Source organism: Trachemys scripta, chromosome 7, assembly GCF_013100865.1.
Source record: "Trachemys scripta elegans isolate TJP31775 chromosome 7, CAS_Tse_1.0, whole genome shotgun sequence".
Taxonomy (NCBI): domain Eukaryota; kingdom Metazoa; phylum Chordata; order Testudines; family Emydidae; genus Trachemys; species Trachemys scripta.
Window position 1 is genome coordinate 107104054 of NC_048304.1, and position 72089 is coordinate 107176142.

At 40.1% G+C, this 72089-nt stretch overlaps 2 protein-coding genes across 10 annotated transcripts; one reads left to right on the top strand and one right to left on the bottom strand.

Annotated features, from left to right (window-relative positions):
- Positions 1-17483: 17483 nt before the first annotated feature.
- ACADSB (acyl-CoA dehydrogenase short/branched chain) lies at positions 17484-46324 on the bottom strand. Of its 2 annotated transcripts, XM_034777879.1 has the most exons (11): positions 46163-46324; positions 43244-43403; positions 40825-40925; positions 40105-40311; positions 39292-39462; positions 32507-32632; positions 31970-32062; positions 21119-21208; positions 19320-19457; positions 18459-18558; positions 17484-17701 (listed from the first exon to the last, which is right to left on the bottom strand). In XM_034777879.1, the coding sequence occupies exons 1-11, from the start codon at positions 46196-46198 to the stop codon at positions 17631-17633; spliced, it is 1293 nt and encodes a 430-aa protein (XP_034633770.1). In that variant the 5' UTR covers positions 46199-46324; the 3' UTR covers positions 17484-17630. The 2 variants fall into 2 exon arrangements, with proteins under 2 accessions (XP_034633770.1, XP_034633771.1); XM_034777880.1 differs by lacking the exons at positions 40825-40925; positions 43244-43403; positions 46163-46324 and adding an exon at positions 40423-40708.
- IKZF5 (IKAROS family zinc finger 5) lies at positions 46072-58448 on the top strand. 8 transcript variants are annotated; one of them, XM_034777887.1, is made up of 8 exons: positions 46072-46149; positions 46564-46695; positions 49262-49327; positions 51643-51739; positions 52211-52306; positions 53749-53912; positions 54210-54392; positions 56783-58448. In XM_034777887.1, the coding sequence occupies exons 6-8, from the start codon at positions 53780-53782 to the stop codon at positions 57724-57726; spliced, it is 1260 nt and encodes a 419-aa protein (XP_034633778.1). In that variant the 5' UTR covers positions 46072-46149; positions 46564-46695; positions 49262-49327; positions 51643-51739; positions 52211-52306; positions 53749-53779; the 3' UTR covers positions 57727-58448. The 8 variants fall into 8 exon arrangements, with proteins under 8 accessions (XP_034633778.1, XP_034633772.1, XP_034633776.1 ...); XM_034777881.1 differs by lacking the exon at positions 46072-46149 and having other exon boundaries at positions 46295-46695; XM_034777888.1 differs by lacking the exons at positions 46072-46149; positions 46564-46695 and adding an exon at positions 46719-47698.
- The last annotated feature ends 13641 nt before the right edge of the window (positions 58449-72089 follow it).

Below are 72089 nucleotides of genomic sequence, written 5' to 3' on the forward strand. Positions count from 1 at the left end.
ACTGAAATACAGAAATACCCCTGAGTAAGAAAGATGAGTAGGATTTGGCCCTTTATTTGTGTTGTATGGACTCATGACTTTAGCGTGCAAACTCTTTGGCATACAACACTGTTGTAAATCACAGGATGCACCCAGAGCCTCCTCTGTAAGTGTTCACACATGGGACACCTAGAATATTTTATGTTTTTCTAAAAGAGTATTAAATTAGGTTGGTCCTTTCTACACTAGTTAGACCATTGTTTGATGTTTAGATGGCACAGTATATAAACCTAATCCAAATTTGGGTTTCATTCATGGAGCCTAAACCTCAAGACTGTATTCACATAAATTGCTCCATTGACTACTACTTAACATGAGCATGGGCTTGGAGGAACTAGTCTTTGTAAAAAGCCTAGTGTAGATAGGGTCCAACAGTCTGGCTTAGGGTTTGAACACAAATGGCTTCTGGAGCTTTGGGAGACTTGTTACTGATTAGATCAGCAAATATGCTTAATCTGTGTTCTACTCTTACCATCGATCTTTCTATTCAAATGCATACATAAATAAAACTAGGATAAAGTATCCCTCTACTCATTCTCTCTCCAAACAAGGAAATAGACCATAATGGAGTTAAAATCTTCCTAAATGTTTGGAAGTCAGGACATATTTTATATTATGCAGTCCATGTTATCTAGGTTTCCAGTATCCAGATGTGAATATTCTGAGCCAAATTCAAACTGGATGTAACAAGATCCATTCCCAGTACCTCAAAACTTAAGATGTTAAATAACTTCTGAGTAGTGTAATTCAGAACAAGATGTTCAGAGGGAGCTTGTTCCTACATCCAGTTTACTATATGGTGATTGATTTCAGCCCATCAGACTCTTTCGCAACAGGTAGAGGGCTAAAAAGAATGTGGTGTTCTAATGATTTTGAAGTATTTGTTGATCATAATAATGAAGGTCCTTCAGTGGCTTTCTTGTACTCTGAATTAATCAAAGAGATGGTTGTGAAGAAGCAGGTCAATATTCAACTATAAAAAGCTTAAATTGAGGAGAATGGTTTGGAATAAGATGGACAATTAGCTTGAAATCCAGCGCTGTGAATGAATTGCTTATGTAAGCAGCAACAGAAAGGGCAGAGGAACATAACAAAACTTGTTGACTAGATAAATGCTATTTGGCTCATGATCTTTTTTTTCTTGCTTTGCTCATTTAGTTATCTGTCCCATCAAATACAGTGCATTTCTGCACAGCAATTTCACATCACTAATATACTACTCTCTAACAATTCACTCTGCCAATTTACAGCACAGTGAAACTTCTGGCTGTTCATTGCTCCCCTGCTTATCTCAGATGACTCTGAGGGATATGACAAGGTTATTCAGAGAGGGGAGCCAGATCAGACACCTGGCCAATGTAAGGCCAGATGGGTGGATGCCCTGAGACTTTATAAAAAGGGTTGGTTCCAGGAGACACTCTCTTTCTCTATTTTTCTTCCTCAAGGTGCCAAGTGAAAGAAAGATCTCATGGCTTTCTTATGGCTTACATCTGGAAGGAACCTATAAGATGGCCAAGGATAGATTAGGAGATGGCCAAGGATAGATTAGGAGAGGCCAGGAACCTAATTAAGTGGGGCAATCAGGGAGGGAGGAGAGAATAAAGAGGATGAAGAATGGAAACAGATAAAGGAGCTGAAGAAAACAATGGGAGACCTAAAGGAAGCTACTGTAAAGTACAGCCGAGAAGACGCAAAATGGCTGCAAGGGGAGCTGGAGCAAGGGATTCTAGGAACCTGAAGAGACAGAAGTCAGTAGCCGGGTCCACTAAAGGAAGCTGACCAGCAAACTAGATACCAGAGGAGGAGCTGGAGGTTTGAAAGAACTGTCTTGAAATTATGAAGGATACACGAGACTTCCTGACAAAAGGTGCGTATGCAGGAGTGTTCTAGTGATAGGGAGCCATATAAGGCACAGGTAGGCTAGAATGGTGGGCAACACAATAAACCCAGAGGAAAGGTCTCCTCCACCTCTTAAAGAAGCAGCAGAAAAAAAGATTACTTTACTCTTAAAGATGCAGAGCTTCACCTTAATAAATTGACAGTTAGAAATGTTGCTCAAACCGCCCACCAAACGTTGCCAATATTTACAATCTCCATGTAGTCACAATGCAATTTTAAAGCAGTAGTAAATTACACTGGTGCAAGCCACAGATTGTAGTGTTTTTCCCTGTGCCCATCAGGAGTGTGCTCTAGGGCAACTATACCAGTGGCTGAAGTCCCCAGGGTAGATAAGGCTTTAGAAGCCTACCTTTCATGCATGTATACAGAACCTGATCCTGGAAGGTACTAAGTGCCCTTTAACTCCCAGTGACTTGAATGGTTGAAGAGCTTAATACTTGCAGGATCAGTCCCATAGAGGGAGAATAGCTGTGAATGTCCCTTTCATTTAGATGCCTACAGAAAATGCTGTAATACAGATTGTGAAAAAGAAAATTTTTGCTGCAGCCACCTACTGTTGTCATTGTAACTCTTGTGAAAAACCTAGATTTATGAATTGAAAATCTATTACTGTTCATTGTCTGTGATAAAGTTTAGAATCTTTTCTCTTGTACTCCATCTTATCCATTATATTGGCTAATTTACATTGTATAATATGATCTTCTAGTGTAAGAGATTGATCAGCTTTTTCTCAGGTACAAGGCTACAGATGAGCTAGACTAGGTATTATAGGACAGAGTATTGTTGACATACATCAACGGGGCACTAAAACATAGAGACCAGAAGGGAAGGATGCTTATGTGCAATGAGTTGGAGTAGAGAAAAATTAACAACTTTTGTGGTGGTTTCTCTGCCGTGTCTTAGTGCATGAAAAAAAAAAAAAACTTCTAAATGTCATTATGTATAAAACAATCCCATTAAATTGCATTTTGCTATCTGAGGCCTCTGTATAATTTTTAAATGTCTAATATCTTTAATAGCCTTATTATAGAGCACAGGGTTGACACTTCTTGTTCCAGTGCTGGGTGAGTCTCAGCTCCTGAACCACATAAGAGAAGCTCACAGCATTGTTTTTTTTTTTTTTATTCTTTAGCCTTGTAACAAATCTATGGCTTTTTGAGAACTTCACAGATGTTACTATGCTGTGTGCCATGGCCACTTAGGACTGTATAGTGACAGCGGGGACATAATTCAAATTGTCATCTTCCAAAAGCACAAGCCTTTACCACTTGAACCAAAGAAAAATCGCTTTCAGCTGTTACGAGTAAAAGGGGGCCTCATCAGCACACAGCTGAATAGTTCTGATTCTATACCATAGAGGGCAGTGGTAAACATATACAGCCTGTCAATCCACTGACTTAAACGTATGAGGCTGGGCTGGCAAACCAATTCTCAGAAGACTCGTTTTTACTCAGGTGAGTAGTCTTATTGACTGAGGGATCATTACTGGGACTATACCCAGGAGTAAGGATACACAGGAGTGGATTCATTATGGAACTTGCTTCTTGACACGAAGCAATTTTTGCCTAATGATGTTACCTGAAAAATACTGGAAAATAAAATCAGTCTATCCGGCTGTTGTCATATTCACATTGTAAGATCTTTTGGGGGGAGGGACGGTCTTTTTGTGCTGTGTTTGTACAGCACCTAGTACAATAGGGTCATGGCCCATGATTAGGGCGCTGAGGTGCTACAGTAATAGAAATAAATAATCTCTTTGGGTCCGGGGCTGTCTTTTTTGTTTTGTGTTTTACAGTACCTAGCTCAATAGGGTCCTGGTCAGGAGTGAAAATAGGCTGGTACGGCGTACCGGTAAGAAGTGGCTGCCGGTATTGGCCCGTACGCAGCCAACGTTAAAGCGCTGCTGCCCCTTTGCCGCCCACCCCTCCATCGGCAGCCCTGCTGGTAGGGACCCTACCAGCAGGGCCGCCAATGGGGGTGGGTGGTGAAAGGGGCCACTGACCCAGGGCCCAGCGATTTAAAAGGGCCCGGGGCTCCCAGCTGCTGCCACTACAGCGGCAGTGGCCAGAGCCCCGGGCCCTTTTAAATAGTCACCGGAGCTCTGGGCGGTGTGGGTCAGGCAGCTCGGCTAGGCTGGTTGGGGGAGACTGACTCCCAGCCCCACCCCTTTTGCCCAAGGCCCCACCCCTTCCGGGTGCCCAGAGCCAGACCCCCCATACCAGGAAGTCTTCTATGTTACTTTCATCCTGGTCCTGGTCCATGAGTAGAGCTCCTAGGTGGTCTGGTTATACAAACATTATGCTTTAAAGCATGACATTTAATAGTTTAATGAAATAATTCAGTTAATACGCTCAGTATTTTATTGCTGAATATATGCTGGTTCCAAAACTTGACTTTACCGGCTTTCAATGTCTGTTTCATGGAATAAATTCTGATTTTGACTGGTTAGTATCTATTAATGGAATTGTTTTTGTCTGAAATATTTAATTAAATTAATTTTGGAAATGCTCTTCTTTAGAAAAAATAAGAGCATACTAAAAGCAGTCATAAAACATGTCATTCCTGAGAAGTCAGAAGAACGTTAGGTTAGGAAGCATGATCATCATACTCAGATATTTATGTGGAGAATATATATTTTAGAATAAACTGACAAAATAATTGGATTATGCATGCACAATTCAGACTTTCAGATAGCAGGGTGCTTTCTGGCTCCTGATTTCTACAGAAAAGTCAGATTTTTTTGTTCATTATTCCTTAAGAGCGTGTACTACTTATTTACATATGAAAAGATAAGTTTAAAAAAGAGCTTTCCTATTTTACTACATCTAATAGTTAATAATTTAAATCTGTAGCCATTATCATATAGATTGACACAAATGGCATATGGATCATTCAGGAGATGAGGGTTAGTTTCTTTTAAGAGAGAATTGTTTTAGTTTTTGCAGGAAATTAATCAGGGGAATGGGTTTTGTGGAGCATGTAGCAAATCTAATCTGTCCTTTGTTCAAATTTGCCTTGCTCCAATTCCTAGCAATTGTAGACAACATGCTCTTTTGTTCAGGAGCCACTTGTTACATGCATAATTAGAGACTGCAGTAGTGTGTTTAAAGAAAAACTGTTTTCCAATGTAATGTGTGATCTTGATAATAGTATTTTCATCAAAGGTAGCAATTACATTCATTAAGCTGGGACTGGCATGGCAGCAAGGAAATTAAGTGGAAGGTGAATAAAAAGCTCCCCATTTCTTTTAAAAATCTCTCTCTCTAAGTTGAAATGCACCATGTTGAGCTGTAACTGGAAAATACATACTGAATATAAAAAAATAAAGTCCTTCTTAACCTTTCTGAATAATGATCCAGAAGATATCCTAGGAACAGCTACTATAGATGCACTTTTCAAATTAAAAGGCTTTATTCTACATTAATTTCTTATGCAAGTTTTAAACGAGCTCAACATATGATTCAGGGCTTTAAAGGCTCCAGGGCTCTCTAGGATTAATTCATTGTTCTTTTCACACATTAATTAATTGTTTTGTATTCTCAAAAACTGCAAACAGCCATAAATCAACCTGTTTAGAGGAGAGACAAGACCAATACTTCATTTAAAAAAAGTTACTCCTTAAGTTATCTCCTTATACTTTATTATAATATAATTTATTTTAAGGAACTGCTATAAAAGTAGACCACATATTTTATTAATTATAAACAGACTTCTTGAGTATATAAGTAGACATGAGAAATTTAGTTCTGTGAAAGGTAAATTCTGGAGCTCTGAAAAATCTCTCTCCCAGTACTCTGCATTAGATTATACCTAGTTAATAGGTTAAATGACGAACATTTTCAAACAAGTTGGTTTGTAAACCATAAAAAATAGTTTAAAAAAAAATGATTGAAAGAATGTGAATGGCAGATGGAAAAATTACAAAAATATTTAGATTTTGTACACCGTTGAATGTGCAGTTAAGTGTAGGTGGATTGTCATTAATGTCTAATGGATCCAGAGTTTATGAGCCTGATCCTTAAGTGTTACACTTTCAATAATGCTCTTGTTTTCCACTAGGTGGTAAATTTTGTACGTTTATCATAATCTGACAAAATAATGCGGAAAATAGGATTGAAACTGAAAATTAACTTTTAAAAATTGTCAAGATGTAAAAATGCAGTTTTTGGGAACGTACTTAGCTGTCTTCAGCAAATCCCTTCCCCTACCCCACCTGTCACCTTACTCCCAAATTAAAAAAAAAAAAAGGAAAAGATCGGTGACTGTAGATCCACAGTAAAGTAGAAAACACATGCTAAATGAACCTTACAAGGATGAAAAGTCACTCTAATCATCTAAATCAATCTAAGCCAAAGAGAAATTATTGTGAAACTTAAATGCCAACTCAGACATGAAATTCATTTGCGTGTATATTGGTAAAAGAAAGATTTCCTGAATTTTTTAAAATTAATATTTGTGTGATTTCTTGTGAGCATGATTTACATTCTAGGCTTGCATGAATGTGTACCTCTGCCCTCTACTGTACAGAATCAGATGTGCTCAGTTTGGGAATGGCTTGCCCTCTAGTGGCTGGCTTGAAATGGGAATAAAAATCTTACTGGAAAGTAGAATTGTGTGAACTGTAACTAGTTAACTAACTAGATCTGAATTGCTTGACTTTTCAAATTAATTTGCTTTGGCCATGTTTATGCCTCTTTTGTATTTGCTTTCCACAAATATTCACGCAAGTTTTACCAGCAAAAATGTTTATGGGAAGATGTGTGTGTGGCTATTTGCAGAAAGTGAATTTCAAAAGGTAGAATGTGAGTATTCATGCCCAAAGTGCTTAGGTTCATCATACTGAAGAGAGAAAAAAAATAACATACCTAAGCATGAGGAGGGATAGCTCAGTGGTTTGAGCATTGGCTTGCTAAACTCAGGGTTGTGAGCTCAATCCTTGAGGAGACCACTTAGGGATCTGGGGCAAAATCAGTATTGGTCCTGCTCGTGAAAACAGGGGGCTGGACTCGATGACCTTTTAGGTCTCTTTCAGCTCTATGAGATAGGTATATCTCCATATATTAAGCAATATAGCTTGAATTCAGAATATTGAGGACTGAATATGAGCAGCAAATTATTAAAAGTTCCAAAGGAGGAGGAGAGAAGTATCACAAAAGGTGTCTAAATTCACCTGCAAATAAATTTAAGGAAATTGTGAAATTGCCATGGATATTCCATGAAAAGGATAAATTCATCCAATAAATTGTTCATTGCAAATTATTCGCTCAGCTCTGACAACTAACAGAGATTCTGTTAGCTCATTTAGTAGAGGCTTATGATTTTTAAATCAAAGATTGTGAATTTTTTTCTCAGGATGCATGAATTGTATTTCTATCCCAGATGTTTAGCTGGGAAGAAGGTCATCTGTATGCATGTGAGTGTATAGTCTGATGGCACCCCAGTTACTGGGCTGAACTCCTTTAAATCCAAGAGCTCAGCCTTAATTTCTGGATGAGGACAGAAAACATCTAAAGTTAGCCTATAGTATGTGTATTACGGCACTTTGGTCTTCAACTATGAAGGAAAGAGCAGTCTTCAACCCATGTACAATGTATGCTGTAATAATAATAATCTGATCTATAAGTGATGAAAGCAAGATCGATAGCAACAAGATCTGTATCTAAGGAAAGATCAGGCTCCTTGACAAAGATGGAAAAGAAAAGCTACTCCTGGATACCACCACTACGTGGACACTGAGAATCAACCACAGTGCAACAGGAACCTTGACTAACCCTTCATAACAAAAGCAGGTAACTTCCCCTGAGTTGAAGGTGTAGATATCAACTTCGCTCTTTCCAACTAATTTTCCCCAATCCACCATCAACCTCTGTTTTTATATGGATAGAACTTTAGCTGGCTAGTTTTCCTCCAAGCCCCAAACTCTGCCAGAAAGTTAAAAATCTGAGCAACCATACTAATCTGTTCTGAAGTAATAGAGGAGCAGTGTAATACATATACAAAACATGGATTAGGCATACTGCAACCAGATGGCATCAATAGCTCCTTTAGACTTTGTCTACATGAGAAAAATTAGTACCCATTTTTCAGCACGAATGCAGTTGCACTGTTGCTGTCAAAAACAGAAGAAATTTCTTATTATGGCAGCCTCCTTTGTGGCCTCACATATACACTGTACAAGAAGAGCTGCAATACTCTTTCACTACTAGACAGCACTTGAGGCAAAGGAACGGTCACCCACTCTAAACCTCTGGGTTATCTCAGAGAGAACAGAATGGAGCCAATCAAGAGAAATTCCTGCCAGTCTGCCCATGTTCACATCTCTCCATCTCACATCTCTCTCAAAAGCAGTTGACACTTGTTTGGGCAAGTTTTATTTTGACTGACTTTGTAAAAGAGAATGTTCCCTCCACTCCGTTAATAAATAGGGACGGAAGGGCCTAGGGTTCTGATTTGCAAGAAAAAAAAAAAAAAAAAAAAAAAAAAAACTGATATAAGATGCCACATTGATTTGGCATCAGTGGCCAGTATGACATTCCAAAACAATTAATGTTAACAGGCCCTCAATTTTGTTGGATACAGAAGCATGGCATTCACTTTTCTGCCCATAAATACCGATTTCCTAGGCAGATGGACCTGCTTATTTGCCAGCATAGCTAAGGATTTTTATTGTCATATTGCAGGTTTTCCTGTTGATGAGTTTTATCTTTTTCTCGTCTCGTAGCACTAGGGAAAACCAATAATTGTTCTTTCTTCAGTGTGATCCATCAAGCCCTTTTAGATGTTTTTGGCCTGATGTTCAATTGCTCAGCACATAGCAACGCCCCTTCTTTCAATGGGAGAGTGAACCTTCATGGTTCTCACCGGGAGCTGCTGGTGCTAAGAACTTGATAATCGGATCCCTATTTAGTTACTGTACTGTACAGTGGCTTTTCCTTCAGGGCTGAAGAGCCTAGGGGTAGCCAACGTTGATTATAAAAGAGCCACAGGTAGGATCAGGTGGTTCGATTCCAGGAGCAACAGGAAGCTGCAGTGAAGAGGGCAGGGCTGAGCTGTGTTGGGTTGGGTCAGGTGAAGTGAAGTGAAGTGTGGTGCTGAAACCATCAGAGGCACAAGTCCTGGCAGTAGGCTGTGGACAGAACTCAGGACCACCATAGAAATTGCTATATTGTTTTCACTTTTGGCTTGCTGTACTGGGAAAATGAAAAAGGGATAAAAGCCTGTTCAGAAGAGCCTGTGAGACTGTTAGTTTGGTGTGAATGTAGTAAGGGAGCCCTGAGGAGGGGAGGAATTGTTAGCAGGGCACTGCAGTGGCAACCCTGGCCCTGAGGGGGCGCAGATGATCCACTGGGGGTACTTAAACTTTTTGAAAAAAAAAAAAAAAAAAAAAAAAGATTAATTGACTATTGAGGATTTATTTATTTTGCACACCTAGCTCAATATTTTCTGAAGTCACTTTGAGATTAGATACCTGTTTAGCTAGTAGAGCACTCACATGAGCGCCAGTTTCAGAGAGACCCAACAAGTCGTCTACTAATCCATGTAAAGATTTTAAATTAAAAACCTTTATGATTTTATATTTATTTAAAAAAAATCTTCATGTAATAATGGAATGTTGCACATACAATGTTCTATTAAACTCTTATATTTTAACAAAAAAATTGAGTCATTAGATTGGTTGCACATTCATACATTTTTTATAGTATCTGCTATATATTAAGCAGAGCAGATCAAGTAACATGACAGGTTCCCCTACCCCTGAATCTTTTATTCTGAATACTGCCACTGGGTTGCACTGACCCAGTGGCAATTTGGCAGGTATTCGTGACATACTTGTTACTACAGAGTTAATATGTGTGGTCAGAATAGTGTTTAGCTTAGAGAAATGCTGCTTCTCATTGCTAAGACTAATATAATGCCAAGATTTTAAAGCAGCCTAATATTACATCTATTATCAAATAGTGAAGTCCCGAGTCAGATATATAGTCACATTACGCATTTTTATACTGTATAATTTTAGAATTGGCACTTTTCTATTGAAATAGATATTCCAATTCCTTTTTCCTATCTATGTTAGAATGAAACTTCATGTTAGCTTGGCACTGAGCTTCAAAATGTTGTGTGCAGTGCTGTTTAACCACGTTGCTCTGTGGATATTAGTGAGACAGGGTGGGTGAGGTAATGTCTTTTATTGGGCCAACTTCTGTTGGGGCGAGAGTCACTTTCCCCACTTGGTCTGCATAAGGGGAGGGGAGGAGAGCAGCAGCTCTTGATGCTCGCTTGACCGCACATACATAGCACAACATAGCACTGTGCACACGAGCACTTACGTTGATGTAACTTATGTCACACAGGGGGTGTGGTTTGTTCACACCCCTGAGCAACATAAATTATGCCAACATCAGCTGTAGTGTAGACATAATGAACACCTCCTGCGCCGACGGGAGGACTTCTCCTATCGGCGTAGGTATTCCACCTTCCCGAGAGGACGTTGTCAACGGGAGACACAGTGCTGTTTACACCAGAGAGTAGGTCAGTATAACTACCTATGGATTTTCCACATCCCTGAGCAACTTAGGGTACATCTACACTACAGCGGGGAGTCGATTTAAGATACGCAAATTCAGCTACGTGAATAGCGTAGCTGAATTCGACGTATCGCAGCCGACTTACCCCGTTGTGAGGACGGCGGCAAAATCGACTTCTGCGGCTTTTTGTCGGCGGTGCTTACTACCACCTCCGCTGGTGGAGTTAGAGCGCCGATTCGGGGATCGATTGTCGCGTCCCGACGGGACGCGATTAATCGATCCCCGAGAAGTCGATTTCTACCCGCCGATTCAGGCGGGTAGTATAGACCAGACCTTAGTTATACTGACGTAAGTTCTGTAGTCCAGTCTCACAACTACATGCAAGGTGCAACAGATTGTTTAGCATAAATAGTTAACACATATTCTAAGAGACCATTCCAGGTAAAGTGACCAATTAGCACCTCTGTAGTCATAGGACAAAAAACGGGGGCTAATGGGTTACATACAGATTGTTGTAATAAGCCATAAATCCAGTCTCTCTCTATTCAGTCCATGATTTTTAGTGTCTAGCAAAGTTATGAATTTAAGCTCCCAGGCTTGTCTTTTGAACTCATTGTGCAGACTTCCTTTCAGGATGAGGACTGAAAGGTCAGATATGGAGTGATAATTTTGTAAAAATGGTTCATCCAGGGGTGATATGGTGTTTGTATCTTATATTTCTGTGTGACTTCATCTGAGAGTGTACTGATTGTCTGGTTTCCCTCACATAGTTGTTACTGGGCATTTAGTGCACTGGACAAGGAACAACACATATTGGGTGGGATGTGTAGGACCCATGGATCTTGAAAGGTGTGTTGCGGGGGGGGGGGGGAGGATTATCATAGCAGTGGGGATATGTCTGCAGCTTTTACATCTGCTGATGTGACAGGGTCTGGTGCTGTTTTGAGTTGGTGTCCTGGTCTGTGGGGAGCTTGCTTTTGATAAGCTTGGTGAGATCGGGGTGTTGTTTGAAGGGCAGAAGGGGGTTTGGGAAAGATATCTTTCAGGATGTGGTCCCGATCAGGTATGGGTTGTAACTGTTTAGTTACACCCTATTTGGGTTCTAGTGTGGGGTGGTAGGTGACAACTAGGTGGGTGTGGTCAGAGGGGTGTGGTATTGAAACAGGTTTTCTCAGGGTATTTTGGTGGCCCTTTTCATGATGTGATCTACTTCTGTGGTGGTGTCCTTGTTTGATGAAGGCAGTTTTAAGTATGTTTAGGTTTGTATCCCTGACACTCTCCTCAGTGCATATTCTATGGTATCTGAGGGCCTGGCTGTAGATGGTGTCTTTGGAGTGGTTACTGGTGATCAGGGGGATGGGGGGGGGAAGGGTTGTATATAGTTGTCTATAGGGTTTTCATTGTTGAAGCTGATCATGTCGTCCCAGGAAGTTGATACTGGTTTGGGAGTGTTCTAGAGAAAGTTTAATGGATGGGTGGTAGTTTTTGAAGTTTTGGTGAAAATCTGAGGATGAAAATATCATTAATATATCTCAGGTATATCATGGGGGGCTTTGTGGTGCATTTGTCCAGAAATTCTTCCTCAAGGTGGCTCATTAAGAGGCTGGCATATTGGGGAACCATCCTGAGGGATGCTGGTGTATAAGGAGGAGACATCCATTGTGGCAAAGATGGTGTTCCAAGGGAGGCTGTTAATGCTGTGGAGTTTCTGGAGGAAGTTGACTTTGTCCTGGAAGAAGCTGGCCCCTTGTGTGGTGAGTGGTTTTAGGACTATTTCTGTGTCCAGATATTCCTTCAGTAAGAATGCCATGGCCAGATATATGTCTGACTGGATTCCCTTGTTTGTGTATCGTGGGAAGCATGCAAAAGGGTCCCTGGGGTGGGTTCATGGGGGATAAGGTTGGAGAGTTTCTCTTGGAATTGTCTGGGGAAGGATTTGATATTCTTAAATTCCTGAGTGTATTGTGGTGTGGGGTCATCTTTGAGTTCTTTATAATAGGTGGTGTCAGAGAGTTGTCAGTTGGCCTTGTTGACATAGTCATCATGGTTGAGAACAATGATGGCACTCCCTTTGTCTGCTCTTTTGATCACTAGCTGGTGGTTGGGTTCCAGGGACTATATAGCTGTCCTCTTGGCAGCGGAGAGACTGTGGTGGATGTGATGTTTGTTTTGCTTTTTTTTCCCTAAAGCAATCATGAAATGGACAAGTGTTGTGGTTTCGTCCACTCAGTCCAATCATTCAGATGATTCTTTTCCTTCTGACTGTTGATAGTGGTGTCAATGACAGAATTCTTCTAGTTCTCCACATTAATATATCAGGTTCTGTAATGGGGCAGCAGTTCAATCCCTTGGAGGCATATGGGGCCTACACATGAATATCCCAACATGTGGTGTACATCAGCTAGTGGAATAAATGCCCCAATAACAACTACATAGGTGAAACCAGACAATCACTACACTCTCAAACTCATACAGAAAAATAAGACAAAAATACCATATTATCTCTTGGTGAACACTTTTCACAAAACAATCACTCCATACATGACCTCTGAGGCCTCTTCCTCAAAGGAAACCTTCACAACAAGTTCAAAAAATGAACCTGGGAGCTTAAATTCATACCTTTGCTAAAAATCATGATCTTAATAAAGCCACCATTGTAATAAGTCATAAATCTAATCTGTAACTCACCACTTCATCTTGAATAGTTAGTTCCTCTCTGAAACAAAAGTAAACAGGACTTAGTTATTTAAATAGGATTAAGGCATAAACTTGTGAAAAACTAAACAATAAATATTCATAAATTTGTATATAATGTTTGAATCAACTATTTGTATATAATGTTTGAATCAACTATTAGAGTTAGTAGTATGTTTATCTCAATATAATCTGGATAGTTCATGAACAGGCTTTACAGTATTGGAAACATGGTCTGTGGTTAGTCATTTACCTTTTGTAAATCCTCCACCCCAGCATGCACACAAGTGCAAATGAGGCACACAATATTAATATTTCATGAAATCTTAGATAAATTCAATGTAGTCATGGACCTCTGCCATGCCACATCACCTTACTAAATCCAATGTAAGGAATCAATCCTACGAGAGAACTGCACAACTCCATCTCTGTAAAATGCTCTGCAGCTACAGTACTTAACCTGATGGATGGGGGAAATGTTACATAATACTTAAGTTATAGAACACTTGAGACTTCTCATAAGCATCTTAAAAAATACACACTTGTCCCCTTCAATTCTTACTCTTACGGACACTTGATGTGTGTCTACTTCAGTTATTCATATCTGACGACTGAAGAAACGGGATCAAAGTTGAAAACTTTTGGGTATTTGTGCTGGTTATTAAATTTAACTTTTTTTCCATGAAAAGAATGCCAGATTAATATAGCAAATATGCCCTGGATTTGAATAAATACATACAAACTGAAAAAAACCGTTTTAACAGATAAAGTCAAAAAGCCATAGTTAGCTACTGTAAAACCAGATATTCCATATCTGGAACATTATCATGAGGTGACAGGTTTAATAGCTATGATGTCAGTTGAAGAAGGACTTTAACCAAAGGACTGCAATATGGAAATTTCATATGTATTTTACACTGTAACCAGAAAAACTATAACAGTCAATATCCTACCACTGAACAATGAGCTCTTCTGTACGAGCAATTTTCTAAAAAATACATACATCAGAAAAATAAAAGTTAAGCTTTGCACTTCTATTGTATCTTCCAACTGAGGATATCAATAAATCCACACCTTCTCAATGCACAATTGATTACTACAGTACATTCTCAAACCCTTTATTCATTTAAATGTAATATTATTCAAATAATGGGGCTTCTACTTTAACTAGGAGATTATTCCACAATCTAATAGAATTTACTGGTGTAATTTTTCATCATATCAAACCAATTTTTCCTTTTCTTAATTTCATTCCAATACTCTTCCTGCACCTCTTGGACAGAATTAAAAACTATCTAGATATTTCAAACACATTCAAATCAGGTAGCTGAATGCCAGTTCCTCTCTCTATTTGGTGATCAGACTCTACAAATACTTGTAAATTGTTCAGTAATTATTTGGTCAAGTTAAAGACTCCATCTACATTCAAGAGCAAGTTTCTTTTCAAAATTAATTACTTTGTATTTCACACCAGATTCCTTTAAGACAGTGGATCTATTTGAAACAAATATTTATTTTTGTTCCTTTTTGTGAAGTTCAAAAACTCATTTTGCAGAAGCAGAACAGAGTCTTGAAATTTGAAGAAAAATATGATTGAGAACAAAAGCACAGAACACATCATATAAAATAGCATATTTAAATATTTTTCCTTGTAGAAACCATACCCTAAACTTGATATCTGCCTCAGAACTTTAACAAGAATGAGTAATTAGTGCACAAAAATCTGATCAAAATTTTTCTACTTAGCCTCAATAAAAAAAGTTTCAAATTTAGTAGTTCTGCTATCTTATTAAAAACGAGTTTGTTAGAGACTCTACAACAGATACAAAATATAGGGGCTATATTTAAAGAAATACATGCACTTTTAAAAAGACAACTTCCATATTTATTTTTAATCTAGGAAAGCACCAGTGCAACATTTCTGTTATTGAAGATGTGATTTCAGTCCAGTTGTTGAGCTGGGTTGACTGAAGACACAAGGGGGGAATTCATAGGAGCACTGAAGCCACTTTACAATAGCATAACAAAGCTAAAAAGCAGCTGTAAGTCCCATCCTCAGGATAGCAGACTTCCCTGACAGGTACAAAGACAGCTCTGCAACGTATCAAAAGAGCCTTGGTGCGGGAGACATGAGGGCCAATCCTATGCCCAGGTTATTTTTCAGTGCTAATAACAGAGCTAATGCAGAGGTGCAACTCAGGGAAGTCCTGAGGAGTTGCCCTAACCTGGACTGGGGGACAACTCAGTTCCCTGACGACCTAGGCAAGAAGGCACAACCCACTCAGTTGCTACACCAGAGTCTGCACTGGTGCAGCAATGGAATCTAACTGAAGGAGATTAAATAATTTGGCCCAACATCACACAATCCGTTTCTTGGGAGACTAGTGTTTAGGACGGTGGTATGTAATTTTTTGCAGCAGCAAAGGCTGTAATGGCATCTTGCCGGAAACTCAATAGCTACAATTAATTTACACACAAATTTGTTTAGGTCTTTATAGATAAACACTAAATAAATGGGTATTTCCCTTGGAAAGTGCTCTGTACTTACTTGTATAACTGCACACCGCACTTAAGACAAAACATGTTTTGTGTCTCAGTGTTAATGGAAAGACTGGCACTAATTCTCTGAAATCAACTATCTGATGGCTAGTTGTATTTTCAAGATGACCATGTGGATTACAGAAGGCAGATTTGAGGCTGTTAGACACATTGCAATATTCTGATTTTTCCAAATCACTTTAAGCCAGGGCCGGTGCAAGGAAGTTTTGCGCCCTAGGTGAAACTTCCACCTTGCGCCCCCTCCCAAGCCCTGCGGCAGCTCCCCGCCCTGAGGCGCCACCCCTCTGCAGCAGCTGCCCCCCCCGCCCTAAGGCCCCTCCCCAGGAGCCATGCGGCAGCTCCCCACCCTAGCTCACCTCTACTCCGCCTCCTCTCCGAGCACGCCACCCCTGCTCTAATTCTCCTCCTCTCCCCGGCTTGCGGCGCCAAACAGCATCCGAAGAAGTGAGGTTTTTACTCACGAAAGCTTATGCCCAAATAAATCTGTTAGTCTTTAAGGTGCCACCAGACTCCTTGTTGTTTTTGTAGATACAGACTAACACGGCTACCCCCTGATACTTGACATCTTATAAAAATGGCACTCTGCTTTTTGCTTCTTTAGGATCATGCAGAAGTCTGCTTGTTTTACCTCATAAATATCAAGAATGTTAAGTCTAGTCTTCTGTAGAACTGGTGAAGTATCTCTTGGGACTCTCAGACTATGTATATCATGACCTCTCATACTGTCATGGAAGAAGCAATGCTTCTGAATCTTTAACAAAAACATCCTTTTTTCAAAATATTTTATAGCTGGTGGAATTAAATGGGTAAAAAACCCAAAGAATTAAAAGCAATCATTAAATATTCCTCCCCTTTTACTTGTTAAGCTTTCAGTCACTTGGGTCTTATGCTTAGTTTTACTGATTCTCCAGTCACTAATGAGTCTTTCAGTGTAAGGAAGATCTGTGTCTAATGTAAAAAGAAGCAGACCAAAAAAAAAAAATATTCTGGCTTTTTCAGCCTTTATATTATAAAGAAGAAAAAAGAAACCAACTTTTCTCTTTTGCAGAATACCTTTAATTTCCATCGAGTTTCCCCAAGAGCCATACCCCCTCACAGGGGGATTGTGAGGATTAATGTTTGTAAAATGCTTTGAACAGGGAAAGTACTATAAGTAATAAGAAAACTATAATGCTTATCAACTAGCTTATGTCATTGTCCTTTTGCAGAACTACCAAGTTTCTCTTAATCTGACTTTATATATCTATATATATAGAGTGAGAGAGAGAGAGAGAGAGAGAGAACGATTCTTTAACGCATTTTACAAAGAATTTAACTTAGCATTAAAAAATATGAAGAGCCTAAATAGCAGAAGAGGGGATGGGGTGAAAGATGGCTATTTGCCACCTTTCAAGATTCCCAATCCAGGGACTGCCAGGGCCCAAACTGCCAGATATAATTTAGAATAGGCTAAGATTGCTTTAAGTTACCTCAACTGTAGCGGCCCCATAGGAATCGCTCACCAGACAAAGGTAGCAAGGACAGCTGAACTCTCCAAGTCTACCCATTCTCACCACACCAAATGGCATATAGCTGGCTTTACACCAGCCAATGATATCTCTGCCCTGGGGGAATCAGCTGCCTCTTCAGGTGGCTTTGTGCCCTTTTGTGCCAGTAAAGCAGGTTGAGGATTTATCTCCTGTTTGTTCGTTTGTTTACTTTTGTTGATCTCTACAGTCTGAAACAACCTAATCACTTAAATCATTGCACTGTTTTAGAAGTGTTTTCGGGATAGAATTCCATGATTAGGGGTTTGTTCGTTTGTTTTTTTTAAACAAACACACAATTTGGAATAAATATGTAACCCTTGATTTCACCAATGAGGTGTGCTGATTCTAAATTTCAGTGTGAACAGTCACGACGTCCTTGTGGTTTTCAATATTCTTGACCTATGCATTTTGCAATTGTACTCAGCTGGATATTTGAAGTTCCTTCATATATTGTACCTGAAACAAACCAAAGGAAATAAAACTGAACTAAGCATATTAACAGTAATTTAAATCCTTGTTCTAAAGATCCAAATAGAGCTCTAAGACAATAAAGCAAAGATTCATATTAACAATGAGAAGCAGAGCTGATATTCACATCAAATATTAAAGTATTTTACTGTTGACTACAATGAAGCACACTTTCTTGCTGGTATATAATATCAATAGTCGACTTATTTTGGGGGGTAAGAAATTTCCCTGAACAGCAATTTCCACATTTCGAGTCAAATTTGAAAGTATTTACAGTTGACATCAGCCATTAAAGCCAGAAGTCAGTCTAAAACTGTCAAAACTATCAAAGTGACTTAGTATGGGACTTAGAAGCGTAAGTGGCTAAGTAACTTTTGAAAGTGAGACTTGTACCCCTAAGTCACTTCGACACTTTTTAACTCAAACTCTCTCCTCCCTCTTATGGTTTCAATTTTATTTTTAAGTACCTTTGATTCATTTGAACTGAAATTTAGATTGAACAGTAATATACACACTAAAGCAGTACACACACACACACTTTTTTTTTTAATACTGAATTAAATATGATAGACAGACTGGCTCATATACCTAGATATTTCTGACCTTTATCAGGGTCATCTCTCAGTATTAATTTGCTGAAAGGAAAATATCTCTGACAAATTGGTATCCAGGTAATTGAAACACAACCTTGAAACAATACCAAACCCAAGTCTATATTATATATTCATAAGAAATTGCTGCTTACCAATTTTGCAGTCTCTGTAGTATTTTTCAATTGGATAATCTTTTGTGAATCCAACTCCACCCATCCATTCAATACATTTACTAGTTGTCAGTGCTGCAACCTAAGGAAAATTAGATTCACAATTACTATCCCAGGACAAACCTTTGCCAAGAAGTCAATCAATGTCATTTGTTCCATCTAATTTCAGAAAAACAACGCAATAATTAAAGCAGCAATTGGAGGGAAAAGGAAAGAATGGAGATTTTAGCCAGCTATCCTGTGCAAACTTTGTAAGAATGTTGTTTGTGCACCAATTTAAGGTTCATTCCCACGTCACCCACCTGATGACATGAAGAAGTCAGAATAGTTATTTGCAATAGTCCCTTCCCTACCAAGAAAGAGACTTTAATTGCTGTATTGGCTACCATTGCAAGTGAAAGGAAGTGATTCTATGCCCATAGACATTTTTGGATCTTATATGCTGAACTATCATTATGACTAGGAGAGGCATTCTTGACCAGAGATTAATTCCCCTCTACCTTACCACAGCAGTGAATCCTGAGGTGATGGAATCTTTCAGAACATCTCCTTGTGGGTGATTGCTAGTATTTGAGGTTTTATTGAGTGGATAAATAATACTACATTTCCTTTCTTTAATTCTGCTGTTTGAGATTTTTTTGTATTTTATTTAAGGGGGTTATACTGTTTATCCCTCAGTTGTCCTACTTTCATCCCATCTGAAAACTGCATGTTGGAAACAAGAGAAAACTATGCTCAATTTACAAAGAAAACAAGTTTTCAAAAAACATATTTAGCAAAAATATGGCTTTAAAACTAACAGCAAGTGAACTAAATGTACCAAATAAAGCAATTTTTGGTTACCTCTGCAGCATAATACTTGGCCATGCTTGCCTCTTTTCTGAATGGCCTTCCTGCTTCTACGAGTCGGGCTGCATTATAGGTCAGCAACCTTGCAGCTTCCAGCTGGGTGGCCACTTGAGCTATCTGATGTTGCATTCCCTATAATAAGCAGGCCCGACGTTAGACAGAACTTACAACACATCTAATATTCTTAAAAGTATTATCCAGCTGCCTAACTTCAATATGCAGCAAAATGTGTATTGCTTTTCAAAGCTTTAAACCTACATTCTGAAATAAAATATGATTACACAAGGATTAGTAAAAGGTCATCCCCTCCCACCTCCTTTTTGCACTTTCAGAGGTGGTGAGACTTTATCTGGGCCAGCAGGAGAAAGAAAAATCTGGGCCCCTTGAAAAATTGCACCTGCCTTTTTTCTTCCCTTCCTCCTGGATACTCAGCTTCATGTGGTTGAGGAGGGAGAGCTCCTTGGCTGATTGACTGGATAGAAGGTTGCACTATAAGGCTATTGGCTCCTGGGTACTCAAGAGTGGACTAATAAGCTTTTTTCCTGCCCGGGCCCCATTCTACATCCTGATCAAAACTTCCCTCCCCTCACAATCGGAGAAGAATTGGATTCTGGGGCCTTGCTGTGGACATCACACTAACAGACTTTTGGGGGCTGGGAATGAATACCTCTCTCACTGCCTGATTGATCTGAGCATTCATTCCCTCCCCACTTCTCCTCCCCCCAAGCCAACCTTCCTCACAGCAACACAGGGACCCAATGGGCACATTAGGTTGTAAAATTTGTTACAACTTGGTAAGTTGAAGTCAAAATATTAAGATGGGTGAACTCAAATGCCTAGTATTAAATGAGGATATTGATACAATAAACATCACAGAAACTTGGTGGACCAACGATAATCAATGGGACACAGTAATGTCAGGATACAAACTAAATAGGAATAAGAGTAGGTCGTGCTGGTGGGAGAGTGGCACTATATATGCAAGAAAGCATAAAGTCAAATATAATTAAACTGTACTATAGAATCTCTATGGATAGAAATTCCATGCTTGAATAATAGGAATACAGCAGTAGGAATATACTACTGACCACCTGATCCAGATAGTGATGGTGATTGTGAAATGCTCAGGGAGATTAGAGAGGCTACAAAAATAGAAAACCCAATAACAATGGGAGATTTCAACTATTGCCCTATTGACTGGGTACATATTGCCTCAGGACAAGATGCAAAGATAAAATTTCTAGGCACCATTAATGACTACTTGTTGGAGCAGCTAGTCCTGGAACACACAAGGGGAGGCAATTCTTGATTTAGTCCTAAGTAGAGCAAAGGATCTGGTCCAAGAGGTGAATATGGCTGAACCATTCAGTAATAGTGACTCCAACGCCATTCCCCACCTTAAGGAGATGACTACTTCTAATGTACTTCCAATTCTGCAATAGCAGTGAATCATGCCTCCGCTGAATGAGTACTTGCACTAAGCACTTAAGAACATAAGAATGACCACACTGGGTCAGACCAATGGTCCATCTAGTCCAGTATCCTGTCAGGTGTTAACATACATATAAAATACATGCACAAACAGATACACCATTAGATCTGCAGAGCGTATATGCCAAATTAAGGCTTATCTCAATTTCTTTTCAATTTGCCATTCACAGACATTGAGAAGGGGAGACATTAAATAACACAAGGGCACTATAGTTATTCAATCAAATGACTCATTCCTGACATTTTCTATTATGATTACTACTCTTAAGTAGACAGTTTTTAATATATACACTGATGAATACCTGAAAATCAAATATGCTTTTCCCAAACTGGACTCTCTCCTTTACATATGGAATAGTGTGGTCAAAACATCCCTGTGCCAATCCCAACATCTGTGAATGAACAGAGAAACAAAGATTACACTGAGTAAACAATTTGTACATTAAATGTACCCAACGGAGGTAATAATTACAGTAATTCTTTTTCTGGGCAGATGGTGTGCCTTTTTAATTTTTCGGCATTCAAGGAGATGAGCTTAGTTTTTCTCTGTAAAAAGAAATATGTTCTGTGTAGTATCAGGAATAATGAAACCAAAGATGACGTAAATACAAAATATAATAAAACAATTCTAACCAGAACCTTAGCCGAGGTTTTACTACTGTTAGAATTCTTGTCCAGGTGAGTCATGATAAAGAGTCTGCATGAAAAATAAACCTATTCTATAACCATCTGGATGTACAGTGAAGTCCTGTAAATCAAGGCAAGATATTAGTGAAAGTGATGTAGTGAACTTTTTCTGTAAAATTCAGAGGCGTCAAAGGATGGCCCAAGTAAACTTTTCTAATCTCAGTCTATGATTCTGTGAAAAGCCCTAACTGCTTTAGACAGGAAAATCCCTGTATACCAAACAGTGAATAAATATAAATATATATACTACCTATAGAAACTTAATTCCAATCAAATTATTTTGCTGTTATGAAGGTACCAGATTGACAGCATAAAAAATTAGAGTACTTCATCTACAGAACTGGTACAGAGGAGGTGGCAGTAGCGCAAGCTTCCTTATAATGTTCTGGAGAGACCACCTTTAGAGGACAGTTATAGGAGACCTGATGCCTATTCAACCTTTAGCAGCTCTACTGAAGCTACCAAAAGGGCAGCCAGTTGTGATGTGGATGCCTGTTTACTAGCAACTGGAGTAATAGTAACAATTAACGTCATATAGGCTGCCCAAGAGCCATACAGCAAAACTTTGAATCATCACCTATCTAGCTAGCTTGATAAAAATTAGTGACCTAGAAATTGAAAGTACTGCAATACAAATCCCCTGAGCCTTTGATTCCCTGAACATGCTGTCTCAAATATCTAACATGTTAGATTAACTCATTTAAACTCCTACTCCTACCTAACGACTCAAAACTGAATGTCATAGGATACAGGTACAAGTTTTTCTTTAACACCAGCTCGGACCACAAACTGAATATGAGCCAAGAACGTGATGAAGTTGCAAAAAAAAGGAAGAACAACAACAACAAAAAAGCTATTATTCTGGAGAGTATTGACAGGTGAGTTTTACATAAGATGTGGATGGTAATTTTTCTGCTCTACTCGACACTGGTGAGGCCTCTCCTGGATTATTGTGTCCAGTTTGGGGCACCACATTTCAAGAAGGATGGGGATAAAGTCCAAAGGAGAGAAATAAAAATTATAAAAGATTTAGAAAACCTGACCTATAAGGAAAGGTTAAAAAATGGCCTTTAGTCTTGAGAAAAAAAAGAGACAACTGAGGGGGGACCTGAGAAGTCTTCAAATACATCAACGGCTTTTATAAACATGATGGTGATCAGTTGTTCTCCATGTCCACTGAAAGCAGGACAAGTAGCAATCAGCTTAATCTGCAGCAAGGGATTTATGTTAGACATTAGGAAAAAAGATAGTTAAGTACTGAAATAGGTTACCAAGAGAGGTTGTGGAATCAGTCATTGGAGGTTTTTAAGAACTGGTTAGACAAACACCTGTCAAGGATGGTCTAGGTATACCTCTGTCATGCCTTAGCATGGACCTCTTGAGGTTCCCTCCAGCCCTACATTTCTGTGATTCCACAGCCTTCTACTAATGCTAATGGGAGTTAAACAAGCATCAAAAATAGAATATACTTTTAATTGGCGAAGGTGATATATTGAGGTCTAGGGCCAGCTGTGTCTGAGCATACCACAAGGCTGCCACATACCATGATTCCTATTTACTATTTGGGGGGAAAACTGAAATCTCCTATAAAAAACACACTTTTAAAAACAGCATTTATGCCTGTCCCAGCTTCTGACAGACTGGTCTGAGCAAGGATGATCAAGCAAAGATTTTTCAGGTCTGGATAGAAGATTAATACTCATGAAGAATATTTTATTGCAAAGAAGATCATGAAGAAAAGATCCCACAAGCTCTCGTAGCTCTTCTTACAAGGGAGGGAATATTACGGAATCCATTAATAATAGTGATACAATATGGGTGAAATAATATCTTTCACTGGACCAACTTCTGTTGGTGGGAGAAACAAGCTTTTGCGCTACACAGAGCTCTTCTTCTGGTATGGGAAAGGTACTTGGAGTGTCACAGTTAAATAAAAGGTCGAACAGTTAGTTTAGCATAAGTAGTTAACACATATTCTAAGGGTACATTCAAGGTGAAGTGGCCCGTTAACATCCCTGTAGTCATAGGACAAAAAGGGGAGTTAGTGAGTTATAGATTGTTGTAATAAGCCATAAATTCAGTGTCTTTATTAAGGTCATGTTTTTTAATGTCTAGCAAAGTTATGAATTTACTAATGAGAGTCAGATGCACAATTAAATCAATTAGGATCCTAGCTGGGTTAATTCGGTATCCAGCTACAAATATAAAAGTCTCCCTTCTGCTGCTCCTAATAGGAGCAAAGAAAAAGACAGAAAATGAAACAAACAAGCAGGGGTTTGGAGCAGAGCCTGGAGCTGGAGTGCGGAGCAGCTCCGGAGCAGTGGAGCTGCAGGTTTTTGCCTGCAGCTGGAAAGGAGCCGGAGCACAGCTCCAAAGCCCTCCAAACAAGAGGCACATACAACAAAAAATAGAGACTGAAAGGGAGACAGACAAGAGACATGAACAGATGGTAAGAAAGCAGAATTAACAGTGATGATCCTGAAACTGGAATCTCACAAAAATACAACTACTCCCCAAAAAGACAACCAAACAAAAACAACACCTTTTCCACAGAGAATTATCTGGGCTACTAGAGTATAAAGGTGGGCTACCAGAATTTGGTAGCCAACTATTTGATCAGTTTAACTATATTACTTAACTTTTATATAGTGCTCAAAAGTGTGTTATTTTACAGACCCCTAAGAAGACAGGTCCTTGACTGAAAGCCAAGTGCCTCAATGAGAGAAGACAAGAGCCTTTCCAGTAATAAAAGGGGGGGGGGAGGGAGAGAGTATTTTTCAAACATGAATAAAAGGGGGCGGGGAAAGACTGTCTACATAAGTCAGAGCTATATAGGACAGATTACAAGGGTTATGTTATCCCAGATTCCATAGATGCTTCCTCCAGAGCCACTGGAACTCACACAACCATTTATCCTCTACTGACTCTTAAAATTCTGGAGGAACACAGTACAAACTAAAATAAAAATAGAGACAGGGTAGAAGAAAATATAGCTGTAGTACATTCTTAATTAGCTTCACTATATGCTACTAGATTCCATTGCACTATTGTATATCTGAAGACAAACAAATTAGCACATGTAACATCACATATAACTATTTTACATTAAAATTATTTGAAACTGTTTTCATAGCAACAATCACGTTTATAAGACATTGATTACCTTCTAAACTATTACTGCTGCAAAACGAAACTCAATTCTACATGGTTTTTAGAATTACTGTTCTTCATTCAAGCACATTTCTCTTCATTTGAAGGTGCCAAAAACAAAGTATTAGCTGAGATATAACAAATACCCATCTTAACTTTTAATTAGGTTAAAACGGTAACTTGCAGTAATTAGATTAAGACCTTGACAGTGTACTTTACTGCCAGAAGAGCTATGTTATTTATATCTCTGAGAACAACAGGAGCCAGTGCTCTAGATTTTTTAAGGCCATACCTGACAAAATTTTATCACAGATAATCTTTAAAAATGATGGAAAAGCCAACCCTATTTAGTATCATGCTACATTACCATGTGGAAAGCATGCATTTAGGCATGACCTATTACTCCTGATCTGTCTGCCAGGAGTTGGAAAAGGAATAAGGAAGAATGACAGCCTCCAAAATGATAGGGACAGACACATCACTTCTACTTGCATAACAAAAATAATATGTTTTTGCATTAATTAGATTTCCCTTTAAAAGCATAGGTTGAATGATAAAAAACAGCCACAAAACCAAATCAATTTTTATAGGGCTGGACTCTGTTCCCAATTATATCAATTAGAATTTCAGGATCTGAATCAGGCTCATAACAAAACAACACATACTTTAAATAATCCAGAAATTCGATTGACATTTTGGTCTAAGTGCCCTAACGTACATTTTTTAAGTATATCGCCACAAACTTAGCAGACTTCCATTAGAATATATCAATTTTTTTCTGGGACTTTTTCATGATTAAGATAAAAAGATAATATCAAATGTCATTTGCTAAGTATGCAATCAATATTGTAAGCACTAAATATTACTCTTTATTCTTACACTATTTATATGATATGCAGTATTTGTCAAATAGCTGAATTTGTTTTTTGAAAAATTAACGTACATGATGGAAGATATGCACTATTGTTGTAGCCTTGTCGGTCCCAGGATATTAGAGAGACAAGGTGGGTGAGAGATATCTTTTATTGGACCAACTTCTGTTGGTGAGAGAGAGTTAGGTCAACGCCAGGCAGCTTATGTCAATCTAACTATGTAAGTAACAGAGGGTCCTGTGGCACCTTTGAGACTAACAGAAGTACCGGGAGCATAAGGCTTTCGTGGGTAAGAACCTCACTTCTTCAGATGCAAGGCAATCACTTGCATCTGAAGAAGTGAGGTTCTTACCCACGAAAGCCTTATGCTCCCGGTACTTCTGTTAGTCTCAAAGGTGCCACAGGACCCTCTGTTGCTTTTTACAGATTCAGACTAACATGGCTACCCCTCTGATACTTAACTATGTAAGTGTTTACACTAAAAGTTTGCTCCCACCAATTAAGCTGCCCTGCTACGCCAGCTTAATAACTCCACTTCCATGAGAGGCATAGAGTCAATGTCAATGTAGTTAGGTCAACACTGTGTCAGTGTAGACATTGCATTGCTTACAGTGATTGCTACTGCATGATGCATCCACTGACACAAGCTTTCCTGGTGAGAACGCGCGCTGCCAACACAAGGAGCATAGTGTGGACACACCAAAGCGATTTCATTACTGCGGCAGCTGTATGCCAATGTAACTTAGATCAACATAATTCTGTAGCGTACACATGCCCAGAGAGACAAGCTTTTGAGCTACACAGAACTCTTCTTCTGGTCTGGGAATGGTACTCAATGTCATAGCTAAATACAATAGGGAACAGATAGTTTAGTAGAAATAGTTAGCGCACATTCTAATAGACGATTCAAGGTAATGTGGCCCGTTAATGCCTCTGTAGTCATAGGACAAAAAGGAGGGGCTAGTGGGTTACAGATTGTTGTAATAAGTGATAAATCCAGTGTCTTCATTAAGAACACGATTTTTGGTGTCTAGCAAAGTTATTAATTTAAGTTCTTAGGCTTGTCTTTTGAAAGTGTTGTGCAGGTTTCCTTTAAGGATAAGGACTGAACAGCCAGATATAGAGTGATTGTTTTGTGAAAAGTTTTTGCCCACAGATGATATGCTGTTTTTATCATTTTCCTGTGTGAGTTCATTCGAGACCATAGTGATTGTCTGGTTTCACCCACAAAGTTGATATTGGGTCATTTAGTGCACTGGATGAAGTACACCACATGTTGGGATAGGCATGTATAGGACCAATGGATCTAGAAAGGTATGTTAATCATTATAGCAGTGGAGATATGTCTGCAGGTTTTGCATCTGTTGTTCTGGCAGGGTCTGGCGCTGCTTTGATTTGGTGTGTCCTGATCTGTGGGGAGCTTGTTTCTGATGATGCACTTGAAGAGGTTGTCGGGGGTGTGGGTGGGAGGAGGGGTTGTTTGAAGGTTGGAAGAAGGGGTTCAGGAAAGATTTCTTTCAGTATGAAATGGTACTTTAGAATACAGAATCATAGGACTGGAAGGGACCTCGAGAGGTCATCTCTTGGCAGGACTAAGTATTATCTAGACCAGGCCTGCACAACATGCGGCCCAGGGGCCGCATGCGGCCCGCGTGGGCTCACTGTGCAGCCAGCGAGGGTTGAGTAGGTGGGCTCACTGTGCGGCCCGTGGGGGGGGTGAGTAGGCAAATGGGCAGGCAGTTGCAGGGAGTGAGTCGGCGAGCCGGGGGAGGGCGGCTGAGGAGGCGAGTGGCAAATCGGTGGCTGACCTGTTCTACTGATCTGGTCTGGCTCCCATCCCCTTTCTCAGGGCCAGCTCCAGGCACCAGCAAAACAAGCATGTGCTTGGGGCGGCACATTTCTAGGGGCGGCATTCTGGCACCAGCCATCATAGGCGCCGACTCTGGGGCATGCAGAAATAGTGCCCCCACCGCCCCAGCTTGCCTCCGCTCCGCCTGCTCCCCTGAGAGCGCCACCGCCACTCCGCTTCTCCCCCCTCCCTCCCAGGCTTGCAGAACCGCTATTTCGCGCAGCAAGGCTAGGAGGGAGGGAGGAGAAGCCGAGCGGCGGGCACTCGGAGGAGGCGACGGTGGTGGAGCGGAGGTGAACTGGAGCGGGGAGCGGTTCCTCTACCTCCCCCGTTACTTCCTGCTTTCCCCGACCCTAGCTCACCTCCGCTCCGCCTGCTCCCCTGAACGCACCACTGTTCCACTTCTCCGCCCTCCCTCGCCTGAAGCGGAGCAGCAGCACACCAGGGGGAGCAGGCGGAGTGTAGGTGAGCTAGGGCGGGAGGCCCGCAGGAAGCAATGGTGGGGGGGAAATGCGGCACACCGTGGGAGGAGGCAGGGCTGGGGATTTGGGGAAGGGGTTCAGAAGGGGTGGAGTTGCGCCGGGGCCAGAGGGGCACGAAAAAAAAGGGGGGGGCGGCCAAAAATTTTTTTGCTTGGAGCGGCAAAAATCCTAGAGCCGGCCCTGCCCTCTCCAAGTGTTGCAGCTGTCTGGAGGTGCCTGCCTTCCACACCTTCCTCATTCACACCTCATTCATTCAACAGGGCAATTGATTACAAAGTGTGGGGGGGAAGATCTTATCCTACTTCTAGCAAAAAGACATTTTTCTTAACTATACTACCTTTGGGGCCCGCTATAACAAATTACCGAGGTTCAATACTGCTGTTTCGGTGGGGTGACGCTGGGGAAGGAGGGTTTGTTTCCGTGGGGCAGGTGGCGCTGGTAGGGGGTGTGTGTTTTGGCAGCGCTGGGGGGGGTTGTTTTTGTGGGGCGGGTGGCACGGTGTTGTGTTTTAGGTGGCGCTGGGGTGGGGTTGGCGGCTCTCGGGGGGGTTTCGGCCCTCAGCTTTTTTCTTTGGAGTAATATGGCCCTCGCCACTTTATGAGTCGTGCAGGCCTGATCTAGACCATTCCTGACAGGTGTTTGTCTAACCTGCTCTTAAAAATCTCCAGTGATGGAGATTCCACAACCTCCCTAGGCAACTTATTCCAGTGTTTAACCACCCTGACAGTTTGGAAGTTTTTCCTAACGTCCAACCTAAAGCTCCCTCAGTGCAATTTAAGCCCATTGCTTCTTGTCCTATCCTCAGAGGTTAAAAAGAACCATTCTCCCCCCTCCTCCTTGTAACAACCTTTTATATAGTTGAAAACTTATGTTCCCTCTCAGTCTTCTCTTCTCCAGACTAAACAAACCCAATCTTTTCAATGTTCCCTCATAGGTCATGTTTTCTACACTTTTAATCATTTTTGTTGCTCTTCTCTGGACTTTCTCCAATTTGTCCACATCTTTCCTGAAATGCAGTGCCCAGAACAGGACACAATACTCCAGTTGAGGCCTATTCTGCATGGCGTACAGCAGAAGAATTACTTCTTGTGTCTTGCTTACAACACTCCTGCTAATATACCCCAGAATGATGTTTGCTTTTTTTGCAACAGTGTTATACTGTTGACTCATATTTAGCTTGTTGTCCACTATGACCCCCAGATCCCTTTCTGCAGTACTCTTTCCTAGGCAGTCATTTCACATTTTGCATGTGTGCAACTGACTGTTCCTTCCCAAATGGAGTACTTTGCATTTTTCCCTATTGAATTTCATTCTACTTACTTCAGACCATTTCTCCAGTTCGTCCAGATCATTTTGAATTTAAATCTTATCCTCCAAAGCACTTGCAACCCCTTCCAGCTTGGTATCTTCCTCAAACTTTGTAAGTGTACTCTCCATGTCATTACCTAAATCAGACCCAGAACTGATCCCTGCAGTACCCCACTCATTATGCCCTTCCAACATGACTGTGAACCACTGATTACTGTTCTCTAGGAACAGTTTTCCAACCAGTTTTGCAACCACCTTATAGTAGCTCCATCTAGGTTGCATTTCCCTAGTTTGTTTATGAGACGGTCATGCGAGACAGTATCAAAAGCTTTACTAAAGTCAAGATATACTATGTCTACAGTTTCTCCCCTATCCACAAGGCTTGTTATCCTGTCAAAGAAAGCTATCAGGTTTGACAGGATTTGTTCTTGACAAATCCATGCTGTTACTTATCACCTTATTATCTTCTAGATGTTTGCAAACTGAATGCTTAATTATTTGTTCCATTATCTTTCTGGGTATAGAACTTACGCTGACTGGTCTGTAATTCCCCAGGTTGTCCTTATTTACCTTTTTATAGATGGGCAAATATAGCGCCATTTTCCAGTCTTCTGGAATCTCTCTCGTCTTCCATGACTTTACAAAGATAATTGCTAATAGCCCAGATATCTCCTCAGTCAGCTCCTTGAGTATTCTAGGATGCACTTCCTCAGGCTCTGGTGACTTGAAGACATCTAATTTGTCTAAGTAATTTTTAACTTGTTCTTTTCCTATTTTAGCCTCTGATCCTACCTCATTTTCACTGACATTCACTATGTTAGATGTCCAATCACCACCAACCTTCTTGGTGAAAACCGGAACAAAGAAGTCATTAAGCACCTCTGCCATTACCACATTTTCTGTTATTATTCCTCCCTCCCACCCCCCCGTCCCTCGTTGAGTAATGGGCCTACCCTGTCTTTGGTCTTCCCCTTGCTTCTAATGTATTTGTAGAATATTTTCTTGTTACCCTTTATGTCTCTAGCTACTCTGATCTCGTTTTGTGCCTTGGCCTTTCTAATTTTGTCCCTACATACTTATTTGTTTATATTCATCCTTTGCACTTTGACCTAATTTCCACGTTTTGTAGGACTTTCTTTTTTTGATTTTTAGATCACTGAAAATCTCCTGGTTAAGCCAGGGTGGTCTCTTGCCATACTTCCTATCTTTCCTATGCAGTGGGATAGTTTGCTCTTGTGCCCCTTAATAATGTCTCTTTGAAAAACTGCCAACTGTCTTCAATTGTTTTTCCCCTTAGACTTGCTTCCCATGGGATCTTACCTACCAACTCCCTGAGTTTGCTAAATCTGCCTCTTGAAATCTATTGTCTTTATTTTGCTGTTCTTCCTCCTACCATTCCTTAGAATCATGAACTCTATCATTTCATGATCACTTTCACCCAAGCTGCCTTCCACTTTCAAATTCTCAACCAGTTCCTCCCTATTTGTCAAAATCAAATCTAGAGCAGTCCTTCCTGGAACAGCATCCCGTGGTCAAGGAAGCCGAGGCCCTCCTGATGACACCATCCTCGCAGCCAGGTGTTCACCTCTAGGATGCATCTGTCTCTACCTGGGCCCCTACCCTTGACCAGAGGGATCGAAGAGACCACCACCTGGGTTCCCAACTCCTTCACCTTTACTCCCAGGGCCCTGTAGTCACTTCTGATCTGCTGAGGGTCATTCCTCACAGTATCATTAGTGCCCACATGGATGAGTAGCATGGGTTAGTAGTCAGAGGGCTGGATGATCCTCAATAATCCCTCCATAACGTCTCGGATACGTGCCCCTGGCAGGTAGCATACCTCCCGGGACACCATGTCAGGGTGACAGATGAGTTCCTCAGAAGAGGGTCCCCAATCACCACTACCTTGTGTTTCCTCCTGGGAGCAGTGGCTGCGATCCTCCCAACCTTGGGGGTACATGGCTTCTCCTCCTCCCCCTTTGGGGGTGATTCCTCATCGCTTGTTGCCAGGGCAGCATATCGGTTTTCCATCACCACGGTGGGTGGGTTGGAAGCAGGGGTGGAGCACGGCCTGCTGCCAGAAGCAACCAGCAGCCAGTGTCCTCCTCCTCCCCTGGTGGTGTGACAGCAGTCTTCTGTAGCTGGATAGCTTCCTCAGCCTTGGATGTCTCCATATGAATACTTTCAAGGAATTCCTCATGGGCATGGATGCTCCTCAGCCTAACCACCTCCTACTGTAGCTCTCCCACCTGCTTCCTGAGAGATTCCACCAGCAGGCATCTTTCACACTGGATGTGCTAACTACTTATGCTCAATTATCTCTTTGATCTTGTATTTAGCTGTGACACTCTGAGTACCCCTCCCAGACCTGAAGAAGAGCGCTATATAGCTTGAAAGCTTGTCTCTCTCACCAACAGAAGTCGGTCCTATAAAAGATATTATCTCACCCACCTTGTCTCTCTAATGATGAAGATGACATTTTAGGTATATTTGAAAATTAATAAATTAATCATTAGAGATTAACTACTGTTTGAGATTCTCAAAATAGATTATTAAAATGAAAACAGTATTGCTTTTAAAAATGCAAAATTCTATGTACAATAATCAGTATTATGTATAGTCCTATACCAAACATTATTTCATCTTCCATAAAAGAAGAGTGACATCTGGTGGCAACACAGATTCTTTTCATAAGGTATTTCCTTAATTTTCCGTTACCAACTTCTTTCTTATAATATCTTAAAGGTTTCAATCTAAATTCAAACTACAGAATTATCACATTAAATATTAAACAATGTTACTCACCTGTGCAGCAATTCCTATTCTGCCCACATTTAGTGTTCCAATTGCATACTTATAGCCTTCTCCAAGCTGTCCCAGGATATTGGTCTTAGGAACCTAAAGAATAAAACCACTCAATTATTCCTTCTTTTCTGTTCTGTAACTGCTAGTACCACTCACAGCTGTACATGCTTTATTTAACATGTCTCATAACTGAAGGCAGCAATATAAAATGGGCACCTGATTACCATAATACTTTGGTAGAAACCTCCCCAACACACACACAGGACTACAAGAATGACAACAGACAAAATTATTCAGAATTGGACCACTAATGAAAACTTGTATCACTGAGATGCCAAGTGAGTAATCCATGCCCCTTAAATCCTGATTTTCAGGTATGCTGTGTAGCCACAGCTACCCCCAAAAATTCAGTATCTGTGAAAATCAAGTCCGTACCAAGTCTTCTTTCCTAATCCTGTATAATACTCAAGATGTATGCAAGTTACACTTAACAAGATTACTAAATTTCTGCCGAAACCTCTAGAACACTTACTGTACCTTAACGTTTTCGAACGTTACTGGGCACGTAGAAGTTGCTCTGATTCCCAGTTTATCTTCCTTTTTCCCTACATGTAGGCCCTCTGTGCCACGATCTACTATGAAGCATGTTATTCCCTTGTATCCCTAAGCAATGGATAAAAAACAAAGAACTGACTTTTAAGATAAAACCAATAGGCTTTGAATATTTGATTTCTATATCGCAATATAAACCTGTTAAATACTATATTAATATACAAAATGTGGAACCATCATCTATTTTATTTCCCCCAGCTAGATCTTTTGCAATTGCAATAATTTAACAAAGGCCAAGTCATCCCTTTCTGTAGAAAAAATAACAGAGAAAAAAGCACATTTAGAACAGTCTGAGTGGCTCGCTTAGCCATATCAACCATATGGTGAGGAGGAGAGCTTCAAATAAAGGGGGAAGGATAGGATCTGTAATACCTATATAGAATGCAAAGCAGTTGGAAATTCTGGCCCAATCCTGCAGGCCTCATGCAACTGAAGTTCCTCCTCTGTGCTCCTTTGAGATCACTTTACCCGACAGCAAATCCCGTTTTTGCGCTGTGCTCCCATTGGCTCTCCTACTAAAGCTGCTAACTTCTACTCTGTGAGGTGGAAGAATTAGCATTGCTCTCTGAAGCATCACACCATCTTATTATGTAAATCTGTGGCCTTTCCCATGAAATCATGCTGTTCAGAGTGGCTGTTTCCCGTGCTTCACCCCATTTCCAGCAACCAGAACCCAATTTCAGCAGAGCCCCAAAGGCTTGATCCTTTGAAGTACCATCAATTTCCATTGATATCAGAGGGACCAGGGAAGTTTAGCACCTTCACAAGCCTTAACAGTATAGCATTCATGTGGTGAGGCTGCAGACAGCTATTATATATATGACAGATGGGGACGTACATGGCGTTAGGCACCATTCTCTTGCCTATTTCCACGTACAATTTTCTCCTTCAATGCTGTAAAATAAAGTCTTACTCCTGGGGAAATTCTGTGCCACTGCGTACATGCAGAATTCATGTCCAGCGCAGAATTTTTTTTTCTGTGAAGAAAATACATTCTGCCCAAGAAATGCTGCAGTTCCACCTTTTGCCCACCAGAGGCCACTGTGATGCCAGAACATACAGCAGCAGCAGCAGCTTACTGGTAGTAACACCCTGCAACCTGCTGCATTCATCACAGCACCCTGCCTGTGGAGCCAGGTTCGGCGGCATGGGCAGAGGATAGATAGACGGGGCACACAGGGAGCCTGCTGTGGGGTTATGGACTGGGGTTCAGAAGGGCTACTGGGGGGGCAGACTAGGGCGGGGGCTCAGGAGCTAGTGGGGTGACAGCATTGAGCCGGGGCTGAATGGGAAGAGGTGCAGGGCCACAAGGGCATGGGGGTAAAGTGCCTGACTGAATGGGAGAGGCTAGGGGCCAGTCAGGGCCTGCATGGTGGAGACTCCCCAACTCCCTATCCCTCCCCCGAAAATCTGTTCCATACTTCTGCCACGCACACCCAACAATCCTCCAGGTTCACTCCCAGGCTCTGTCCCTCTCCCTCAGCTCCTCCGTTAGCCCTAACTCCCGCAAGCCTTTCTACTACTTCTGAGGGATGCGGGAAATACGTTTCTGTATTATAGTTTAAATGAATTATTCAAAGTTCTGTATTAATTTGCCTAGTAAGGAATCTATTTGTCAAAAAAAATATTCTGAATTTTTTGTCGTCTATATTATTACAGACATACTTGCTGACAGTTATTTTGAAATAAATTACCAAAATAATTGAAATTGGTGTGATTATATTGTGTTACTTTGACATAAAATATGCAGAATTTTAAAATATCACACACAGATATTTTGGTGCAGAATTCCCCTACGACTAAATAGTGGGGAGCATCTAGTCGAATATTAACTTGAAGTCTAAGTTAATAAATAACTATATTCTTCCATAATGGTTTAATTTTTACTTGTGTATGTTAATTTAAAAATGTAAATAATTTAAAGTTTTTTTTCACAGAAACATGATTAAAAAAAATAGCTGTTGTCTATTATCACATAATGCTTATTTAATATTAATCACAATGATCAAAAATTAATATTCATCAAGACTGTAAAAGAGAAAAAAATATGTAACAAGGTTCTTGAGTCTTTTCAGTGTTCATTTGTAATTAGCGTTCCTGCAACATCATTGAAAGATGTTTCCCAGTTTCTGTAATGTTATTTTCTATTTCATATTATGTAACACTGTTTAATTTGTGTCATTCTCCAATCCCCAGGATTCGTTTACACATTTTTTCATACTGATAAAATCCACTACAAAAAGTCTGAAGTATTGAATTTGATAATTTATCAATTTATTATTATTGATAGCTCTTACTAGTACGTCTGGTATTTTATGCCATTTCTAAATCTGGTTAAACGTTTATTTCCTAATTTCCTAGTTACCTTAAATACTTGAACCCAACATAATCAGAGTTACCTAGAAAACGAAAAAAGTTAATATGCCTTTTTTAGTATTTTAGTATTACACCTAAAGCATCGAGGTGAGTCACAAGACTTATTATATGTGGATATGGAAGTGGTGCCAATAATTAAGGTTTTCGGACACATCCCATTAGAAGACCCTCTTTTCAATTGCTTATAACAGCTTTGCCAAACTTTAACTGTTCAGGCTAAAATTTTCCATGCTGGCTGTTAGGCTCATGGGGGGAGGAGGGAGCAGCGGAATTTCAGCAAACACGTTTCAGCCATTTTCAAGATTAGGAAAAATACATTTTCCCCCTGGTAAAATACTTCTTAGCACCACTTCATTGAGAATCCCTAAAGCATCCAGGCTGTGGTGGAGGGATTTCAAATTTAGCATGGCAGTAGCTTTTCTTGTCCCCATGAAAATCTGCCCAAATTATAAGTTTCTGAAAGATCTCAGTTCACACATGATAAGTACAGATGTGTTAGTTTGGCACCTAAATTCTCTAGAGATTCCACCCCCACTGAGGATGCTTCATTCCCAGATTGTATTTGCTCCTCCCATCTGCCAGGTGCTGCTGTGACAGTGGACACAGAGAAGGAGAGCAGGAAAAACATCTCTTTTGTGCTCTCAGTGCTTGTCCTGTGCGGCCCAGGCAGTGTGGAGATGGAGGAATCAGCCCGGCTGGAATGCAGTAAAATGAGGAATCAGGCCCGAAGTAGGGGGGAAGGGGAAGACTGGGAGTGAAAAATGATGGGACTGTCTAGCAAAGAGACTGAGATCGATGGGAAACAGATGAGATTGCACTAAGAGCCTGGGGAGACTGGAGCAGAGAGGCATGTGGGCACTGAGACGGTAAGGAGCCTGGGAGAGAGTGACTGGAGAGACTGGAAGGTGGAGGGAAGACTCAGACTTAGACAAGGAGACCAGAGGGAAAGATTTAGATTTCATTTTTTTCTTTATCCCCCATACATCCTCAGGTGCATAGAGCATCCACCTAGTTTCCACCATTTATTTAGGTCTTGTGCTGCTCTGTTCAGGCTTCTGAGTCATGTTGATGGATTTAGCTTCTTTCTCTATTGCTCTGCATCATGTTTCTCTAGGTCACCCTTTTTTCCCTCTTCCCAGGTGGTGTCCATGTTATTGCTTGACGTGGAAGTCATGTTGGTGGTATCATTAATAGCGTGTCCTAAATATGTCCATTACTCTCTTCTTACCATGTTTATGCTTTAGGTTGGTTTGCTCTATTTGCTCTAATATCAGAATTTCTGATGTTGCAAGAAACTTTTTCCAATGGACTTTGAAGATCTTCCACAGGCATTTACTTTGGAATGAGCTGAGCTTACAATTTCTGTTATAGATTTCCATGACTCTGCTCCATAAAGGAGGACAGACATGATGCCAGTATTAAAAATTTGTATTTTTCTATGAGTGCCAATCATACTACTTTTTCAAATCTTTTCACGTTTGTGACAGCTGTTTGCTGTTTTTGATATTTGTTGCTTGACATGTAGCATGGTATCACTATCACTGCACATCTGACTCCCTAAACAGGTAAAATTACTTCTTCCTAGTGTTTCTAAGTCTACTCTAACGGTTGCTTTTGCATCAACAATAGTCATGTATATTGTCCTCCCCTTGTTTAATCAACAAACCAACACATTTGCTGTGTCTGCCAAAAACTGGAATTTTTTTTCTATTAAATGAGGTGTCAAACTAAGCAGGACAGTGCCATCAGCAAAAACAAGGTCACCCAACTGTGCTTTATCCACTTGACTGGCTAGGCAAAAAGACTGGAATTGGATTAGGAGTCTGGGGAGGGGCATGGAGCCTGGGATTGATTAGGCAAGGAAACAGACTGGGACAAGGAGCCTGGGGAGAGACAGAGACTGGAATATGGAGTTAGAAGTGGGGAGAGACAGGACTATCAGAAGACAGTCTGTCTGGAGGAGACAAAGGCAGAATGAGTCAGGTCTTGTGGATACAGAAAGAGGGACAGAAGAGTTTGATCACTTAGAGCATACACCCAAAAGAACCTAGAAATGAACTTAAAATTCCTCTGCTGTCAGTGACTATTTGTGAAACCCAATGGCAAAGTGTTTCTCTCATTCACCTCTAATGGCTAGTCCCCATAAAGGAGGACAAGCTATGACTGCTATCAGTTACCAAGTTAGCTCAAGCAGGTCTATGCAGAGGATCTAAAGATTCCAACCCTGTGGATGACATACACAGAGGTCAGTATAATTCCACATGAGGGAATTTCTGTTTTTCAGTTTGCAACCTTGACGTATTTTTTGTGTATAATTTCCTAGTTTTTTTTAAAAGCAATTAAAAGTTAGGATAAGCCCAAATTAAGATTGCCTGTTAATACTATTTTTTCTACAGCACACACCTAACTTTTTCAATATGCAGAATGGACTTGGCATGGGATAAATCAGGACTGTGCAGTGAAAGAGAGTGATCTGTAGGATACATGCTTCATTTGTTGCAGAAGCTGGAAGGTGTGCAGTGAATGCAGAGGGTTGCAAGAAGAGAAAGTGTGGTCTCACAGTTAAGGCAGTTGACCACTATCCTGGAGAATTGGTTTCTAACCCGGTCTCTATCACAGAGTTTCTATGTGATGCAAGGTAAATCACAACCTAAACTTTTTGCAAATATCCACTAAATTGTGTGTTCCTCATTTTATGAATATCAAAATAAGACCCCTGGAGCTGAGCACTCACAGCTGCTACTGAAGTTAGTGGAAACTGTGTTTTGAACATTTAAAGGGCTATATAAAATACCAAGTATTCTGAAAAAATCAGGTCCTACATGATTCAAATTGGGGCACCCAAAATTAGTGGACACTTTTGACTTTAATCACTCTGTGCTTCAGTTCCCCCATCTATAAAATGGGGGTAATACTACTACCTCACAGCACAGTGGAATTGTGAAAATAAATTAGTTAACATTAGTGAAGCACTCAGTTGCTACAGTATCACAGTAGAGTCCAAGAGGAAATTAATTTTGTATTCAGATCAGAGTTTTAATAGTATGCAGTAAATAAGGCATGTGGCAATATACATGAGCAACCTTAATCCTGGCATATGCTAAATTTTGGCTACTTCACTTTGCAACCTTAATATTCTCTTAGCATAATATCTGGCTGCAATATGTATAAGCTTTGTGTAAAATACAGGCTACATGATATTTCAGTGTATAATTCTTTATTGGTCTAGTCTCACATAGCACATACGTAATTCCCATTTACAGTAATGGCAGTTGCACACAAATGGCAAGAGGATGAACAGATTCCACATTTAGCTGAAATTAGTGTTTGTGCGAGACTTATCCCATTCATTAACTATTGCACTTCGTTTTACAGTTTGAAATTGTCTGTTTGTTGACACAGAAATACATTGTTTCCCTGAATTAATAATTTGCCTCAAAATTTCAGTGTTCATGAAGGAGATTACAAATAGAATATGGAACTTTTTCTTAATTTGTCTACCTATTTATGAATGAAGAAATTACATAAAGAAAGAAAGAAAGACCTGGACTGGACATGACATGATTTTCAACTAAAAAGTCAGCTCTTCACTGATGGAACTTAAAAACCCTTTTGATCAGTTGAAACTTAAACTTAAATAATAACGTTTTATAAATATTTTCAAGTTAGGCTTTTTTTTGAATGGGACACTGCAAAACAATTCTAATAAATAAATATAACACCTTTGCTAATAATTAAGTTTTGCAGCTGCTCAATTTTCACCTTTCAATTGCACCATCTTTTTTAGCTAACTGGTGGAAATATTTTTACGTTTTAAACTACGTAGTTTAGGATTTTTTTTGTCTTTACCTTACTTATACCTAAACTGATAAATGAAAAAACATGGCATGTCTCTTTTCCTATGTGCTTTGTCAAATGGGCATATTTTAATATTGTACTAACTTTTACTGTCCATTGCATATAGGCCTAGTTCTATTGCACTTTTAATCACAGTATCCTGCTAATACAAAAACATTAAAAGATACAACAGAAGTGCCATTAAGATTCAGAATGTCTATTCTTTGATGAGACGGGATGTGTCAATATTTGCTGGGTCCTTCATTTGGGCAGTTACTATTTTGACATTTTTATTTTCCCAGGTGCGTGAACAAATTGGTTAAAATACTCACCAGGTTCTCCATTTTTGTCATATAGATGATTCAGGGAAAATATGACTAATTTTTAAAAATCAATTTTTAGTGGGAGCAAGATGCAAAGAATTTACACCACATTACATCAGTATCATATTATCAACAGCCACAGGAAATAGCTACAATTGTTCCGTAGCAACTTACCAAAGGAGGATTTGCATTTGCCATCACGAAAAACACGCCAGCCTGTTCTGCAAAGCTTATCCACATCTTTGAGCCATTGATAACATAGTAGTCTCCCTTCTTATCAGCACGAGTCTTCAAAGAAAATGCATCACTGCCAGATCCAACCTCTGAAAGGCAGAAACTGCCTGTCTATCAATTGAAGGGAAAACTATATGAAAGGTTTTATTTAAAATATATGCACTACATGCAACATTAATATAAGACTTGAAAGGAAAGTAAGTAAAAAGTTGTTAAATAGTTCAACCATTCTTAACCTATATATTGTGGGTAGTATCAGTTAGGTTTATAAGTGTGAAGACAGGGTTGTCTAGAGGTTAGAGCTAGGGAGAACGAAGTCATGACTTCTTCAACATTTTCCCTGCTCTCCCAAACTTATTCATGGTGTAATCCTCTGTGCCTCAGTTAGCCAACCAGTAGTCTGGGCCTAATACTTCATATACTTCCTTCCTACTTCATAAGGTTTTGTGAGGATTAATATTGGTATAGTAGTGATCCTTGGATAAAAGCATGTCCTCTGGAATGGTGGCCGAAGCATGAAGGGGCATATGAACGTTTAGCATATCTGGCATGTAAATACCTTGCAACACCGGCTACAAAAGTGCCAGGCTATTTTTGGAATGACAGATTTCAGTTCTCAAATAGCATTCCAATGTTTGCATATGAAGATATTGCCTTAGAATGCAATGCATAATTTAATTCCCTAAATGGACACTACCATTATGAAATCATATAAAATTTTATGTAATTTAGTAAAGGACATACTTAACTCACCAAATCTTTAGCCAGTCTGGGCAAATAAGTTCTCTTTTGTTCTTCTGTTCCATATGTAATAAACAATTTATTAGTAATTGTGTTCTGGAGTTCACACAGAAGAGCTACAGCTGGGTCAACCTTGGCTAATTCCTCTACCACCAGTATGGTAGAAAAAAATGAAGATCCAGTTCCTCCATACTCTGGTCCAAGCTCAATACTCATTAGCTAAAAGGGAGAGAATGTAAATTCAACTGTTGTGGGGAGATTATCACAGACAGTAATTTAGGCTGACAAGATTTTAAAATATTTTCACTACTGGAAAAAAAAATTACTTACAGGTAATAAGCAATTAAAATACTTTTGTGCAAGTCAGAGAATGAAACATCTCTTCAGATCCCTCTGCAATGCCTACAATAAATTAACAAGCTGATAATCACTGCATATGGGTCAAGATAGGGTTATTTACTCATACAAAAAACAGAATACAGAGCTATCAACACATATGCGATTCATCACCATGACCATTCTGATCTTGTTTTGTTAGAATTTAAATGTCAGAATGAAACACATTTAAACTTTTCTAACTGTAATTTCTCACTAAACATCAATTTAGGGTTGAAAACAGAAAAGACTAACATCCATTCAAACTACTTAATCTAAAAGAAAAAAAGTTGCACAACTGGCAGTAACATTTAATAATAATGTAACCCTTGAATTAAAATAATAAAATATGCAGACCCCTTGTTCAAATAGTCCTTGCAGTACAGATTCATCCATTTCCGCATTTGCATCCATTGTTTTTACCAAAGGGGCAATTCGGTCTTGAGCAAATTTTTTCACTATAATGAAGAAAAAGAAAGGACATAAGTATTCTAGCCAATTCTTTACATAATATCAGAGTCAGCGATTTAGTATTTGTATCAAGGTATACGTATCCCAATGCAGGGAGATCTCACAGATATGCAACACCCTAACCCAGTGATTCCCACGAAGGAAGATCAAGTGTTCCAGAGAGCAATATGGGTGTTTTGGGTTAATTCCCAGCAAGAGGTTTAATAGTTTTAGCTAGATGCAAGTCCCTGTGCTGATGTAAGTGGGCATTGCCTATTTACAGCTTAGACCCTTTTTAAATTTCTGAGAGTTTCATGCAAGAGCACTTTGCTGACCAGAAGTCAGGTCAGAAACCCTTGGAGACATAAGAGCTCTCCTGTTTAGTTTGTCTGGTATTCATATTAGGGTGTTTGTTTGTTTGTTTTTAAAAAGAGTTTAGACTTAAAAATGCTTTCAGTGAATGTGGCCAGATACCTTGCTGGTGTGTATTATTTTGGTTGAACAAGAACCCTGTAAATGATAAACTGGAAAAAGTTATTTTGTTTAATCTAGTTCTTCTATTTACTCTCTCAAGCTGATCAGGCCGTGGCCCAATTACAACTACTTTGATCCAATTCCTAGTGGATAGTTATCCATATCACAGCTTAGGGGCAACTTTCGCTCTGCCCTCAAGCCTCCACCAACCATTGCCCCAATTTCTGTCCCCCTTTGAAAACAAGCTCCAATGACTCCATAGTGATCCCTGCACTGCTCCTGTACGCTCTGCCTAGTCCTCAATCTGTGGGGCCACTGCTTAGCCCTGCCATTCCATAGGACGGAGGGCTGACAAGGGAGAATCAGGTTGTTCTGGACAGAGAGATGGGGGATGAGATGCTCATGGACAGTTAAGGGACTAACATGCATCCAGTGCCCTCTGCGGCCAAGGAAACCATTTCGAAAGAGCCAGTGGCAGCGAAGAGGGAAAACTGGGCTTTGGACAAGAGGGTAATGAGAAATCATTTTAGAACCGCCCCAAAAAACAAACCAAACAAACAAATCTCAAACCCCACTGCTCAAAAACTTAACGTAAAGTTCAGATTGCTCAGTGGTGACTCGTGACCTTCCAGGATGTTGAGTTCACTATGCTCAATCCTCCAAAAATGATGAAATATAGAGTCAAGGTACAAATAACCCCTGCAGTGCAATTTTTAACATCGCCCTCTGTGTGATGCCCCAACACACTAACACCACACATAACAGTTGTTATCTTGTTCCTTGATAATCATAACAAGCCATGAAGTTTGAGAATGAATTTGGTGACTCAGACTCTTACATGGGGTGGGCAAACTTTTTGGCCTGAGGGCCGCATCGGGTTTCGGAAATTGTAGGGAGGGCCGGTTAGGGGAGGGGTCATGGCCCACCCCCCTAGGACTCCTGCCTCATCCAACAACCCCTGTCCCCTGACTACCCCAGGAACCCCTGCCCCCAACTGCCCCCCACCACCCCATCCAACCCCCACTCCTTTCTGACTGCCCCCATGGGATCCCTGCTCCCATTCAACCCCCCATTCCCCACCCTCTGACCGCCCCGCCCCCTGACCACCCCCCCGAACTCCCCTGCCCTCCATCCAATCCCCTTCTTCCTCACTTAGCCCACTGCCTGGAGCACTGGTGGCTGGCGGCACTACAGCTGCACCGCCCGGCTGGAGCCAGCAACGCTGTCACCACCACGCAGCAAAGAGCATTGCACCGGCAGCAGAGTGAGCTGAGGCTGCGGGAGAGGGGGGAACGGCAGGGGAGGGGCTGGGCAGGAGGGTCCCGCGAGCCGTAGTTTGCCCACCTCTGCTCTTACAGGATCCTTTGTAAGGGCTTGATGCAAGTTGTCAAATCTGAAAAGCATCACTTTCCTTACAATATCACATTCAAAAGCATGGTCAGGTGTTAAAGCTTGAACCCCACATAACTTCCAGAGTCGTACCTTGGTCTCATCTCTATTGATTTTTATTCCTGCAGTGTACCCTGTATACATACTAGTACTCTACCCTTACAGATATCTACACTACAACTGGGAGGTGTGATTTCCAACATGGATAGATAGACTCACATTAGCTTGGCTTGAACTAGCATGCTAAAAATAGCAGAGCAGAAATTGTGGCAAAGGCTAGTCACTTATGACCTAAACAGAATTTGAAATCAAGTTTTCACATAAACTTGGATCAATACACTGGTCTCAAAATTTAGCTATAAATAAGGAATAAAAAGCAATATTATACAAATATTTAACACTGAATTTTTCATGACATCTAGTCATAAATGGCTCCATTTTAAGAGTCTGAACAGCAAATTACCCATTTCTTTCATCATTATTTCTTCTTCTGTAAGTGTGTCAAGGGGAGCACACACTACCCCCTCATTGGTTGGGTTTACCATAGCTTCTGATTTGGATGATTTAAAGACACTAGGAGGAGCCTTCCAAGAAGCCAAGTAGATTGGCATGTTTCTTCTTAGCTGTTGACAAATAATAATAAAGAAAGTTATAAAAACTAATTTTGAGGCACAGAAAACATTGTTCAAGTATTTATAAACAGGAAAATACATTTTCACCCACTGTTTTTATTCTCTATTCAGTAACTGAAAAGGAAATACAATTACATATAATTCATTATTTTCAGTGCTACTAATTTCAAGTTTTTGAGCACTTGGAGCAAAGAGGCTCGACCAATTTGATTTCCTTTCAACCTGTGTCTATCAATCCTACAAAATACTTTCTTCTCCTGTCAGTTTTCTATATCTTGATAAATATATTGTTATTTTGACAACGATTCAAAAATATTAATGTTTTTAAAATGAGAATAGTTTTGAGAATTGCAGCTACCAGCTAGAATCTGTTTTCAGTACTGCAAATATTAGAAGCTTGCTGGAATGTTCACATTAATAGCTGTACATTTTAATAGATTTTATCTCCATTCAAAACATAATTGTATTAAATTCGAATAAGTTTCTTTACATTAATAGTTCTATTCACTATTTTCAGTGTGTCTTCGCCTTGAGACCAATCAACTAGTAATGCTAGCAACTACATGGATTGTTGTATTAATACTCTATTTTTATTTTATTTTTGTTCTTGTTCCTAAGTGTTCTGCAGCCCCAGTGTCCAAATCATTCAGCTACAATGTGACTAAAATAATTTAAACATGTGACTAAAATAATTTTAGAACTTATGGCACAACTGTGATATCATAGAGGAACTTGTCAAAATAAACTGTAATCTAACATTTTATAACTTTAAGCGTGAGTACGCACTTCAGAGAAGATGCAATGATATAAAAACATGATTCTATTTAATGATTTTAAATCCAGAGTTGGTGTAATGAAAATGACGATAAGCAGCAGACTGCCAACTGGCAATAAGCCTTAACTGACTGATTATTTTTAAATGTCAAAAAGCGATACAGCATTAAGAGCTGAAATTAGGAAATTCACCGTAAAGGTTCTGCAAACATTCTTATCTTTCAGACTGATAGCCATGTTAATCTGTATCAGCAAAAACAACAAGGAGTACTTGTGGCACCTTAGAGACTAATAAATGTATTTGGGCAGCCCACAAAAGCTTATAAAACACACTTCATCAGATGTATGGAGTGGAAAATACAGTAGGCAGGTATAAATACACAGTACATGAAAAGATGGGAGTTGCCTTACCAAGTGGGGGTCAGTGCTAACGAGCCAATTCAATTAAGGTGGAAGTGGGCTATTCTCAACAGTAGAATACCAAGGGAGGAAAAATCACTTTTGTAATGGTAATAAGGCCAATGTAATCAGGGTGGCCCATTTCAAACAGTTGATAAGAAGCTGTGAGTATCAGTAGGGGGCAGTGGTGATCTTTTGGAAAATAACAGATTTTAGTTTCAAATGTTGATGAGGTTATTAAAATCTGAAGAATGTTCGAGAACGCCCATAACATATAAATATTTCTTTACTTATTAACGTTCCTACGGAACACTAGATTAATGATAGCATGCTATGTGTGTTCCAGGCTCGCTTTATTAGCACGATTGAAAGTTAAACTCTTTAACCATTAATGAAGCTAGGGTGACCAGGTGTCCAGTTTTCGAGCGGAACACCCAGTTGAAAAGGGACCCTGGAGGCTCCGGTCAGCACCGTCAACCGGGCCATTAAAAGTCCAGTCGGCAGTACTACGGAGCCTAGGCAGGCTAGTCCTAGGGCACCGCGCTGCGCCCCGGAAGTGGCCAGCAGGTCCGGCTCTTAGACGAGGGGGTCACAGGGCTCTGCGCACTGCCCCCACCCCAAGTACCAACTCTGCATTCCCATTAACTGGTTCCCAGCAAACGGGAGCGGAAGGGGGCAGTGCCTGCCAGCGAGAGCAGCACGCATCACAGAACCTGCTGCCCCCGCCTAGGAGCCGGAGCCTAGGAGCTTCCAGGGCACAGCACAGTACCCCAGGATTATACAGGGCTTTGGAGCAGAGCCCGGAGCTGAAGCGCGGAGAAGCTCTGGAGCAGCAGGTTTTTGCCTGGAGCTGGAGCTGAGCGGGAGCACAGTTCCAAAGCCCTGCTAGGATACACAAGCAACCTGCCTTAAGTAAGTCCAACCCCCTGCCCCAGCCCTGAACTCCCTCCTTCACACCAAACCCTGCATCCCCAGCCCAGAGCCCACACCACCTCCTGCACCCCAACCCCTTCTGAATCCCAGAGCCTGCACCCCCCTACCCCAGCCCAGAGCCCCCTCCCACACCTTGAACCCCTCATCCCCGGCCCCATCACAGAGCCCTCACCCCCCTCCTGCACCCCAAACCCTTCATCCCTAGCCCCAGCCCAGAGCTATCACCCCTCCCACAGCCCAACCCCCTGACTTAATCTGCAGCCCCCTCCCACATCTAGAATCCTTCAACCCCATCCCCCAGCCTGGAGCCCCTTCCTGTACCCCAAGCCCCGCATCCCCAGCCCAGAGCCTGCACCCTTAGCCCGAGCCTGCCCCAGCCTGAACCCCTCATGTCTGGCACACCCCCATTTAGAGCCCTCAACCGCTCCCACACCCCAACCCAGTGAAAGTGAGGGAGGGGGAATGCAATGAGCAGGGGGCGGGGCTGCAGGGAAGGGGCGGGGCTAGAGTTAGGGGTTTGTGCCCACAGAAATTGACAATCCTACTCCGGGCGCGGACAGGCTCGGGGCAGAGGGGCGCGACCCCCGCACCGCCTCCTTGGTGAAGGGGGCTCCCGGCCCGAACCCTTCAGGTTCACGATTCACCTTCGCGCAGCTCCGCCACAGCGCCGCTGCCATCATGTTCGCTGCTGCGGCTGCCGACCCCCCTCCACCCGCGGCGAACCCAGCGAGCCCCTCCGCGGCTCGGGCTCGCAGCCGCTACTGTCCAGCGCCACGACCAAAGTGCGCGGACTGCGCCTGCGCCGGGCGCGCGCTAGTCTCGCGAGGTGGGAGGAACGGGGCGGGCGGGGCTACTACTACGGGAGACACTCACAACAAACATGGCGGCTGCGGTGGGTGTTGGGAGCGGTGGGGTGCAGGGGAGGTGAGTGATGCTCCCGCCCCGTAGCTCAGGCGCCGGGCTATGGGGGTGGGTGAGAGCCGCCCAGTCCCCTCATCCCCCAGGGGCCGCCGTCGCCTGTGACTAGCCCCCTTGTCTTCTCCAGCCAGGGCCGAGGCCCTCTCATCGGGGAGCAGGAGGCTGCAGTGGGGCTGGGGCCGAGGGCGGAAGCAGTGACACCTCCCCGCCCTGCAGAGGTGGACCCTGGGGGGCAGTGGGTCTTCTCTTCTCCCTCCAGGTGAGTGGGGGACTTTCCTTGCCCTCTGTCTGGCTCCCAGGTGAGTGGGTGGGATGTCTGCCTGGCCCCAGGCGGATGAGGGTGCCGCTCGCTCCCAGACTTCAGGAGGGATGCCCACAGGGGTTTCTCCCTTCTCTAGAAATGGGGTGGCCGTTTCTTTCTCTTGCACCTCTCCACACGGGAGACAGATGGCAAGGGTGGATGGGAGACAGATGCACCTGGCGCGGTTCCAAACGTGGGGTTCTAATTTTTAGCAAAACGTAAACAGACACAAAGCAGGGGTATTGAATGTGAGATGGGTGTGAGAGAACAGTCTCGAGGAAGTGCTTTCTCTGGCCTGGAGCTCATAGCACACCCTTGGGGATGGATATGTATCTGCTATAAGTTTTCTTTAAATCAAGAGCAATTTGCTTAACCGAATTCTGCAGTGGTCGTGTTGTTTTCCTCCTATCAGGTAATTGGTGTGGGAAGCAGTGCTCTGAATGGGGTGTGGAGAGTCTGATTCTTGGCCTTTGTATGAAGACTCATTTGTGTCCTAGACTTTGAAGAGTGCCAAGTGGGAGCTCTTTGAAAAGCTCTTAGTAACTTTTTGTGAGGAATCAACTGGTTAAAACGTTGAGCATTATGCGGGACTGCTTTAGATCCTGATTCTTCTCCCACCCTCTCCCCACACACGTACTCCTCGGGAAGAAAGTAATAGAACAAGTCAAATGACAGTTACGGAGGTTCAGAGGTGTTTGGTTCTTCCCTTTATGAAATAATCCCTTCATTCTGAGATACCAAGTCAGTGGTTTCAGAGAGACTTTTGAGACTTCCTTGAGGAAAAATGTGACACTTCATATGTATGTTTGCTTGCTGTCAAAGGTTTCAAACTGCTTGTCTGTGTCACAGCTATTTCAGAGCCATGATATCTGAAGTGTAAGAGCAAACCAGAAGGGTCAGGAATGCTTGTGTGTGAATTTTTTCTTCAAGAGAACTGTAGAAGATTTCAGTAATATTTTACGTAAGGCTTTCATATTAAAGCATTCTATAGCATTTTATAGAATATATGCATACAGCACTGCTGAATTGCAGCTAGCTTTGGGGTGAATGGGAGTACCCAGGCAGACAACCAGTGCCCAGCACTCTACACAACTGTGAAGTATATGATGAAAAATTTTGCCCAAGAGCAATGAATTAAACAAACCCCCTATTCTTAAAGAATGTGTTATAGAATTATCTGTGACACTTGTAGTAGGCAGAATCTTAGATTATTATATACAGCCTGTCAAAATTATCATGAAAACTTACCAGTTAAGGTACAAAATCTATTACCCCTCCATTTTCCATGATGCTTGGTGGTGCATTTAAAAAAATTATATTCCCCACATGAGTAGTATGAGGTGTCATCCAAAAATTATACACTAAAATATATAGCTTAATTTATTCTGTTCAGGTACCCATAGCCATGTCATGAGTAACTTTAGTATGTGATATGACTGTCACTTGTGGGATTTTTTTTCTCTCTCTCCTCTCTCTAGGATTTCGTGAATTTTTTTTAAAATGCATGATATGGTATTTGTTAATTTAAGCAAGGTCACAGAAATGTTCCTTGCACGTGAAACAGAAAATGGTGAGGTTTGAGTTAGTTCTTAGATCCTGTTGGGAATTTACGTTAATCAGAAGGATGAAGGGCTTCTGAAATTCAAAACTATAGTACCAGAGACTGGAGTTAATTTAAACATGATGGGCAGACCACTAAATCATGTCTTCTGTCTTTCCCCAGTTCCACTTTTCAGTATTCATTCATCTGTGAGAATTTTTCAGACTGAAATGTTACTGTATAAATTACCACATGAATCAATTTCCCCCTTGAAGTAAAGAGTATCCCCTTGAAGTAAAAAGTATCACTACAGACTCTTTGGTGAAAATATAGTTCTTTTTAATGTTGATTCCTGTTAAGCCATCCCAAAACTCAATTTTCTAATATTCATTGTTGAACGGCTTAGTCTAGTGATGCGCAAACTTTTCCAGTCACAGCCCCCCCCCCCCCCTTATCATTCACAGAATTTGTCACCCTTCCTCCAATACTTGTGATCTGAAACTATTTTTCATGCCAGAAGGTGGAGGGGAAAAATAGAGATCACTGTTCATTCATTTAGTTTAGTGTTATAGCGTCTGACAGGTGCTCAACTATTATTTTATATGTTGCTGGTTTATGTCTTTTAATATCAATTATTAATCATGAAATGAGTTTTAAAATTAGAGAATCAAAATTAATTTTAAAGGCATCGTAGGCCTGCTGTAGTTAATGAAACTTAAATTGTTGAAAATAAGCCAGCCTGTGCTTTTATTTGTATGGTTTTTTAAAAAAGGGTGAAAGGCTGAAGTTTCTTTACCCCCCCCCCATCTCTTCCCCTCCCCCATCCAAACCTCTGGCACCCCCCAGTTTGTGCACCACTGGTTTAATCCCTATATTTGACATGCTTTAAAGTTATAACTTGGTGAGACGGCCTCTGGAATCTAAACTACTTTCTTCCCCCTCCCCCCTTTTAATGTATGAGCTGGTATCTTTGTCTTACTGCAGGAGCCACCACCAAATGGAACACAAGTTAAATTAAACCTAGAGGAAGCTGATGACATCTGAAAGAGGGTAGGCAAAAAGGATTGCTCAGAGTTAACTTACAGTGATTAGAAGAGAGGATAGTGGACCATATTCAGCCCTGCCATAAAAGGGCACCACTCCTTGGAAGCCAATAGAGTGGCACTGTTGTATTAATTTAGATGGAATAAATGATCTAAAGGTGGTGACATAACCCAGTCATGGTCTAATATTAAACAGAGTTATGCAAGGCCTGGAGCTTGATATACAGAGATCTCAGCCTGCTTAGCACCATGGCAAGCACATAATTAAAAATCTTTTTAACCTTTTATTAAAGATACAGAAAAGAATGAAAAATAATTAAAACCTTTGAAATGCGAAGTATTAAATAAGGCTTTCATTGTAACAGTATATTTTGTTCCCTTTCCCTTTAGGAGAGTGTTTTTAAAAGGAGAAACCCATGTCTTAGATGGTATCAAAAGATGGTAATAACTGTCGTTTTGGGGAAAAGAGAAGTAGTTAGTTGAGATGGGCTGGAGATGGTGTTGCAGCTGTTGTTTTTTAAAGTCCAGTCTTAGAAGGAAAAGCCCCCTTGTTTGACAGTCTCTTACATGGTATCAAAGATGGTAATAACTATCATCCCAGGTGATGTTTGGGATTCAGCTGGAGATGGTAGGGGTGGCGATGTCATCTGGGCTTCTCTCTCTAGCCTGTTCTTGTCAGGACACCTCTCAGGATCAGGATGATGAAGGCTGAGGGTCCCAGGAAACTGGGGTTTGGCAACCATGATATTGACACTTGCCCCAGTAGCCTCTATCTGTTCTCTCCATATGTCCTTTTTGTTTTCATACTTTCTCCACAAAATCTTTCTTTTAAGGACCCAAAAAGGGAATAGCCCATCCCCTCGTTATTTTGTCCACCAATTGGGCCTAATATTCGACATATCAATCTTGGTTTTATTAACTTCTGGCTCCACATCTCCTGTTTTTAACAAGTTTAATTTTAACAGTCCTTGAGTCATATCAACTTGGTCTTTTTATTTAGACTAATTCAGTTATTCTGTCTTCCATTTGGACTTTTATCCATCAACCTTTGTTGTTACAGATTACTGTAACATTTTATTAATGTATACATACTTTTTACCATTGAGCTCACATTATGGGTAAATTTGTAGGCCTAATTGTCACAACAGCACCTACTTACTCCAGGGCTGAATTTAAGCTGCTGTATCAGATTCCAAAAATAGCAAATAAAGCCTATTTAAGAAACCTCCACTGGTTAACCCCATCCCAAGAATTATTTAGACACAATTGATACCAATAATCAATGTTGATAAACAAGGAAATAAATAACTCATTGGAATGTTGGCTTGTGTGGAGCAAGGGAGAAAAGAAAATGGAGAAATCATGTTTAACGAATGAAAAAAGATGTCAAGTAGGGAAACCCCTTTGACTTATTTGCAAACCAAGGGTACCTGGGGATCTTCCTTGCCTATCAATTTGATTTTGTTGTGGTTTTACCTTCAGGTGGTTTTAGTGTGACAGTTGTTAGAAAGTATAATTGTTGTACAGTTTGGAGTACTAGGAATGTCTTGATTTTGTTTCTCACTGTAGACTTGTGGGACTTTACATATTTTATTAAAATTATCTCTGTATGTATGGGGGATATACTACCAGAGTGGTTTTCTGCCTTTGTATTTCGCAGTTGGGGGTGGAGCCTACTACTGATTCCTGAAGTGGTGGGTTTTGTTCAAACACTTCTGTTCTGGAAGGGCTTCCTAGAGAACAGATTTTCAATTTGTATTTTAACAGAAATTTTCTTAGTACAGTTGCCCTCAAGGACCACAGGTTGCATACCACTGTAGTAAATTGGTATAGGAGACACCCCCTATTCTAGGAGCTTAGCATGTTGACACTGAAAAGTTTCCAGCTGCTACTAGACGAGTAGCAAGGGCCTTAACTGGTGTATAAAACTGGGATCAGCAGTACAGTACCATGTTGCACTAATACTATATTGTTTAATACAAAGCATCATTGTGAAAGAAAGGTTCATATAGACATCTCTCTAAAGATAGTCTTCAGAAAACCAGTATTCCAGTAATTAGTGGTATGGGCTGAATTAGGCCTCTTAGGTGACTTTAACAAGTTATTTAACCTGGTGTTAGTGAAGCACATTGAAAATGCAAAGCACTATGTAAGTGCCTAGTAGTGATCTGGAGTTTGGTACTGGACACCTGCAGATCATCTAATGAAACTCTGGTCACTCCATGAAATGAAAGGATTTGCCAATTGAAAATGTAGATGTTAATGATTTCTGTGATAATTTTCAACAATTGAAATGTCTGATTGAAACTGTCCCCTTTTCAGACTAAATCTTATCTTCCATCTTAAACTCATTGCAAGTCAAAGTTCTAGGAAAGTCTGGTCATTTACAATGGCGATATTGGAAAAGAGGTGACAAATGGTGATTTTTTTTTTATTATTGAAAGATAATGCAGTCTAACAAAACCCCATGTCTTATACAAAATATTAAACTCAAATTTTGTGGCTGGGAGCACAGAATTATGCAGCACTGCCCCTGCAAGCCTTCTTCCCATAACTACTAATCAACACTATTACAGAGTGTGTTTTCCAGTTGCCTGTCCTACAGAAAAGTGGTTCCCTAGTTTTGTGGATCACTACTAGTTGTCTGCAGAATGAAATATTTGAGAGCTTCATACAGCTTGATGGATGAGGAGTGGCTGGGGTCCATGAAAGGATCTCCTCCTGGAAATGTAGTTCATGTAATGAAATAATTGAACTACTGCTATGAATTTTATTTGTTGCAGGGGAGCCTCTCTTCTGAAGGTTAAGCAAGAAGCCAAAAAAGATTTGATTAAGAAATCCGAAAACATAAGTTTGACAGACTAATTTTTTTATTTATCTTTTGTTTCAGGGAAAGTGGGGAAGCTGTGCTCCCTTGCTTTCTGTCTGACCAACTGGGAGTACAGGTTGGAGTATGTTTGCTACTTAGCGGGAAACTGAAATTCAGGTACAATTCATGTAGACCTTTAAAAAAACAAACCCAGGGAAAAACTAAAGAATTTAGCTAAAAATAGCTGGAGAAATCTCCTGCTGTATTCTTGTCTGGCTGCAGCTCTGATTTTCCTGTCGTGATATGTGTCATTCAGCTGTGTTTCCTACTGGAATAATCAATGAAATGGTAGCCTCAGGCATCGCCAAGCTGTTCAGTTCATGACAGTGAAGATTTTTCAAGTCTTTTCAAGTATTTTTACATATAGACTAAATTTCTTTAATGTACATTAAATGAATTTTTTAGTTATCTAATGCAGTAAAATAATCAGTTCTTTAGTCTCACAAAACCACTAATGTAGGTAGGGTTTTTATGTCCAATTTACAGATGAGTAGATTGGTAGAGTCACTTACTTCAATTCATATTGTTGGTAAGAGTCATGAGCTTTACAATTGGATGTGAAATGGGTTTCTTTACAAAAGAGTAAAATGGGTTTTTTTACCAAAAAAAAGTAAAATGTATCCAAGTTATTTGAAACTTTGAGAAAGTGATGGTACTGTAATAGTATCAGTACCACTTTGAAATCTCAGTGATTTTAAGATTAAATGTTGTTTTGTAATGAACTCTTTTTAATGAATGAATTCCCGCTATAATTTATATGATTTTATAACACTAACAGAAAATATGCATCAAAAATGCATTGCATTGAACACCGAATTTGACGCTTGAAAACTTGGAATTTCTCATCCTCTGAAATCTGTTCCCCTCAGTTGCTGATTTGACACTTGAATAAATAAAAAAATAACTTTTCTTACCAGATAGTAATTAACATTCTTGACAATGTTGAATGTACTGTGATGCATAGTTATGGTTCATTATTTCATGAATCATAACTATGCATGTGCCTAACATTAAGTCCATGAGCAATATTATTTCTGAACACAAAATTCTAAGTTACAGAACAATTACAGTATAAAATTGTCTCTTCTTTACAATAAATTTTCTTCCATGCTAAGATTTCAAATCTCAGCATTTAAGAAATCTGGAATTTCAAAAAATGTTCTCTTTGAATCTAAACCTTTGTAAAGATTATTTAACAAATATTTCTGAACTGAATGGTAAGGTTAGATTGAATTTTATTCTCATGTCCGCATAGTCAACTAAACTTTGACTTTTATTAATCCTTTTATTAAATTTTAAAAAGTATTTATAATACTGTTGCTGAGAATCATCTTCCCAACTGTGACTATCTGAAAACTTTAAACAGTATTGAGCTGCTGTAAAGATTTCAACAATATTCTTATGATTGTCTGTTCATGTGTATTTTACTTTTGACCATATGCATTTTATTTAACAAGACTATAGGGATGTAATCTTTGATTTACAGTGGTTTCTGTAAATGTGAATTCTTTTGTTTCAAATTCAGTGAAATGGGCTCTGATTCTGATTGATTTTTCTAGGCACAAGTTATTGTAAACTCAAAGTGTGAATATGGGTGAAAAGAAACCGGAGCCTCTGGATTTCGTAAAAGATTTTCAGGAATATCTTACTCAACAGACACACCATGTAAATATGATTTCTGGATCTGTTAGTGGAGACAATGATGCAGATGCCCTTCAGGGAGGTAGGCTCTCTTCAGTGCTGTCAAGTATTCTAGTTTTTTGGGGGATGACTGTGCTGATGTTTGCATTTTAACATGCTTATTATGAAGGCTACTATACTAGTCTGTAAAGCTGTAGAACCTTTTGGGGGGGAAGTCTTCTAAAAAACATCTTTTTCATCAAAACTTATTTCTCATTAGTTTATTTTTGTGTGGGGGCTAAGGGAATAAGGAGCTAACAAGTTTGGACTAGTGTCACTGTAACAAAGCAACAACCCAGTGATTCTCAGTCAGAATCTCTACTGCATTTACTGTTTATAGCTGGGGCAGATGGTGATCAGAATGGACTAGATCATCCTTCTGTTGAAGTTTCACTGGATGAAAACTCAGGAATGTTAGTGGATGGGTTTGAAAGGACATTTGATGGAAAGCTGAAGTGTCGATATTGCAACTATGCCAGCAAAGGAACAGCACGGCTTATAGAGCATATCAGAATTCACACAGGTATGAAGGATTCTACAAGTACTTTGTTGTGGGGCAGCGTTTCAGTACCTTTGTATTCTATGTTGAGTGTATGTGGAACTAACTCACTCATAGGCTTTGCAGATGTGTGCATGTATCTTCAAGCAGTGTCGTAGTGATGACTGCTTACAATTGAGGAAAGTTAAGTCTGTGGGGGGTTTTAAAGATTTTTCTTTACGTTTTTAAAAGGTGAGATACTGTATTTTCATAATACTTGTTTAGGCCCCAATCTTATAAGCACTTATGTGTATGCTTAGCTTTACTATCATGAGTTGTTGCATTGATTTCAATGGGACTAGGCCTGGTGGTAAAGTTTTAGCATATGCGTAAATGTTGGCAGGATTTTGAATCTTAGAGAATAGCTCTTTTTATTGTGAGGGTCTCAATCACAAACTAATTATAAACCAAGAGACTGAGTAAATATTATGCTTACACTAGTAAATGAAATTATATTTTATTACTAGGAGATAATGTTGAAATATCTGCCTGTAGGCCAATTACACAAGAAAAGCACGGTGGCTAAAATTATAATGAAGGTATTTTTGAACACTAAAGATCAGTTAGTGAACTGAAAAATCCATTCTCCAAAAAGTACAAGTTATAATAGAGCCCCACTCCTTTCCACCATGCTTCCATTTCACAGTGGAACCTCCCCTAACTCTTACTTTAAAGCTGTTAAATTACCTTTCAGGGGTGGCGTTCCAGTACTCAGTGTCCCCTCCTGTCTTTATGTGATTGCTTAATCTTGGTATAAATTGTATGCTTATTACAGAGATATCAAGTCCCAGTTGGGGGACACATGCCAACCTCTGAAAAGATAGTACAAAAGTATCTTCCATCAAGGGCTGCTGCTGCATTTTCTTTTGCTTCTCTTCTGAAGCTGGTGGTATAGGCAGGTCTGGCTAGAGGAAAGACTCACAATTGACTGTCTCAAGCTGTGATACTAAGCAATAAGATGCCTGTTTCCCAGTTTTTCTATATCAGGATCTACCAGTCCTGCTTGAGCAAATACTGGTTTGAACTCTGGCAGAAAACCAACTAAATATCCCCTGGGAGAAACATGAACATAAAAATTTTCATCTGGGAGGGTTTGACAGCTCAACAGCAGATGCATGCATCCTACAATCTTGAATCAATGTGAGATCAACGGTAGATGCCTGCAGACGCGTAACTCCTTTTGAAAGTCAGTTTGGGAACCTGCTATGTGGTGGAAACTTCTTTAGAGAGAAGGTTAAGGCTGTTCTGCCCAGTGCCAAGGAGAGAGGTCAGACCTGTTATACCCTGGAGTCTGTTCTACCCTTTTTGTAGAAGAATTAATGGAGCAGCATCTGCATGGAAGCTGGTCTATAATTCTAGTTATGAAGTTAGCGATATCAGTAGCATCAGCAGGGCATTAAGCCTCTTTATCAGCATAAATCTGGAGTTTCAATTCCCAGAACACAAAGCACTAAAAGCTTTGGGCTTTTAAAACATTCTGGATCAAATGAATAGGTTTCCTCTAAACAACTCTGAAGGATCTCTCTATATTAAAGGAAGATCATAGGCACCGTCTGTACTGTTATGAATGTGTTTCCTGTAATCGTGTTTGAAAAGTGTTGTTCAAACACTTTAAATGCATTAGTGAGGATAGAGACTAAATGATATCTGGTATTCTACCACAGCTCAGGTGGCATCATTAAAAAAACAAAATCTATCTCCAGCCTCCTGAATACAGAACCTCCCCAGACAGTGTAACCTGTGCAGTTCCACTCCATGATGGCGGGAGCTGGATGTTAAGAGTGTCTCGAATTGCCTCTCCATGACACAGCACTTACTTCTCCAGGGGCATAGTTTACCTTTTTTTATTTTATTTTTTAAATTAACCAGAGGATCCTAAAAACCTTATATTTTTCTTAAATTTGAAAGCCATCTGGGTGTTGCAAAAAGGCAGACTGATAACACTGCAAACTTCAGTCTGAAGCATAGTTATTCATAAAACAAATAAAGCTATGGCAGGTAACTGAACAAGCTTTGCCATGCTGTCTTGCCTATATACCTCAAACGCATTTTGGACAAAGCACCTCTAGAGGTGTGAGAGTATTATTCAGACTACATACCATTCATATCTTGGCACCATTCCAACAAGGGTCTCAGTGCCAATTGTAGTAATAGTGGTGGCTTTTCTAATGTTTACACTTGCCTACTGAAAACACTTATGACACCTTGCAACCTTCCATTAGCAGTGAGTTGGACTGGATTTGAACTGTTGATTAAAAAGTGAAATGCTCTATTCAATTAGTAGCTCCCACAACCATTCACTCTCTTTCATGTTCTGTTAGGCCGCTTTGCGCATATATACATAAATTGTTACACTATAATTTTCTCTCTTTCAGGTGAAAAGCCACACAGATGCCATCTATGTCCATTTGCATCAGCCTATGAACGTCATCTGGAAGCACACATGCGATCACATACTGGTGAAAAACCATATAAATGCGAATTGTGTTCCTTCCGCTGCAGTGACAGAAGTAACCTGTCTCATCATCGTAGACGCAAGCATAAAATGGTACCTATAAAAGGTACTAGGTCTTCCCTAAGCAGCAAGAAAATGTGGGGGGTTTTGCAGAAGAAGACCAGCAATCTGGGATACAGCAGAAGATCATTAATTAATTTGAGCCCGCCTTCCATGGTGGTTCAGAAACCAGACTACCTTAATGATTTCACCCATGAAATCCCAAATATTCAGACTGAAGCATATGAAAGCATGACAAAAACAACACAGACTGGTGGCCTGCCGAGAGATCCACAAGACCTTAAGATAGACAATCCATTAAATCAGCTATCAACATTAGCAGGACAGTTGTCTAGCTTGCCACCTGAAACCCAAAACCCAGCATCTCCTGATGTTGTACCATGCCAAGATGAAAAGCCTTTTATAATACAGCAGCCTGCTGCACCAGCAGTAGTTTCATCTGTGTCAACAAATATTCCTCAAAGTTCATCTCCTACTAGCCCAGATCCTCGGCCCCCACACAGTCAAAGGAACTACAGTCCAGTGGCAGGTCCAAGCAGTGATCGCAGCGTCCATACTAGTACTCCTAGCATAAGTAACAGTCAGCCAAGTACTCCAGCTCCAACCCTTCCAGTTCAGGATCCTCAGCTTCTGCATCACTGCCAGCACTGTGACATGTATTTTGCAGACAATATCCTTTATACTATTCACATGGGATGTCATGGGTTTGAAAATCCGTTTCAGTGCAACATATGTGGGTGCAAATGTAAAAATAAGTATGACTTTGCTTGCCATTTTGCAAGAGGTCAACATAACCAACATTGACTGACAACGTGCTTTCATTTAGTTTTTTTAACATATGTTTTATACTTGCTGAAGGAGACCTTGCTCATCCCCAACAAGAAGTCCAATAAACAACTTGACAATGGAGGCAAAATTCTTTCCATGTTGTCATATAATATGCCAGGGATGTTTGAGTCATGGAGGTGGTAGTTTTTTGTCACTGTTTAAAATAAAAAGTTATGAGGATTGGCGTGCAGTAACATGTTTTATGTTTGTTACATTTAAGTTATTTGCACTTAGGATCCAGAAAAACATTCTACAAATGCCAATCCAGATTGTGTCCTTAAACATAGGTTGCAGTTCATCAGACTAGATAATGTTTTCACCCCTCAGCTCACAGAGAGCTGAGATATTAAACAAGATAAGAGGTCTTGGTACCTAAAATATAGTAAAAGTTGTTAACAGTGAAATGTATGGTTCATATGAAACCATATTTCTGCTTATAAACTAACTGCTTACCAAACTGAATAAAATCTTTGCTGTGAGTTAAAGAATAAACTTTCATGCATACAAACAATTTGAATTTAAAATTTGTCAGTTTCATCTGATCAAGATATCAAATTTTTAGTGAATTCTAAAGTCTTTTTATGCTAGGCCTTTAATCTTTTTCTTTAAAAAGAAAAACTAGAGCAGTTTTATAGATATGAAAAAAAACCTAGAAGGTACCTTTAAAAAAAAAATATATATATATATATATATACACACACACACACACATTATGAATGAGACTTTGGTAAAAGATGTTAAATGAGAAATAGAAAATAGACAACTTTGCATGAGGACAGTTCATTTTAAAAACTGTCAAGACATTCCCACTTAAAGGTTATTAAATACATAAATTGAAAACTAGAGGCCATATTTTAATTACTTTTTTAAAAAGAAAAACAATGTATTTTAACTGTCTTGCTAGGTTGCCTATATGTTTGAAAGTTACACATTCTAGTCTATATAAACTGCAGCTAACGTGGAATTGTCTTTGTTCCTGGTCTACTAGAGCCTGGGTTTTTTAACCTTCTGGACCTGTTTGAAAGGCCATCTTTTTTTTTTCCTCCACTGTTTGTGGGGGAAGATAGGCAGAGGAATATTGGTGGCTACAATGTGGAGCTGTGATTAATACTGTGACTGGCAAATACTGTCTGAAGATGTGCATGCCGTCCACTGTATGAGTTAACTATTTTTTATATTTTAAATCTTGATCATTGTAAAAGCACCTAGGCTAATGGATGGGCACTTTAATAAAAACCTGAATAAAACATCCTAGCAAAGTTCCATGAAAGCGCTAGGTATTACAACACCTGAATTTGTCATGTTTCAGAATAGTGAATAACTTAACTTTCTCTGTATTTTGCAATTCACTTTGACTTTATTTCATTTTGTACTACTTGTTGCAAGATGAGTTTTGTTTTGTTTTTTTACTACACAAGCGAACATGGACATACAAGATAAGAGTGAATGTTTTGTGGGAAATAGGTACAAAATTTACTTCCTTAACATTTTGGGGGATTCGTCTGAATGTCAGATGTAGGGGTCTATCCAAAAACTTCAGTTGTCCTGGAGCAAGATCCAAAAATCTATTGAAGTCAACTGAAAGACTTTTGTTTACTTCAGTGGGCTTTGGATCAGGCCCTTGGAGAAAGAAGAGTTGTGGTATTGAGAATTTTTCTTTCACTCCATTATTTAATCAGAAATTTGGCACTTGAGTGCACGGCTCTACAAATTTGTCTAGCATGAGACTATTTTTCATCCTTACCTACACAGCTCCTTGGCTATTGTATGTAACTTGCGGTGGCTGATTGAGTATAGTATTTATGATTGCAGAAGTTAGAGATAGAAAAAGTCTATTAGGCCATATAATTCACCCCCTGCCACTAGTTAATATCAGAGATGAAACTTCATGGCTATAGGCTTGATCCAAATCCATTGACTTCAGTGGGCTTTTATATAAGGCCCTTGATAACTTTCTGCATAAATAAACTCAAGAATATTTGGAGAATGTATTTGTTTAGCTACTATACATTTTAATGTAATAAAAATTAACTAGTCTTTTATTAGAATTGCTTTTTTTAAACTTGCACTTCACAACAGAACAGTTCTACACTTACACTATACTTGTGCATAAACTGAGACCTAGACGTCTGAAATCATACACTTGAATATCTATTTTCATTTTGAGGATTGCACTACACTTCATTCAGCAGTTAATCTGGTTGATTGTTGCTCTTGTACAGGTTGTGTAAACTGAGTTTTTTGTACAAACAATAGTGTGTGGAAAAAATACATTCTGAATAGGTCATTTTATTGGTCAGATATCTGCATACTTTATGGTTCAATCTAACATCAACTGAAGCATGAGTATTGTATTTCAACCAAAATGGAATTGTTACTGTTAGACTTTTAGAAAAGCTAGTAGTTGTTTCCACAAAGGAAAACATTTGATACTATGCTATACCAAATAACCTAAACTAGTTGTTTTTCTTGAGGCTTTCGGAACTTTGGGGAAGCCATTAAATCGGTTTAGTTTTTAACCAGATATTCTCAGTTGGAATTGTAGTAGCACTTGTCATACATTAGGCTGAATATTGGGTAGTAGAAGTTGCACATCACAACCGCCTGCTGATCGAAAATATACAAACAATTGGTGTGTGAGCCCACTCCCTTTGAAGTCAGTGGCAAAATGATCACTCCAAATCCTACAGAATTTTTAGAGGTTTTTTATCCTTCCTTTCATTCTTCTACTTCTGATGCTTAGGCCTAGAGTTTGCATTAGTAGTCCCTGTAACCATTCAGTACTTGAATCAACACGTATATAGAAAATATGCCTTGGAATTCTAGCAAAATGGTTACCAACCCGGTCCATGGGCCACAATGAAGAGCCAGGACACCCACAGAAGTAGCTAGAAATAAGAGGAAGCCTGCCTAGCCCAATCGCAAAGGGGGCCTTCATTGGAAGATGGGAGATGGCCCACATGACAATAAATAGTGGGGGATTAATAAAAGGTACTATGAAATTTTGAAAACTTGTGGACCCTGCATAGCATATTTTGATACTATTGGATAATGGTAAATTGTTTACTCCAGCAAAGTACCCAAGGAAATTAAAAAGAGAATTCAAGCTTTAACTCTTAAAAATGTATAACAGTTATAGCCAGATACTGCTTGTCTCATGCAAGTAGCCCCATTGACAGCAATGGAAATACTCAGCAGGATTTGGCATTCAAGCCCTGCTCCTACAACAGGGTCTGTGGGGTGGACCCCATTAACTTCACTGGTGCTCCAGGCAGACACAATTTCAGGATTGGGACCTTAGGTTGCTTAACAATAAAGAGCATATTACTGTGTTTTCTGTTGTGCCAAACAGTTATTTGATTACACTTATTCCTTCTGACTACTAAGTATGTTTGGAAGGTGCATTTTCAGTTTTATTATTAAAATTGTAGTTTTTCATAATTTTGTACTAAAATTGTATATATTGTAATATTTACTAGAATTTAAAATAAAGAGCACAATTAGTATTGCAAAGCTGTTTATGGTTGTGATCCTGCAAACTTTTATTCTCACAAGTAGGCCTTGTTCTTACAAAGTCAATAGGAAATACTTGTCAGTAAGGATTTGTAGGATCAGGCCCTAGATTAGTAAAATTGTTTCATAGTGAGTTCTAAATGTGCTAATCTGCACTAACTTTAAAAATAAACCCTTATAAAATATTATAAGGAGCTGTTTAGCTTTTAACTTGTATTAACAAGGACAGTTCAGGATATGAGTTGAAACTTTTCCACAGCTTAAGTTCTATATTTGGAAAACGTTAGCTTTGTGTTACTTTGTTTTTATTGGTATAGAATATTTTATAGATCTGTTGGACAATTTTTAACATGCACTATTTATCGTACTCTTAATACAGATGTCTGATTCTGAGGATTTTCTGTTCAGCGATCAATCAAATATTGGATTGAAGATGTTGGCAGGAGATTAATTATCTCAGTTAATATTTAAAGTAAACTGTGAAGCAACTAATGGAATAATTTGATTTTTGCAAATGCAGTGTTTTGCTTCAGATGACTTTTGCATAAAATTGTATTTGTATTTTAACATACAGCTCTCCGTTCTGGAAAAGACATGTTCTGACATTGTTTCATAGCAGAATCTGAACTACGTTGGACATGCTTTTGTTATGGATTTTTTTCCTTGACAAAGGGAATGTCACTGGCAAGTTTCCCATCAGTTTAAGTTTCTGTGAAAATACATAGCCAACAGATGTTCTGTTGCAGAAAAAACAATTCCCTGCTGAGGCATTTTTCACTGAGCAATCTTAGCGTATGTGCTTCTAGTTCCTGCTTTGTTAATAATGTGTATTTCAATGTAAAGAGCATATTTTGTATGCAAAAGATGAGACTTGAGTTAGTTGTAAAACAAGTTTTATCGTGTAGTGATGCTGTTTTTAGAAAACAAAGTTTAATTCTGAAATAACTTGACTATATCTAGTGTAGTTCATGTTGTGGAGCTTGTTTTGTAAGATATGAATAAAACACTTTCTAATTATGTTTAATTTATTAATCCTTTTTGAAAACGATGTAGGTCTTAACTGCTACTTCGATGTGTAGTCTTTACTCATGCAAGCAACTCCATCAACTTCAATGAGGACTAGTTGCCAGAGTGTGCAGGATTAGGTCCTACAAAGCTCATTGAACTTAATAGAAAGACTCCAATGGGCTTTGGATCCCATCCAAACTGGAAGCTTTGTGTGCACTTATAGCACTATAGCTACTATCAAATAACTACTGAATTAATTAATGTAATACCAAAGTCTACCCTAAGAACATACATTAATACACCCAGCTAAACATTGTTTTAACATTGATTGCAAAGAGGAGATTTAATGAAGCTAAGTGATTCTTCCAACGGGAGTTGCAAGAGCGTGTGAGGCAGAGCAGGACATCATAGCCAATCTCCAGCTGCAGTATTCAGCAGAACTAATTCAAGGCACCTCAATACCAGAAAAATGTTGGCAAACTAGTGAAAATTGAAGTAAAACACAAATGATTAAAGGGATGGAAGAAGTGACGGACTGACATAAAAAATGTAAAAGAACACAGTCTAGCTTAGCTATATTACCAAATGGAATGAGGGGAGAAACCTTGCTATATACAAGTATCTGAAGAGGGCAAAGACGTACTTCGGCTTACTAAGGAACAGTACTGGGTGAACACACATGGTGCAGCTCCAGCAAAGGAAGTGGAGGAGTACTTGTTGCTTAGACCATTTAAAAAAAAAAAACTGCATAAAACAGAGAAAAATGTAGTCCAGGATCATCAGGGTTAAGGTAATTCTTTCCATTCACGTCCATCGCTAATGTTAATGAGTTACTCATTTCTTGAACAAAAACTATTCTAGCATGACAAGAGTGAATTAGACTAGGATTGGCAACCGGAAAGGAGGGAAGAATCCCCTTTCATTGCTAAGAATGAATGGTTCTTGCGGACTCCTATAATACTAAGTTCCAGAGGGAGCAGTGTTAATTCCTGAGGTGGTCTGGGCGTAAAGACCAAAAAGAGGAAGCTTCAAGGTGGGGCACAATTCTATTTCCTAACCACGAACCCACTGTAAAAGTGCATTGCTCTTCTGACCTGCATGGTAAATGACTTTTCAAGCAGTTAACACACTCTGAACTTGTTTTGATTATTCTTTAACTCAAAAGATCACCTGCTTCAGTATGTGGCAACTGGGGGGGGGGGGGGGGGGAAATGAGTTGATAGGATAGGCCAATGTTTGGTTGATTTGCTTACAATAAGATGATGCTATTCAATTTAAGGGTCCAAATATTAGAGTCCTGATCAATTCACTTAAATTTTTAATTATAAAGCCTTATTAAAGCATAATAAATGCAATGTTAATATAAACATAAACAAGTCAGGAAATGCAAAAAAGTTAATGCCACTGAGAATCTTAACTCAGGCCAGGTCTACACTATAAACTTACATGGGTATAACTACATCAATCAGGGGTGTGAAAAATCCATACCCCTGAGAGATGCAGTTATACTGATCTAACCCCCAGTGTAGACAGCACTATGTGGGCTCCCACTGGCCAAGGAGAAGCTTTACTAAAGCGCTGCAGTGGTGCAGGTTTTTAAGTGTAGACCTGCCCTCTGAGAGAGAAGGTCTCGACAGACTTGCTATTTTATGCCTCATTCCAACAATTTGTAACCTACTAACCCCTCTTTGTCCTATGATGCAGAAGTGTAAATTACCCCTTCATGTTAAGTGGTTTCTTGCAACATGTGTTAACCCCTTATTCTTAATCTGTCCCACCTTGTATTTAATTGTGACAATCTGGTTACCTTTCCCAAATCTGAAGAAGAGCTCTGAAAAGCTCAAAAGCTTGTCTCGTCTACCAACAGAAGTTGGTCCAATAAAAGATATTACCTCACCCACCTTCTCTCTATCATAACCTGGGCCCAATACAACACTGCAAACAATCAACTCTCACAACACAGCATATTCAGGTTAATGTTTAACAGTCTGACGAGTAAGCAAAAATGTTACTAAACATTGCCTTAATATTTGTATTACGTGACTTCCTTAAAATTGTATGTTGTAGTTTAATTTGCTTTTCTTTTTTTTTATAGAACTTAGTTTTTGATAGATTTGGGAAATTGTTTGCCAAAATCTATTTTAAATGCAATCACTCGCTAGTTACACATTTATTTGGCAGTAACTGGGGCTCTATAGAGTTGCATAACTTTAATAGGAAATTTACAGTGTCTTCACTTAAACTGTTGCTGCAGCTATATGGCTGTAGTGCTTCAGTGTAAACATTACCTATGCTGCCTGGAAGGATTTTCGCATAGGTCATCCACCTCCCCGAGAGATGGTAGCTAGTTTGGCGGAAGAATTCTTCCATTGACCTAGCACTGTCTTCACCGGGGGTTAGGTTGGCATAGCTACGTCTTGCGGGGGTGTGTGTGTGTGTGTGAATTTTTCACTTACCTGGGAGACATAGCTATGCCAATGTAAGTTCCCAGTGTAGACCAGCGCTTAGTAACTCTCTGTGCATATTATCTACCCAAATCCCTTTTTTAATGGCTCATAAGTAGGGCTATAATTTTGTCATGGACATTTTTAATAGCCATTTTCCCTGCTATGAAATCTTTGTCAGGGAAAGAAGAGGAGTGGTGGGGGGAGAGGCGGTATAGAATCATAGGTCTGGAATGGACCTTGAGAGGTCATCTAGTCCATTCCCCTGCACTCATCACAAGACTAAGTATTATCTAGACCATCCTTGACAGGTGTTTGTCCAGCCTGCTCTTAAAAATCTTCAATGATGGAGATTCCACAACCTCCGTCGGCAACTTATTCCAGTGCTTAACCACCCTGACAGTTAGGAAGTTTTTCCTAACGTCCAACCTAAAGCTCCCTTGCTGCAATTTAAGCCCATTGCTTTTTGTCCTATCCTCAGAGGTTAAGAACAATTATCCTCCCTCCTCCTTATAACAACCTTTTATGTACTTGAAAACTTATCATGTGCCCTTTGTCTTCTCTTCTCCAGACTAAACAAACCCAATTTTTTTCAATCTTCCCTCTAGGTTTTCTACACCTTTAATCATTTAAGTTGCTGTTCTCTGGACTTTCTCCAATTTGTCCACATCTTTCTTGAAATGTGGTGCCCAGAACTGGACACAATACTCCAGTTGAGGCCTAATCAGCATGGAGTAGAGCAGAAGAATTACTTCTCATGTCTTGCTTACAACACTCCTGGTAATACATCCCAGAATGATGGTAGCTTTTTTTGCAACATTGTTACACTGTTGCCTCTCATTTAGTTTGTGGTCCACTATGACCCTCAGATCCTTTTCTGTACTCTCCTTCCTAGGCAGAGATTTCCCATTTTGTGTGTGTGCAACTAATTGTTCCTTCCTAAGTGGAGTACTTTGCATTTGTCCTTATTGAATTTCATTCTATTTACTTCATACCATTTGTCCAGATCATTTTGAATTATAATCCTATCTCCAAAATACTTGCAACCCCTTCCAGCTTGGTATTGTCTGCAAACTTTATAAGTGTACTGTATGCCATTATCTACATCATTGATGAAGATATTGAACAGAACCGAACCCAGAACTGATCCCTGCGGGACCCCACTCATTATGCCCTTTCAGCATGACTGTGAACCATTGATAATCATAGGGGCATACAGTGTTTGAAAACGAGCTCACCCTGCAGTACTGGCTCTTGTCCCGTGGGGTTGGACCTGGCTCCCTGCTCTGGGCATTATGACCCAGCACATTGGATCACAGCACCACTCAGGTTGGCCTGTATGCTCCTCCTGTGATGGAAATGGAGGGGGCTGAGGACCAAATTGGATTTGCATTGCCACATAGCACATGGGGTTGCAACACTGCACAAATTTGTCTCCCGCTCCTCCATCTCCATCTACGGAGGGGTGGACATAGCAAACCTGAATGGTGGTGTGGCGTTAGGTCACAACGCTACTGGGTTTGGGTGTATTTTACTGACTTTATTAAAATTCACAGTTTTTGTGACCACCTTGATGTCTGTGACAAAATTGTAGCCTTACTCAGATCTTCATATTTAAGAGATTTACTTGATTATTCCTATTATCTAGATTATTCCTAAAACCTAGCCATATTTAATGATTTAGCATTTGGACTAATGCATGTGCAAAACCCTCATTTTTTTATAAAAGCATTAGTATATAAATTACTCACTTAGGTAACTAAAAAGCTGATGAATGACTTTACTTCATCCTTTCTGAGGAGCTTTTGCACTCAAACAAAGCATGGAATGTTTCAACTCCAAAGCAAACTAAATGAGAACATTGCAGGCAGATGAAAACAGGGCATTATAATGGAAGTCAGTATACAGCCTTAACTATGGCATTTACAATGATGCCTATCTTAGTAACTGCCTAGAACTAAGCTACTCTGCCCTAGTTCTGTTTGAGTGATTTTTATATAGGAAAATGGTTGCCCAGAAATGAATCCTTCCAAAGCTTTTAAGCTCTTAATATTCAATTTATACACTCTTTTGTTAGAATTGGCCATATACTTTTACTGGGGAAAAAGCCACTTCTTTCGTAACACTTAACGCCAGCAATGTTATATGTTCAAGTCTATGATGGCAATCCAATTGACTGCTTCAAGACTTACAGAATGGATGGCAGAGATATGGCCAGGACATGATTACTGGGGAGAGTGATAGCTCAGTGGTTTGAGCATTGCCTGCTAAACCCAGGGTTGTGAGTTCAATCCTTGAGGGGGCCACTTAGGGATCTGGGGCAAAATCAGTACTTGGGCCTGCTAGTAAAGGCAGACAGCTGGACTCAATGATCTTTCAAGGTCCCTTCCAGTTCTAGGAGATAGGATATCTCCATTTACAAGATGTTCCATAGTTTCGCAGTCACAAATTGGATTGTGTCTCAGTACCCTTTATGGAGGAGGTATGTGCATCTGCCCTATGATGTGCAGATATGGTTCAAAATGGACCATAGTTTCCATTGGAGGGAAAAGCCACTAGGTTCTTTGGTCCTTGAAGAGTTGTTTGTTCAGGATGTTGCCTTCCCTCCACCTTGCTCACCACTGAAAACCCCAAGTCTTCAAGCTCTTGCACTGCAAGCCCAAAAGGTTTAATAGGGTTGACTGGCAATTTAGATCTTCATGTCTTGGGAGATCCTTGTTCCTTTGAATATGATGGGACTCTCGAAGAATTCTCATGCTGCAACCACAAATTTAGGGTGGATGGATGTGCGCGAGTATGGGAAGCCACAGTCATGTATTGATTTTACTGTGTCCATAACTAGTCACATAGCAATGTCAAGTTGAGAATCAGTGAGTGATGTGTGGGAGAGGCGTGTCCAGACAGGTGAGCAGTATTTTGTGGTAGAGTAAACAAGGGCCAGTGAAGAGGACCATAAAGTTTTTGCATCTGCTGTCCAGGTCATTCCTGCCAGCTTCTGGATGAGGTTTACACACATCTTTATTTTGTTGTGGATATTTTTCACGTGTGAGGCTTCAGTCTAATGTCACCCCAAAATATTTCAGGGTGGGATGGTGTCTTACCTGCTGGCTACAGAAGTCCACGTACAGTTCCACCCTAGCTTTTTGATTGTTTAAATTAAATGCTGACAACAGTCTTGGTGGGGTTTGGTTTTAGCTGCTAGTGTAAGAAATATGGTTTTAAAGTCCATGGTTAGGATTTGTTCTATGGTAAGTAAATCCTGTGCTAGGCAAATTTCCCTTAAGATGGTCAAAGGAAGTCACTGGTATAGATATTAAACAGGATCAGTGCTAGGCCACTTTGTAATTATATGGAATTCATACTTAAATACTGGCACCATGCTTTTATTGTGGGGAGAAAAGGATTTGGGATACAGGTGTTTTAGTCAGCACATGCCAGTAAGAATCAACATTGCCTACTGTACATGCTAACCACTATTGAAGGATCCAGAATGGTTCTTTTAATATGCTTGTTCACTTTCTTTTACTTCTTACCAATAAAAGGAGGAATGAACTAGTAGTGAACCTCACGCTGAGACTTAACTGTACTAAACATCTATATTGTTATGCTGAGGGTTAGGCTGTTAGGTGTAACAGCCGCTCTTCATTCAGGATAAACGTAAAAAGCAATTAAGTTCCTTTATGGAACAGACAGCTGAAACACTAGGACCCACGGCCCAAAACACAGGCCACCTGCAAGGTTGTAGCAGGAATTGAGTCATGTGGTCTGAGGGGGTTGTCCTTTGGGGTCTGAATGTAAATGTAGGGAGCCGGATATTATTTGCTGCAACTGTGTGTGAGAGAGAGAAGGCAGCGAGAGAGCTCCAGAAAAGCACTTGTAGCATGACCCTGAGAAAAAGCTGAGAGCTTCTGAGTAGAGTGCCGGCTGGAAAGTGGCTTGGCACTGTGAGCAAAGAAAATGTCTCCGGCTGTTTGATTCCTACTGTGTTCAGGGAAACTGGATTTCATGTATATTTGTAAATAAATGGGATTGCATCAAAGAGCTGGCCCCACTGTCAATTTCTCCTCCTAACAGAAACAACCCACAAGACCCCAAATACTGGCTAACTACTCAGGTCAATAGGGGTACATGGGTATCAAGTGGGATATGTTTATCATGTACCAATGGAAGGTGATTCAGAAAGTAAGTAATAATATGGCAGAGTGTGTGTAAAACTAGTGACAAACTATCTTGAGCAGGGTGAGAGTCACAAGAGTTAAATATTCAAAAGCACCTACATCTCCTAGGTTTCTAAGTCCTATTGACTTTCACTGGGATTTAGGCTTCTAAATAACTTAGGTGCTTTTGAAATTTTAACCCAATGTCAAAGCTAGTACTTCCCACGCTCAAACACAACTCAATTGTTGCCTTTACTGAATGTTTTTAAGAAGAAAAGCTAATGAAGTATCTTCCTGAATAAAAAAATAGAATTATACACTATTAGGGACATCTAGTCACAGCTACTAAAAGACTGTAGAATATACTACAAGTAACAATGTTTTCTAATGTCTGGTTCAGTTCTCAATGTCCCACGAGAAGGTATTTCCAGCATTTCCATGATCAATCAATTTTACCATTAATGAATGTTCTCTGTTGTCCTACCTACATTTTCCTTTCTTTAATTTCATCCCCCTTCTCCTAAACATTGTTTTTTGTCATTGATGTTTACACTTTTTCAATAGATTAGCTGTTGATGAGTAAGTCATACCTGCCCACTGGTTAGCCTTTCCTCTAGCTCCCTCTTCTGTATCTCTAGTTCTCTCTTGGTGTCTTCTTCCACAAACAAGACCTTTCCTTAAAACTCACTACTTCCAAAGTTTATCAACACTCATCCTCCACCAAAAGATATTTCATTCATTTATAAAGATGTTTAGGGAAATTTAACACCAAAATAATCGGAGAAGCCATCTTTTAGCTATTGCTTCCTATAGTGAAACTGCCCCTAATCACTTGTTTTAAGCCTTTCTAACTCAATGCACCTTCAAGCATTTATTACAAGTCACTGAGAGATGGCATTAAAAGTTGACACATTTAGTATTTATTCTCCTAAAACCAGTATCAATTCTTTTGAGCCTTACACTATTTTAAAAGTATCCAATCAGACAGCTATACCCAAAACGATCTGTCTTAAGGAATTTTGTAGTGTACCCATCACCGAGGTCCCATGCCATTCATTGTTCTCCTTTACCCTTTGTGGCCTATATGCCATTAGTATAGGTCCATTAGGAATCTGTGGATGGAGTAACTCTTTCTCTAATATTGCAGTCTTTAGGAGATGAGATGGAATTATATGAAGTGACCCAAGCACTTACTCTTTCATAAGTGGATGACATGAAAGGACACATTGAATTTGCTGGTGGATGAGCCAGACAACATGAGTATCTCATAACTGCCTGAATTAGAATTGATCTAACTTACTTTTACTGAAATCACCCTCTCTTAGCAAAGACAGAATTGAAATAGTGTACTAGATTTGGAACTCACTTGTTATCACGAACAATACTGTCTCATTGTTTACTTGTATTCCCCTCTCTGTCTATAGCCCTCTGTTGTCTCTTGTTCTTAGACTTTAAACTCCATAGGGCATAGATTGTCTTTTTATTCTATGCTTGTACAATGGAGTTCTGATCCATGATTAGGGACTATCGATTAATAAACAATAAGATACAGATGACATTAACTAGTTCTCATAACATCCCTGTGTAATACGTGGGGGAATATTTTTATTTCCATTTTACAGGGGAAACTGAGGCCATACAGCAAGTCAGTGGTAACAGTCGATCAATGCTCAAGAGGACTCAACTCCCAACCTGGTGTTCATTCCTCTAGACCACACTACCGTCATATTTCAGGACTAGTGGCACCTTCTTAAAAACAAAAATGCAATGGTAGTAAACTTTAGCAGAGGAAGCAGCTGTTCCCCCAAAATTATCTAGATCTTTATTACAGAAGCATGATATTATACAAGAAAAACAGAATGATGTCAAACTCACCGGACTCCTGTTCTGAAATGCTTGTGATATCCAGTCTGCATTTGTGTGTTTGATCGCTGGCTTGATGTGCTGTTGCATATCAATAGGAGTGCTAAACACAAACTAGGAATTGGAGCATTTTTGGCTTGCATATTAACCAGATTAATGAGAACCAATCAAGGGCAACACCTGTGTATGGTGTCAAATAGACCATAATTGTGCGTATTCCCTAGGGAGCTACCTCCTGTAATTTCAGTTATGCCTTCAGTAGTTGGAATCAAAATGGTTCCCTTAAGGTTACAGCGGTTTGTCTCACCTAGATTTAAAGGACCAGTTACCAGAAGAGCATGCTGGGAAAGCCTCTGGAGAGTTCAGCAATGACCAGCCGATCACAGAGGGCCAGACTGGCCCCAGCCTTTTTGGCCAAATCAGGGCCTCAATCCAATGCCGCAGCTGGAGTCAAAGGTCTGATTTCAGTTTATGATTACTCCAGTCTGTTCAATTTCAATTTGTCTGTTGCCAGTTGATCTGGAGGGTGAAATTTGGGCCTCAGTGAAATCAACAGAGTTTTGTAATAAAGCTTTGAGCAAATTTTTGTAACAAACAAACTGAAATTGAACAGAGTGGAGCCAGATGAACATAGGCTGAAATCAGACACTTGGCAGCACTGCAATGTAAGCCCAGGGTTAGTGGGACCTAAGTCAGCTTACCCACGTTAGGGAACCCTGGGCTTAAGCATCTACATTATTTTTTAACCCTACATGAAGACTTTGCTGACCCATGCTTGAACTTGGGGTTCTGTCATCCACCCTGCAGCACGCAGAGCCTAGTCAGACTAACCATATCCCCAAATCCTTAGCACCCCGCCACCCCCCAAAATGTGGCCATTCTAGCCCTAGGACCATGGCGCACTGTGGGAAAACTTCACTGCCCACCTTGCCTTTGACAGGAAATTTTAACAGCTCACCAAGACTGCCTGCTGAGCAGTCATTTCGGTCTGTGCGCTCCCAGCTACTGGGGCCAGCAATGTGGAAGAAGCATCTTTTGATGAACTACTCTTGCTTGTGCTTCCATTCCTGTGTCAGGAAACTGGCAAAGCATCCACTAGGTGCTGGTGGACATTTTGGCAGCGATTTCTGTCCCACCAAAAAGTATCTGATGGATTTCCTAATGGAGCTGCAGGAGGAGGAGGAGGCAGAAGAGAGAGGAGAACCCTGCAATTGCAGACTCACAGTAGCAGATGCTGCTCAATATAATTGGCAAAGCGACTGATGCCCCCTACGTAGACTGCCACATCTGACGCAGGGCCACAAGCAGACTGGTGGGACCACATTGTCATACAGACCTGGGATGACCAGCAGTG

Excerpts from the sequence above, each read along its gene's own strand:
- ACADSB (XM_034777879.1), bottom strand. The coding sequence starts at position 46,198 with ATGATGGCAGCGGCGCTGTGGCGGAGCTGCGCGAAG. Across the intron at positions 40,926-43,243 it reads AATAATGATGAAAGAAATGG|TGAAAAAATTTGCTCAAGAC; the intron begins GTAATTTGCTGT and ends TCTTCATTATAG. Across the intron at positions 40,312-40,824 it reads AAGGACTATTTGAACAAGGG|CTAATGAGTATTGAGCTTGG; the intron begins GTCTGCATATTT and ends TCTCCCTTTTAG.
- IKZF5 (XM_034777887.1), top strand. The coding sequence starts at position 53,780 with ATGGGTGAAAAGAAACCGGAGCCTCTGGATTTCGTAAAAGATTTTCAG. Across the intron at positions 53,913-54,209 it reads TGCAGATGCCCTTCAGGGAG|CTGGGGCAGATGGTGATCAG; the intron begins GTAGGCTCTCTT and ends TACTGTTTATAG. Across the intron at positions 54,393-56,782 it reads GCATATCAGAATTCACACAG|GTGAAAAGCCACACAGATGC; the intron begins GTATGAAGGATT and ends TCTCTCTTTCAG.